This window comes from Pelophylax lessonae (genome assembly GCF_965119305.1).
Source record: "Pelophylax lessonae genome assembly, chromosome: 1".
NCBI classification, from domain to species: domain Eukaryota; kingdom Metazoa; phylum Chordata; class Amphibia; order Anura; family Ranidae; genus Pelophylax; species Pelophylax lessonae.
In genome coordinates, this window is record NC_138768.1 from 355,121,148 (window position 1) to 355,193,236 (window position 72,089).

Genomic DNA, 72,089 nt, shown 5'->3' on the forward strand with positions numbered 1-72,089 from the left:
GGCTGCATTTTCAGATAAGGGTCTGGTATCGATTTTGAATTTTGGGCGGGCCCCACGCCATTTTCTTTTTTTAAATGTTTGCATGGAGTTAAAATCAATACCAGACCTAAAGAGCCTGGTATGGATTGGGGCTGGACCCCCACACCGCTTTTTTACAAAATTTTCTATTGCTAGCAATGTTTTCTTTTTTCATTCAGCTGTCAGCAGGGAAACCCGCTGACAGTTGATGACTCAATCGTTGTTAAAGATGCAGCCGCAAGCTTCCTGGCCCGCTCCTTAACAACCAGCAGCTATGGGCTGAACATTTTTACCAATCTCTAGGGATTTGGGCATATATACTATATTGTCAAAAGTATTGTGACACCTGCCTTTACACGCACGTTCACTTTAATGGCATCCCAGTCTTAATTCATAATGTTCAGTATTGAGTTTTCCCACCCTTTCCAGCTATACCAGCTTTTTCATTTTTTTCATAATTTTAAGCCAATTTGTATTCTGGGAAGGCTGTCCACAAGGTTTAGGAGTGTGTCTAAAGAAAGGTTTGACCATTCTTCCAGAAGCACATTTGTGAGGTCTAGCACTAATGTGGACGAGAAAGGCCTGGCTCGCAATCTCTGCTCTATTTCATCCCAAATGTGTTCTGTTGGGTTGAGGTCAAGACCCTGTGCAGGCCAGTCAAGTTTCTCGATCCCAAACTCGCTCATTCATGTCTTTATGAACCTTGCTTTTTGCACTGGTCTAAATCATTTGGTGGAGGGGGGATTATGATGTGGGGTTGTTTTTTCAGGTGGTGTGCTTCACCCCTCAGTTCCAGTGAAGGGAACTGTTAAGGTGTCAGCATACCAAGATATTTTGGACAATTTCATGTTCCTAACTTTGTGGGAACAGTTTGGAGATGGCCCCTTTCTGTTCAACATGACTGCACACCAGTGCACAAAGCTAGGTCTATAAAGACATGAATGAGCAAGTTTGAGGTGGAAGAACGTGACTGGCCTGCTCAGAGTCCTGACCTCATCTCGACAGAACACCTTTAGGATGAATTAGAGTGGAGACTTCAAGCTGGGCCTTTTTGTCCAACATCAGTGCCAGACCTCACAAATGTGCTTCTTGAAGAATGGTCAAACATTCCCATAGACACACTCCTAAATCTTGTGGACAGCCTTTCCAAAAGAGTTGAAGCTGTTATAGCTGCAAAGGTGAACCAACTCACCATTGAACCCTACCGACTAAGACTGGGATACCATTAAAGTTCATGTGCGTGTAAAGGAAGGTGTCCCAATACTTTTAAAAATATAGTGTATTTATTTTTCAGGTGCTGTATAATTACTGCATACTTTTAATAACATGTTTCTCTTTTCATTCAAAGATTACTTGCCCTAATGCTTTCTTAATATTTCTCAATATGGGACTTCCCTTTGTAACAGAGTGTTCTCATAATTAATAATTAAGTCTATTTAACATGTAACTATTATTAGTTTCATGAATATGTAAATATGTCCTGTTCTCACTGTTCTGCAAATTTGCTTTTTATTGAATTTACATTACAGTTTATGGAAGCTAATACATCATAATGGCACATATGCTTTCCTAACGACAGACAGGACAATTCAGAACATTTTTTTTTACATGTTCAGGGACTTTTACTTTTCATAAGGTTGTCTCAAATACCTCAAAAGATTCTGATTGTATGCATCAATTTATCTTAGATAGTAGATGAGGTTCCAATCAATCTATTAAGTTGTCTCAACAACTTAGTGTGTGCGTGTGTGTGGTTCTGTGCGGTACAATTGTGGGTGTGCTGTAGTTATCATTTATGCACAAACTTGACACTCAAGCTTGATATCATGAGATAGAAAACACCAAGACTTTCAGATGCAGAAGGTTACAGTTGTTTTTTTGAAAAGTCAACAATTTTTTATATGTCAACTTTGCTAATAAATAGAATAAAATCCTGGATGGGTAAGTGGCAGTCAGTCTACTTTGTTGGCAATTTAGACACATAGGCTAACTTAGAGGGGCAGGAAAAAAAAGTCAAATGTGGTGTTTTTGATGCCCAGTGTGCATAAGGCTTAAAGGCATGCATGCAGTTGTGTTATGTAAACTGAATTAAAAAATATTATTATAAAAAAAAATATATATATATATATATATATATATATATATATATATATATATATATATATATATATATATATATATTTGTTTTGCATACCAAGTGGTGAAATTTTCCTCCAGTAATCAGACCTGGGGAACAGAAAGAAAACACGGGTAAAAAAAGGTTGAGAAACGCTGGTCTTAATGATCACCTCACTTTTAAGCAGCATAGAGAAGATCCTATCTTCTAAATAGGAATCACAACAATGGAAAGAAACACCTCCAGTCACCTAACAGGATGCATTGGTAATAAACCAATATTTTAGTTTGACTTGGGAGGGTAAGAGATGTACCTTCTGTACTAAACTCTTGTTACTGAAGTCACCAAGACACATGTAAGAGAATCCTATGAATGACTGAACCCACTAGTTCCCATCATGAACTGAATTAGCAGCTTATGGGTAGAGTTGTCTATTAAATGTTCATATTTTTCTCATGTGGTTACGGATGAATATATTTTGTCTCAACCAACACTTTCAATCTTACTGAAAGCATGCAATTTGAAATATGCAGTCACATATTTTCATATAAAGCATGGGTTACCAAGTGAAAGGGCAAATTAAGCAACTTATTGCTTAGAGAAACCATAGTCATGTGAAATAAATGATATCATTCCCCTGTTGCCAGCAAAGCAGATTGCTTCATGTTTATGTGTGGGAAAACATTAATTAAACATGTAATGCGATAATGGGTGTGTGCATTCAGCCCTAAAATTATTGGATAGGTTTATGTGTCTTTATTACTGTTCCCAGTACGACAAATTAACGTCAAAAATAATTATAGTGAAAACTGCACCTAGAGCCATTTCCTAATAAATGGCTGTTATAGATATTGCTTTAAGGATGTGTCAGAAGGTAATTATACTGGTAATACTTGTTAGAAAATAGGTCAAATGTCCAAACCTAAAAGGCTGAAATCTCTTTTGCCCTTCTAGTTTCCAGTATTTATTTGTTTATAATTATTTTCATGTTAAAAAATCTTTCTTAACAAATTCATAGGTAGGTTTCTTACAAACCCTTATCATTATGGGTTTTATTTTGTTTACAAACTGTTTATTGAAAAAATATTATATGTCAGATACTATTAAAAAATAAAAAACATACATTTTTTTACAAAAAAATTGTATAACTTTAGTAAGCATAAGAGCTGAAAAGTTTATAATATTATAATAAACATAGATTAAATGGAGACTTTTTTTTATAATATGGTCATCCTAAACAAACTCAAAAAAATGTCATTAAAAAAATCAATAAATAAAAAATGTGAAGAAAAACAACGTTATCATACCAAATCATGATCGTTTTTAATGAGTTTTTTTTTATTTTTTATTTAAAGGTATTTAATGAGATTTTCCCTGCGATTTAAAAAGATGTAATATATAGCATATATTAAAGTTATTAATGTTGTCCAATATATTGGTACATATATGGTACACCTACCATTTTGTTCAACTACTTGTGGTTGATTTACAAATTGGTACATTTAGGTAAAATGTATTTTCTTTATAAACAAACTGCGGATATGTGAAGGTCTCAGTGTAGTCTAATTTTCTGCTGACCTAAGTTTGCAAAGGTGAACTGTCATGGCCTAGATTCAGTATCTACAGAAGTAGGTTGGAATTGCTAAAATGGCTGCAAAACTGTGTTATGCAAGAGAAAGGGAGGTTTTTTTACGTTTTGAATATTATGATCAACAGAAAAGGCTCCAATTTGTTGTTCCATACAGTGGAGTTGTAGAACAAGAATTTCTTAATGTTACATAATGTTTAAACCTAAATAAGAAAAAAAAAAAAAAATAGACGTACCATTTAAAGAAACACTTGTACTTTAATTTATACTTTAACTTATACTATCAGATGATTTTTCATCATGCTTTAATATTTTGTCAGTTGCACAATGAAACAGGCACAGGCGTTGGACTTATGCATGAAGTCCTGATTTTACACCATAGCACTTAATGAATGGTTTACATAACAAAAGATTCATTCGCTGAAGGTACAATGGGGTTGATTTACAAAAAATAAAAAATAGACTGTTCACTTTTCAAGGGAAGTTGCGCTTCATATGGAAACTTTCCCCAGAGCTTAACGCTTAACCACTTGAACTCAGGAAGGTTTTACCTCCTTCATGACCACAGAATCTTTTGCAATTCAGCACTGCGCTACTTTACCTGCCAATTGCTCAGTTATGCAACACTGTATGCAAATTACATTTTTATATATTTTTTTTTCACACAAATAGCGCTTTCTTTTGGTGGTATCTGAACACCACAGGGTTTTTCTTTTTTGTGATATAAACAAAAAACTGAAAAGTTTGAAAAAAATTATATTTTCTATTTTCTGTTACAAAGCATATCCAATAAAATCATATTTTTTCATCAATTTAAGCCAAATGTATTTTGCTACATGTCTTTGCTTAACCACTTGCCGACCGCCGCAAGTACATATACTGCGGCGGTCAGCCCCTCCTGGGCAAAGCGACGTATCGGTACGTCGCTCGCCCACGAGCCTCTATGGGGCAAGCGTGTGCCGCTGGAGGCGCGCTCCTGCCCCCGCTCGTTCCCTGCCATCTCTGCGCGAGTGACCGGTGGCTCCAATGTCCGCCGGCCACTCGCGATCTCGCGCTGGAGAGGGAGAAAGGCAGACGGCTAATGTAAACAAAGCCGCCTGTCATTCTCCCCGGTGTAACTGCAGAGACTATACGATCCTGCTATGTAGGATCGTATGTCTCTGTGGTTACATCACAAGCCACACCCCTTGACAGTTAGAATCATGCCCCTAGGGACACACTTAACCCCTTGATCACTAATAAAGTTAACCCCTTCCCTGCCAGTGTAATTTTTACAGTAACAGTGCATATTTATAGCACTGATTACTGTAGTAATGTCACTGGTACCCCCAAAAGTGTAATGTCAGTCAGGGGTCCGATCTGTCCGCCGCAATGTCGCAGTCCCGCATAAAAATATGCAGATCGCCGCCATTACTAGTTAAAAAAAACAATAAAAATGACATAAATCTTTCCCTAAGTTAGTAAACGCAATAACTTTTGCGCAAACCAATCAAAATCCACTTATTGCTATTTTTTTTACCAAAAATATGTAGCAGATAACAAATTGGCCTAAAATGTTAAAAAAATTTGATTTTAAATTTTTTTTGAGAATTTCATATATAAAAATGTGAAAAATATTGTTATTTTTTCAAAATTGTCGCTCTTTTTTTGTTTATAGCGCAAAAATTAAAAATCGCACAGGTGATCAAATACCACCAAAAGAAAGCTCTGTTTGTGGGAAAAGAAGGACGTCAATTTCATTTGGGTACAGTGTTGCACAACCGAGCAATTGTCAGTTAAAGTCACGTAGTGCCGAATCGCAAAATAGGCCCTGGTCTTTGAGCAGCCAAATCCTCCGGGGCTTAAGTGGTTAAAAAAAATCCTAATAAGTGTTTAATAATTGTTTTGTGTTAAAGTTATAGCCTCTACAAACTATGATGTATATACTGGAATTTACGTTTCTGCCACACTCCTAATGTTGGGCATACATGCATAGTTTTTTTTATCAATTAGCCCTTGGGTTGAACAAAAAAAGGAACCTAATAGATTCCTCCATTCACATTAAATGATGTGGATGAAGAAATCTCTGCTAAAAAAAGTATATGTTGAAGCATAGGAGCTACCGTCCGCTAACCATCCCATGCCCCTAATGCTTGGGCATACACATTATTTTTTTAACTGCAGATGAGGAATCTCTCTCTGCAGCACCCTGCTGCTGTCAGAATACGCAGATCAAGCCTGCAGCTTATTGGCGTTCCTGTAAAGCAAACAGCAACAGTCATCAATAACACACAGTAATGATATAACTTCAACTAAATAAAACAACAACTTTTTTTGTGTGCCCTAGACTGTGCAGTGCTGTACCCTAGACTAAAGCCCCGTACACACGCACAGATCGTCGTCATACAAACGTCGGCGGACGAAAGATCTGCCGATTGTACGCGTGTTAGTATGGTGCCTCCGACAGCTGTCTGCACACAATCCGCGGACAAGAGTCTTTCTTGCAAACATGAAAATTTTTGTCTGCAGACACCAGAACGGACGATTGTTCGCCTGTCAGTACAGAAATCAGCCGACAGACCGCAGATTTGCAAGACTGGGCATGCTCAGAAAATAAAAAACACAGGGAAAGTTAACCATTACATGACATCACTTCTGCAGTCAGCTGAAGTCTGCGGACAAAATTCTTGTGCTGTCCTTGTGCTGTCTTTGCACTTTTCAACAGACACCGACATCCCGGGGAGAAAAGACGAACATTTGTATGACGACGATTTGTGTGTGTGTACGGGGCTTCAGACTCCACTAGTATGTGGTAGGAATGGAAGCAGTCCAGGCAGAGACCAGGTTGGCCAGGACAGGAGGGACAACATCTTTTTTCTACGATTGGATGTACATCATCTGCAACACACCACAGATCATTGAATAGCATCCATAATCTTTATTGAAGAGTGATCACATCACAACGGGAATAGTGCAAATGTTTCGGAGCCACGCAGGGCCCCACACAGGCAATAAAGATATTGGACGCTATTTGACGATCCGTGGTGTGCTGACGAATATGTGTATTTGATCTGTGATGTCTTCAGTTCCAGCTGGTTGTTGCTTTAGTTCCCACTACTCCTAAAGCCTCATTCAGGAAAGTGTGTGATTGGAATATTGACATTACTTTATGCCCCTGCAATTAGATTACACCGTGCCACAGCAGCCAATTTTTTTTAAGGAATACATGTCTAAAAGGTGGCACACTTACATAAAAGTTTTCTACGTACAAATGGTACCCCTTACAGAAGAAGGGTGACGCCAATTCACATACTATCTTGCCACTGCTCCCCATGTAGTTTAGACATCCGGGAGGCTCCAGCTGTCTGTCTTTTCCCTTCATTCTAAAACGATATGTGATCCGGTCCCAGCTGACGCCTGATAAGGAGAAACGCGTCGGAGGGAGCAGACACGCCATTACGCAACGGGGTCCACACTGCAGGCGGCCACGTTTTTGCATCTTGGAACCATTTTTTGTGCTTAGTTCCTCCTCTGCCATGTAAGTGTGTTTTTATTTTTTAATAAAGGGCTTATAGGAATATGGAAGTCTCCTTTAAGAAGGGGGCCTTCTGATCCCAGCCCCCCTATGTGAATGACTATGAGGTATCCTACTCACCACCACAACTTACTTCACCAAAAAAAAATGTCAAAAAGAAATAATAACACACACACACAGTGTTCGACAATTCCTTAAAAAAAAACAAAAACAATGTCCTTTGATGTAGATCCATTGTCAATCACGATGCTCACCACACCATCAGACCCAGGAAAAAAAGCTTCACCCGCGACAAAGGCTACCACCTTCTAGTCTTCATCGCAGCTTTTTTGGGTATAGCGATGCGACGGGCGTCATGATTGACGATGGATCTACATCAGGGGACATTGTTTTTTTTATTTTTAATAAAGGAATTGTCAAAAACAGTGTCTGTGTTTTTATTTATTTTTGACACTTTTTTTGGTGAATGAGTAGGGGTACAATGTACTCTGTACTCATCACATGGGGGGCCGGGATCTGGAGCCTGCAGACCCCCAAAACCACCACCCAGGGTTGTGGGAAAAACATGGGGATAAGGTGCTTTGGGGTGGGCAAGGTCCATAAAGACATGGATGAGCAAGTTTGGGGTGGGGGGACTTGAATTTTGAACACATTTGGGATGAATTATAGCCAGACCTACTTGTCCAACATCAGTGCCTGACCTCACAAGTGTGCTTCTGGAAGAATGGTCAAACATTCCCATAGACATTCTTCTAAACCTTGTGGACAGCCTTCCCAGAAGGGCTGAAGCAGTTATAGCTTTAAAGGGTGGGCCAACTCAATATTGAACCCTGGGGACTAAGACTTGGATGTTATTAAAGTTCATGTGCGTGTAAAGGCAGATGTACCAATACTTTTGACATTGTAGTGTATGTCAGTTTGGCTGCAGCAGGTTCAATACACAGGACATATGTGCCACTTTACAGGCAGACTATGGGACTCGCCCTGGCACTATATTTAAAAGGAGTTTTTCATTTTTATTGTTTCATTTTAAGCATCATTAAAATAACTGCTTCTTTAAAAACAATATTTTTTGCATTTATACATATCCCCAGGGTAGTAGCCAGGCCCACATATCCTATTTATGGCCAATAATTTGCATATAAGCCTTCAAAATGGGGAATTTTTCAAGTTTGGGTCCCATAGACTTTAATAGGGTTCATGGTTCGGAGTTCTATTGTGAACTGAACCAAGGGTTGTTTGACCTATCACTGGTGCTGTTTGTACTCCCACACTGATTTCTTCTCCCTCTGAACCGAAAAGAGAGAGAATATTTGTGCAAGTCCTGTGTCTGTGTTTACTAACATTGATCCAAGCTGTCCTGTGATAGACTACAGCCCTTCAGCAGGTTCATGGACAAAATCATTGGCTGGAATCTGATGACAAAATTGTGCTGTAGCGAAACACAAAAGAGATCCGGTGGGGCCGTGCATATCCCCAAACCGGGAACAGGCTGGATGACGTACATGTAAGTGATCCAGTCTGCCCATGCCACTCTGTCGCAATAAATGTATTGTGGCCAGGCAGCAACTGGTTAATGAATGAGGTGAATGAGGTGAAGTGCTTCTGACTTTCATCATTTAATCATGTGCAAGCAAAAATGTATTTTTTTTTAGTTTTTTTTTGTACATGACTGGATATTCTTTGCAAAGTCAAATTTTACCAGATGTGCTAAGCTCCGTGGAAAATTCCCATGCAAAGTGAACAGCTTATCTGCCTTTAGTAAATCAACTCTAATTATTTAATGGTAGTGATGGGGATCAAGAATGAATTGCCCACTGAACAATACTTTTTCAGCAAACAATGAGTGGTAGTGGTGGTGTGGAGGGGGGTTATTGGCTGTGTTTTTACGGCACACTGTTATGTTTTTAAGCAATGGAATTCATTTTTTTAATTGCTTGAAAATTGCTATTTTTTACTATGCAGTGGAAATTAAATTATAGGGGGATCTAAAAAAAAATAGTGAACTCAAAACTGGAAATTTTGCTTTAAAATTAAGTTCACTGAAATCTCAGATTCATCCCAAGTTATATAGTAAAACATTAGATAATTCATTGTGGTTATTCACCTACCCTAGGTGTATCACTGGAAGTGCTGGGACAAGGTCATCCAGTGCCCAGGGCACAGATGCCAAACTGTGCCCCCCCCCACCCCACATCCCAAGATGTGCAAGCTTGGGGAATCCTACACCCAGCAATCTCTTACTTGTCAAAACCACTGTCACTGTGACTACTTCTGTCACTTGATCTTAGCCAAAAGGCAGAGAAGCAATTCTATCAGCCTTCTAACAGAAGGAAGGCACTCCCATCTCCCAAGTAAACCACTGTGCCCAGGGCAAACATCCCTCCTGTCCAACCCTTGTCCAAGCCCTGATCACTGGTGAAAATTTACCAGTACTTTTTATAAGTGAAGGAAGTAAGTGAAGGTACTGTAATTGAAGGAGTTGTAACCTTCAAAGTTCAGTGATCACGTATATCAGAAAATGCATAACTTTAGTTATGTTGTGACGTTCACTGATCAACCTATAGAAGAAAATATTAATAAAGCCTCAGAAGCAATTTGGAAAATCCACAAAAGAAGATCCAACAATGTACTATAATTTAACAGAGTAAAATCACCTTGAAATATTAGTCAGATATCTATATCACTAGCTAAATCTTTGTTACTTTTGGGCTGAAACCCTATCTTATTTTCTTTCTGCATATTGCAAATAAACATACACATATTGGACTAAGAGTTTGTTTGCACATAAATATTAACTTCCTTACTGATATATTATTTACAATATTGTAACCTCCTACATATTAGTTTTAAACTTACATATTTATGAGATCGATTTAATTAAAAGTTTCAAGCATTAAAATTGTTTTGTATCAAAGAGCTTAACATTTGTATCAGTTTCCTGGTTTTAATCATGTAGTTTATGTCATAATGACCTAGATCCCTGCCTGGGACATATGAGATAGTGTGTTGTCTTTCCTAAGATGATCTAGTGGGACTTGATGGATGTATTCTCATTCCTAAACTCATTACAACCAGCTTCCCATCCATCTCGTAAAATGCTATGATACAGACTTAGAAGGTGCTATAAATCATATTATTCCAGCCACTTCAAGCAAATTCATTAGAAATGCTCACCGTATATATCACAAATAGAAAGTCAATATAGTATCACGTTTTCTAAGGGACTGAATTCTAAATATAGCACAAAAAAATATGAATTTGTTTATACTGAAAATATAGGTAGTTGAGGTAGCTTACTTTTGAGATGTCTGGATTTTTTAAAATAAATAATTTTGTTTTTCTTTGGATTTTTATTCAAATATTAGTATAGTTTAATGTGACCAGTGGATCTATAGGTAAATCCTGTGTGCCTAAATAGGTAAGGTTAAATATTGTATCAGGGTAGAATTTCAAACTTTTCAAACTCCTAATGCCATAAGCCATGCCCGTGGTTTACTGATGTAGAGTTTTATGTTCTGTTATGCCTTAAGTAAATATCCAGTCACTTTTCATTCTAATTTGGATACAGTCCATTTGGATAAGTCTTTTCAAAAATGTTGGTGCTTCATTGGAGAGATTTCTCCTCAGTTACTATCATAGTAACAACAGTCAGGAAATAAGGAAACATCTCTAACAGCAATACATATCATATTTTGAAATATTTTGTTGTAGCATGAGGGAAGGCTAGAACCACTGTAAGTTTATTACTTTTTTTAAAGGAAATAATGGCACCTTGTTCTTTCATTGTTAGTCAAAATATATTTATTCATTCAGGTTCTTGTTAACAAAGCACTGCCTGAACCCTTCTGCACTGATGTGTTTCACCTAACAGATGAGCTTAGTCAGAGGGAGCTTTTTATTACTCAACAACATTGGAATAAGCCTTATGACCACTAGACTTTAAGAGGTAGATAATGAATGAAAGAATGGGTGTATCTCCCACTAGACACAGGCTCTATCACTAATGCATTTTGCCCTGAATATGGCTTAGTCATAGAGCCTATCTGGAATTCAGATTTTTTTTTTTTCAAATTCTTTAATTTATAAAAGTGGAAAAGTCATACAATATTGTTAGGAACATTGATGCAACACCAAACTTCAAGATGCATAAAGATAATTAGAATGTACATGAGAAAGACAAGAGGTAGCCAGAAAGCCATATTGAAAATGATCACTTGAAATAACCACATCCTAGGACAATAGGATTCGTGGATATGGCGCAATTACGCTATGTTGTTGGGACCCATTGTGCCTAGTAGCGCAACAGAAGCCGGTAGAGTGCCATGCCCCGGGGCCGATCTCCATCCCTACCGGCATCTGTCACATGGCCAGTATGCGGAAACGGAGGGGAGCCACCCAAGCGGTCGGCGATGTACGAATGCCCAGGAGGAGAGGGGGCTAATTTTCTAGCCCAGGAGTCGGGCATAACTGAGGACAGAAAGTGAGAAGAAAGAGCACAGCTGAGAGAAAGGGAAGGGGGGGAGGGAGGAAAAAAAAAAAAAGGGGGGGAGGGGTAGAGAGGGCCAACCAGGCAGACCAAGTGACACTAGGTGACCAGATCTTTGTATTCCGTGGAAAAAGTGAACTCATGCCAATAGTGCCACTGTTTGAGGAACCAATCTCATTTGCCTCGTTCAGCAGCCACAAGGTCTTCCATCTCATTAATGTACGCCACTTTGCATAACCACATAGCTACCGTGGGAGGCTGCGACTGTTTCCAGAGAAGAGGAATACAGCTCTTGGCTGCTGTGAACAGGAGCGATAGGATCGACGAGCGGTAGGACGCCTCTCGGAAAGCTATTATGGTGGAGGAGAAAGAGGGCTGGGTTCAAAACGAGGGTGTGATCTGTGAATTTTTGAGCAATGCGAAGTACCGCCGACCAGAAAAGGTTCAGGCGGCTGCAGGATCAAAAGATGTGTAAGAGGGATCCCACCTCTTCCCCATAGCACCAACAGAGATCAGAGCAGGTGGGGAACATCCTATGGAGCTTGACCGGTGTATAGTACCATCTGGTCAGGAACTTATATCCGGCTTCTTGATACTTAGAGCATGTGGAGGTTTTATAAGCGAAGAAGAAGAGGCAATAAAAATGGCAATCAGCGCAAATCCTTACTGAACCCCTACTAGTATGAACGAAAAATATGTGTATAATATTAGATATGTCTCCCAAATATGTGACAATACTACAGTGTCTAAAGTGTTTGCAAATGAATTATACATAGAAAGTGCTAGGCGCCTTTAAATAAATACTGTAAATAGTTATATATACACAACCAAGTGTAAAAATCAGTGCAACATAAGTACAACGCATATAAAATCCTGAGGGCTTTGACCAGTTCCCTGGAAAAATGTATCTAAAGTGCCAAAAACTTTACTACTATATAAAAAAATATATATGAAACCAGCTTGCTGGAAAATATGTATAAAGTGCACCAGTGTATCAAAAAACGGAGAAAAGTGAGTAAAAATTGATATACAAAAAAATTCATTTCATGATTACATATCTCAAAAATCCATATACTTTGCAGATATAAATCCGTGAATAAATATACCATAATAAATATTTCAGAATAAGTCCATAATTCATCAAAGGAGATCTTGATAAGGAATAAGGTGCCCGTGAAGAATCATGCAAAAAAGTGTCAAAAATCCACATATACAGTAAGTCCCTTCAGTGCATATTTTTGTGAGCATCCCACCATCCACGTGTCAAAGGTCTCACTAAATAGACTCACCAGAGGATAAGCTGGTATTATCCAGCAATCACGCTTATAGGGTTAAATATCCAACATGAGCATGTTATCCCGGGGGTAAGCACCAATCGCCACAATTACCAGAAAGATAGAGTCCCAAAACATATATAGAGGGTGAAGAACAATATCCAAATAGTGTAATTCTATAAACAAATAGTTTATTTAAAACACAATGCAATTACACTCACATTCATAAGTGTCTGACCCGACACTAGGGGTGCTGAGCAGTATTACAGTCATACGGACATCGCTACGGCTGCTGCAGTGAAAGCCGTGAGCGTCTGTGTGTTCAGTACGGTGTAGCCTTCAGCATCCAGAAGCCCCGCCCTACTAGTTTCGTCTATTGACGTCTTCCCGGGGCGGCTGACGTCAATATACAGCGTGCTGAACACACACACGCTCACGGCTTTCACTGCAGCAGCCAGAGCAAATCGTTAATCTTAATATTAGCAGAGGGTCGAGAGTAAATCGCACAGATCCAGGACATCACACGTTGTCTCAGGCCAATGTGTTCCATGATCTCCAGGAGGAATTGCCAGTTCACTGGATCGAACGCCTTTTCAGTGTCCATCGAGAGAAGCATATGAGTCCTTCGGGCGCATGCAAGATGGAGCAGGTCTATTGCATTTGTGATGTTGTCACACGCCTCACGGGAAGCCATGAAACCCACTTGGTCGTACCAGTTGCGGGATCAGGGGGGCCAAACGCAACGCCAAAATTTTGGTGAAGAGCTTTAAATCAATATTAAGAAGAGAAATGGGCCAGTAGTTTTGGCACAGGAGGTGGTCTTTCCCTTCCTTCGCTATCACAGTGATGTGTGCTCGGAGCGAATCCACTGGGAACTCCGCTCCATCACCTGCTGCATTATAAGCAGCGAGGAAGTGCGGGGAGAGGACGTCTTCAAAGCATTTGTAATATAAGAGAGAATAGCCATTAGGGCCTGGGGCTGGAATTCAGATTTTCTCAAATTCATTGTTCATGTAAATTATTCCTTTTTTGTTGTGGATTTGGATGTGGGCAAAATCCTTACAAGTCAGTGCACTCATTGCCAGTTCCAGCACTGTTTATGAGCCTTGGAGCTGTACTTTCGGCAGTGCACCAACAGCTAGGACATGTAACTTTTTATTGATGTCTGATGATGCAGATTCTCCCTCACTATCTAGAGGGTAAATCATTAACATCATGACATCAAAGCTGGAAATAAACAGAGAGGGTTTTTTTTTCCCCAACTAAGCATTAAAGGATTCCTGCATCTACACAAGCAGAGTGGATGCAGGGATCTCCCCTGCTTCACTATTGTATTATACACTATTGTAAGCAGGAACTCTCACTGTTGGACTACATTGATTACTGCTGTAGCCATTGGCTGCAGTGGCTGATAGAAGGCTGGTTTTCTAGCAGAACCGTTCAACAGAAGTTGGTCTAACTATCGCCTTCTTTTGAAAAGACAGGGAAACATACTAATCAAAATTTGTCTGGTTCCGGCTGAACTGGCTGAATACATGTATACCCAGCCTAACCACTTCAGCCCCTGACGGTTTTACCCCCTAATGACCAGGCCATTTTTTGCGATACGGCATTGCGTTACTTTAACTGACAATTGCGTGGTCGTGCGACGCTGTACCTATATAAAATTGATTTCCTTTTTCCACAAATAGAGCTTTCTTTTGGTGATATTTGATCCCCTCTGCAGTTTTTATTTTTTTGCGCTATTATTAACAAAAAAAGACTGACAATTTTGAAAAAAAAAAAAATAACTCTTACTTTCTACTATAAAACACATCCAATAAAAAAAATTAAAAAAATGTTATTTCTTCATCAATTTAAGCCAATATGTATTCTATGCTACATGTTTTTGGTAAAAAAAAATCCCAATAAGTGTATATTGATTGGTTTGCACAAAAGTTATCTACAAACTATGGGATAGATTTATGGACTTTTTATTTATTTTTTTTACTATTAATAGTGGCGATCAGCGAATTTTAGCGGCACTGAGACTTTGTGGCGGAAAAATCTGACACACGTAAGTGACACTTTTTGGTGAACAGTGACACCAATACATTGATCAATGCTAAAAACATGCACTGTCACTGTATAAATGACACTGGCAGGAAAGGGGTTAACATCAGGGGCGATCAAAGGGTTAAGTGTGCTCCTAGGGAGTGCTTTCTAACTGTGGGGGGAATGGATGCACTAGAGGAAAACAGAGAACCATGTTTCTGCTTAGCAAAAACACAAGATCTCCATCTTCCTCTGTGACAGAACAGCGGTTTGCCTTGTTTACATAGGCAGACCACCGTTCTGCCTCTCCTTGGAATGATCGGTGGGTCCTGGATGACTATCGTGGGCACCAGACCCGCTGATTGGCTCCCGTTGTGTCCAATCACAGCGGGAGCAGGGCTCTAGCAGCACGCATCTGTGCCCCATATCTTGTATACAAAATCATGTATGTGTACCATTTGCAGGATTCTAGAAAAAAAATTCACATTTTTTTACCTGCAAAAAATGTGCATTTATTATTATTTTATTTTTTTTTAAAAAGGTTAACTTATCTTTTAGGTGAGGATACATAATTTTAATGGACCCCAAGGAAGCAGTGAATACATGATTGAGGTTGGATATACACTTTCTAATTATTTTATAATCTGTCAGGTTTTTTTTTTTATTATTTGAAAAAGAAAAAGCTATGTGTAGTAAAGATCATTGATGCAATTGTGTTGGTTTATAAGCCTAGTACAATTTACAATGTCAAGGCAGTGAGTTTATTAAATGGCAACTATTATCATGCAGTGTGCAAATCAGTCATAAAATTCAGGTAAGGATCTTTGTATTACAAAAGAGGTGCTTGATGACTAAGAGCCAAGATTTATGACAGGCAGTTCACATGAATATTGAAATTCTTTCACCTGATGTACTCTATCTTTAAAGCTAGTTACATAGCTTATGGGAATGTGTCTATAATATGCTGAGGAATTTGCATATTCCACAATTCATTTTATTCTGCTCCTAAATTTGTGACATTTCTTTTCATAAAGTTTCTTCTCAGAAAGGAATAAGAAAACGACAGATAATAAGTCAGCAAAAGCATTACAATACTTTATATAGCAGGTAGAATTCAAACTTAAATATGTAATTAAGTTTACATGTAACACATAATGTTTAGATTGTACTCACTCCTCCCTTTTGAGTAATGTCCTGTAATATTAAATTGTAAACCATTTCAAAGCCTATAATTAAATGTTGCAGCTAGGTGATGTTTCTCAGTTTCTCACAAACCTATATTGTGGACTAAATTGCAGTCTTTTAGGCATATTCACGGTAACAAAACAAGGCCAATGAAAAATTCACTAACTTCCATTACACTTAGCAGTAGCCCACGCACATGCCATGAGGCCACACAATATATAATTAAGGGAGTGCTGAGGCCTAGTGCTTTCGCTGGATTGCTATTGATTGTAGCAAAAATCTCCTGCTTAGTCTCAGGATTGATTTTAGGTGTATTTGATTGAGCTAAGTAATGCTTTAATTATCGAAATTTCTTGGTGCGATACTGAAGTTAGTATTGCTCAGCCATGCATTTGTGCATTTCTTGGCATATAGGGTATATGTTTAACATTAATAAAATATAATGGTTTTATTAGCATACAAAAGAACACACTAATCATTTCTGTATTTCCAATCAAAAGCTTAAAAAATTTATTTTTCTACTCCATAGTATTGGTAAATATTCATTGTAATGTATTTTTTTTATCACTGGGAGTATTTAAACACTTAAAAAGAATATTATCAGTGGAAATATAAAAGAAAAAATAACAAGCAAGCATCACTACTTTTTAAATTTGAATAGGCAGAGGTGGCAACTGGCAAAGTGGTGGATCAGTGTGAAGCAGAGTGGGTTACTCCTCGGAGCTGATGCCATAGGGGTTGATTTAGATGAGAAGGCTAGTTGCTTTGCATGGGAATTTTTTCTTAGGTTGGTGAATGTGGTGAAAATTCACTTTGAAAAGAATATCTGCAAGGATAACAAAAAACAGACTTTTGGCTTGCACATGATTGGATGATGGAAGTCTTCAGGAAGTCATCAGAACCTTCACTAAGCTAAGGAAAAACTCACTTGCAAAGCAAACAGATCAATCCTTTAAACCCAGTAAATGTTTCTACAATCTGGGTGCAGAGTCCACTATAATACTGTAGTTATGGAACTTTCCTTTTCCAAGCCTCCCTCTCCATTCTGCCTTAGTAGTGATTGCTGAAAATGATGGTTACCCAGTAGTCATCCATCTGTTTAATAATGATGATACACTTTACACTCTGTACAGAGGGTCTGGTTTAGGATCCCCTACCCCTACTGTAGGTCCTCCTCATGCCAATCCTCCTGGATACCCTAATGCTTACCCTAATACTTTAACAGTAACTCTAACACTGACACTGCTTTACATCAACCTAATCCTGAGGACTAACCCTTCCTTCTGCAAAAGTTACAAGTGCTGGGATCTCAGTGCTAGAATCCACGATTTCACATAAATCCTTTCTTCTCTGCCACTGGAGCACGGAGATCAAACTCACCATAGGATTAAATGAGGTGTATGCTACAAAAGTGAAAAAGGTTTGGTGGCTTCATGGGCAATATCTCTCTGGATTGGGGACAGATGAGTATAGGAGTTGCTTGGGAATCTGGGGGTGAAAATCATTACTGTATAAAATAATTGTGATAGCACCAAAGGTTCAATTACACTTTAAACTGTGCATGCATATGCAAAGAATAAACATACTGTATATTTGTTAAAAGGAATCCATCTTGACTGATTTTATGTGTGGAAGAGAAAGCTATAGCCCCCTTACTTCACTGGCACTTCATATTTACTCCTGGGGCCAGTGCTGCCAACCTACCAGGTTGAATTTATTGACACGACATTCACAATTTACTGGCACAGCCAAGTTTTTACTGGCATTTCCAAAAGTTACAATTTTAAGTGCAGATTTCAGTATTTAGGCTACAAACAAATTAGCAAAATGTTTCAGGGTAGATATTAAGGAAAAAAAAACATTTTTCTTATTTTATTTTCAATATAGTAAGTAGCTCAGGGACAGGGTTCAAGAGGGCAAGAAATTAGAATGGGCAGGAACACACACATGACATTGACCCTCACAGTGACACTGACAGCAGTATGCAGCACCATAGATGATGATGACAACTCGCCGACACAACGCGTTCTCTCCTGAGTCACAGTGACAGTCTCTCTCCACGTCAGGTGGTCCCTTCAGTCCACTCCAGTCCAAACAGCACTGACAATCCAGCTCCATGTTTGCCTTGCTCCCATCCCTCTGACCCGCAAACTTGTTCAAGCCGCTCCACTCAGCTCCCTTGTACCATGACATTACACTACATGCTCAGGCACCGCCAGACCCACCCCGGCTGGCACTGCCCAAACGCACTATAGCAGGCACTCGGATGGTCTCGGCCGGCTCCAGACCGGAACTGTGTATGGCCAGTTTTGAGCCAAGCGTCACAGCCATATTTTAAACTGGCAAACATTTTTATTGTCACTGGCATTTAATGGCCCATTTTTTACAGGCTGCTAGGAAAAATATTGTCAGTTTGCACCATTGCCTGGGGTGCCTACTTGTTCCTGATCACTCACTAAAGTTTCTGAATAGAAACATATTCTGCTTAGCCCTTACTATGGAAAACTCATTGTTCTTTTGGAATGTGGGTTTTAGATCTTAAAAGGCTACAAAGCAGACAAATGGGTTGCTTTTCTAAAACTAGAGAGTGCAAATCATGGTGGTCAATTAGCTTCCAATCTGGAAGGTGATTGGTTTCTATGCAGAACTGCACCAATTTTGCACTCTCTTGTTTTAGTAATTCAACCCCTAAGCCTTACTATAAAAGGCAATACAACTTATTGTTAGCTATCACTTATCAAAAGACATATTAGATTTAAAAAACACGTTTACAGTTAATAGAAATATCTAAAGATAAAAACTTCCACGTTTGTGTATGGATTATATTCATCATATTAATTAGAAAGGTTTTGTAACTCATACCAGTGAACATCAGAACTGTTAATTGATCATCCCTTTAAGACATGGGTGGATTGTTCTTTTGTGAAATTAATAACCAGGTGTTGCATTGAAATTATATGCTTCTAAAAGATGAGGGCTTGCTCCTCTGAGGCACTCTAGCAATTAACACAAGAAGGTTATTTGGCAAGTTTCTATTTTAATATTCAGGTTGTGTTTCATTTTCAGTAGATCTTAATTTAATATCTTGGCATATCTAAAAACAAATGTGTGCCAAAAAAATTTACATACATTAAAGCTAATTGGCATGTTATTAAAATAATAACTACATTTCATGGTATGTCATTCCATCATTGAAGCAATATTTGTAAAAGATAATAATTAAAAATGAGCACTTAGTACAACTTATGGTCTCTGCGGTGCATTGCACAATGAACGGTAAGTGGCATAGCCATATGAAAAACTGGAAAATGTGGATGTTAGGCAGGATGAAACAAAAAGAAGAAATCAGTCTCCAGCTCAGAGGAAGCAGTTTCATGTCCTGTGACCTAATGTCATTTATTTAGATATAAATTAAATTGCGTCACCTCAATTTGGGTGAACTTTGCTGTACTTTTTGGTGACATTTTTCAATAGAAAAGGTAGAATTATAGTGGTTTAAGTTGGTTTTATGTGATTTTAAGGCTTTTAATGGATTTAAATTACTCTTGTTTGTGTCCTGAGTGCTTCTTTGGTATAGTGTTTTTGAGGTTTTCTTTTTAAACAGTCTAAAATAGGAGTTTGAATAACAACTTGAAACATTTAGAGAGCCGGTGCCCAATGTTATTTGCTGTTTGAAAACACAATAAAAATAAAATGCGCCAAAAATTGTGAAAAACACAAGGAACATTTTTGTACATTTTTTACTAATTTTTAGATTTTGTTATTTTCTTTCAACACAGCATGATTTCACATAATGTGATAAAAACACAGTTTTCAAATTGCTTTTTTTAGACTCTTATCATATGTTTATTTTCTCTTTTTATTATTTTAAATAAAGCCTGTTTCCAGCTTATTTTTTTTAAATGCCCCTTCCCTTATTTTTTATAGTTTCTCAAGCAGTGCTCTTTCTCTCTCTCTCCAGTCTCCTGTATCCTGTACCAAAGGTGGTTGAATTAGGCTTTAAAGTGATTGAAAAGTCTCAAGGTTTTTTTCCTTAACCCTCCTAGCGGTAACCCCGAGCGGGGTGGATTTTCTGTGCTAGGATCGGTATCCCCGAGTAACGCTCGGGGTGGATGGGCAGAGCGCGCAGCGGTCTCTTACCTTCTTCTGGCGAACCAGCGATGATCTCCCATTGCTGAGATTGCCAGCCATCTGAGATCTCCGCCGCTCGTCCGTCCTCCGTCGGTGTGATGACTTCCTAGTTCCGTTCCCTGCAGCAGCAATGCTGCATGGGAGCGGAACTAGGGAGGGAAATTCAAACATTGAACGTAGCACAAAACACAAACACACACATAACATGTATATTATATATATATATATATATATATATATATATATATATATATATATATATATGTATATATATGTATGTATGTATGTATATATATATGTATGTATGTATATGTATGTATATATATATATATGTATATATACACACATATAACGCATGAATTATAATCTAATCAATAATATCATTTTATTATATAATATATATATATATATATATATATATATATATTATATTATATATTATATAATAAAATTATATTATTGATTAGATTATAATTCATGCGTTTGTGTTTCAAATTTATCACATCTGGGATGTCTACTAGAGTCTTGTTTTGGTCAGGTTTAAGTCAGTAATTACTAAGAATTGTAGGCCTATAATACATAACGCCAAATTTCCATGAAAAAAATTGTACCGCTTTTGGTACAGAATTCCTGACAGAATCATACCGCCAGGGAGGTTAATGTATTCTTTGTATTAGTGTGAAAAACCTGCTTTGCTGCAGCTGCCCCCAGGCCACCCCCCCCTTTTTCTTATCTGAGCCTGATCCAATCCAGTTATGAGCATGAGCACAGCAGCTCCAGCCTCTGTCTCTCTCACATTGGACAGATTGATAGCAGCAGTAGCCATTGGCTCCTGCTGCTGTCAATCAAATCCAGTGACATGGGAGCGGGGGATGGGGCCGAGTTCTGTTGCTTGTGTCAATACCATTGTTTTTACCCAAGCATACATTATTTTAATTTTTATTACATTTAACACATCTCTCATGTCCAGAAATTATGTACCAAGTTCTGCAACATGTTGATGTTTTTATGGAAAAAAATTATGATAATAATAGATTGCTTAACCTTGAAGTGGTATTAAAAAAAAAATATCTTACTAATGCATCTTACTAATCATTGGATGTTTGGGTTGCATCTGTTTTTTTTTTTTCTTTGGCCTTTTCCTTCTGTTTTCACCTAGGGACCTGGCCAGTAACACACCTCCTGTATTAGTGAGACACCATTCTGGATGAATGAGCACAGGAGGCGCAGCAGACAGCAGCATTACCAGTCTGCGAGAGAGTGTTACATTTATTAAAAGATTTAAATACACTAACTAATTGAAGCCAAAGTCAAGCTAACACTTTGTAATCAGTTACAGTATTTTTTCCTTTTGGGGTAAAGACTTTACATGAAAAAATAAAAGCTGATCATTTTAACCATCTCTGCCAGTGTTAAATGGTTGGTCTCACGCATGTAAACTAAAACATTCTGGAGAACTTGAATTGTTGAAAAACAACAGATCTGCTGCCTGGATCACGCAATGAAAATAGAAGAAAGAAATTTGTAAAAAGAAAATGCAGCCATTACAACTAAGAATTGGTAAGCTGCACTATATAAATGTTTGCTTTTGGGTTTAATACTGCTTTAATGATAAAGAAGCATGTTTGCAATAGTGACCAGAATACATGATAAACATGAGAACATGAATATAAGAATACATACACACCTGGGTGGAGCAGCCGTGTTGTCATTATTACGCATGGTCTGCATTGCAGGCGGCCGTGCAAATCTCTCTATGCCAGGTGTCGATGCCTTTTTTTTGTCCACATTCATGTAAGTGCTACTTATTTATGTAGTAAAGTCGTTTTAAAGGTAATGCACTATTAGCCTTTCCTTTATCTGTATGAGAGTCCTGGAAAGCCTTGAAAGCACACAAAGCTCTTTGATACATGGATGGCCGTCAGTGAAGGAGAATCCATTACCTGTTGGGGCCAGTTTCATCCTTAGTGTGGGATAACTACAGGCTTTCTGATAATTTCTTTCTGGTAAGCAGCCACCCATTTTTTGGTTTGGTCACGGTGGGGTTGCATGCAGCACTGGATATTGCAGATTATGTGAATTCACTTAATGTAAAGGAATTGCCTGCAGGACTTCATTTATTTCACACAGTTCACTAGTGACTTTTTTAACTTTATTTGCACATCACTGTTTTTATGGCACTATTTATTGTTTACCTTTTCACACGTTTGTGATATACAGATAACCATTTTTAGGAAAATAATTTTCCTAAATAGCACTGTTTGCACATGTTTTACGCTGGAAACAAGAATTAAAACTGTAAGTGCACTACTTTATTTTCAATAAAAAGAGTTTTTAATACTGCACCATGATGGCCTTATCTATTTAATGAGCCCTTGAGGTGGAGATACTAAGGAAGGAGCCCGCATTATAAGGAGTCCCATGTAAGGAGTCCCAGATACAAATTACAAACCAGGAATATACACAGGATCCCTTATGCCCAGTACACACGATCCGAAAATCGGGCGACGCTCCATCCGTTATTTTTCGTATTCTAGCAGCTCTCAATAATATTCGCTAACGGGAGAGGTTACTCACAATACGAATTTTCTCGGACGATAATTCTTAGCTTCCGGTATGCGTAACCACGCTGTAGCGTGTGAGGGGAAAATGATGTCTACTGCTCATGCGCTGTCTACTGCTCACCATTTTTTTCGGACGAACAACATACTGATAATACGATTATCGTACGATGTGTTATAATACGATCAAAATTTTTATGCTTGCACGACCGGATAATATCGGGTGAACTGTCGTGATTGCCTCTCGTAAGCTGTGTACTAACGATCCGATTATCGTCCCATCCTTTCACAAGCGTTAATTTTCGTCCGATTTTCGGATCGTGTGTACGGGCCATTAGGAAGGACCCGTGAGCCACAAGATACCACGCTGGAGAAAAGGCATATGTAACACAGGCGTTTTATCTTCTTGTTTGAGGTGAGAATTTAGCACACCTAGAAGTGGCACAAGGTGGAGGAAATAAGTCACATTGTTTATTTCACAATAATGCACCTTTGAATCGTCTTTTATTTTGATTGAAGATCATTTATTGAAACCTTTATGAAATTGGACATTCATTTATACGGATTTAATTAATCACATACCTTTTTGCATTTCACTGTAGTTTGTTTATTTTAAGGAGACACATCACCGTAAGAAATGAGCACTTTAAAGAGTATTTTTGTCACAAGTTTTTAATGTTATTTATGTATTTATGCACAACTGTATTTAAGATTATGAGATTCACCCAATCACTGTAATAGAGTTTTATCAAGCCCAAAACAATAATTGTGAAACAAACACATGTAAGCACTGTAATTTATGTTCATTTATTTCACCTTTGAGGCGCACCATCACCCCCATTTAACCATTATTTGTGCTGTTTTGTAGTATCAGTAATTGTGGTGCAGCATAAAGGAAAAAAATAGTATCCAGGATAGCGCAGGAACCATATTATATACATTGACCCCCATATCTGCCACGCTTGCTGGGGAGAAACTGTTTGAAAGCAAGGCGGCCACAAGTGACACTAATACAGTGATCAGTAAATTATCTGTATACTGTATATAGTGTACACTGTGACAGGGAGTGAAAGGGTTAACAGGGGGGGAGGGGTGATCAGGGGGTTAAGTGTGTGCCTATGTGTACTGGTGTTAGTGTGGTGCTTGTGTACTCACGGTAGATGTTTTCTCTTCTCACGCTGGAACCGAAAAGGGCTCCAGGAGAGCAAATTGCATTATTCACGTTCTGCAATTGGTCAGAACCGATCACCAGGTCCAGGCCAATGCTTTTATGGCCTGGACCTGTGATGACTGATCGGTTCTGAAACAAATCAAAACATCACCGGGACGGCAGGTGCGCGCCCTCTAGCCCCATGCGCGACCGACGTACAGTTACGTCGGTTCGCGCAGCCGAGCCACCTTGCCGCAGTAAATGTTACATTTTTTTTTTCTATGTGTGAAATAAAAGGATAGTTTATACATGGCATACAAATTATGTGTACATTTTATTGAAGTGGCACCTGAAAAATGCTCACATTGTCATAGTTTCATAAAATCCTTTATAAGGAGGTGGTGCAAGTATAAGATGATGATAAGTCCATTGTTAATATCTTTTTATCAGTTCTATATGTTCTAAATTTCCTCTTGAACTATTACCTTTGTAAACAACACTTTTTTTTATTAGGTGATAGGTGGAGAGAGCAATGAATGCAACTGTTAAGTCAATATACTTGCTGGATAAAATACTACATATTATTCACATAAAATACTTACTAGACTTGAAAAAATAAATATCTTTTTTTCTGATCATAATAAATAAAGAATATATGTAAAAATATACATTAACTTTGAATAAGCTTAAAAGATTTTTTTGCTGCTATCAAATATAGGAAACCGTAATCATAATAGAGATTATTTAATTTGTGCCCTCCTAGTAGCAATACAGCCACACTTATAAAAAGAACAATTTAGAAGCAAGGTGCAATATACATTTGTAAACTTTGCAAATATTAATAAGGCACAACGGGAAGCATATTACGGAGCGAGATATATGCAAGTGATCATGCCTTGAAGACTAAAGATAATGGAGCCATATGAAATATGAAGACAGTTTCTGGTAATATAAAAATAATTTCAGCAAATGGTGCATAGAACTCTGCAATATACAGTAAATGGCAATTTAAAAATGAACATGCTGAAGACACCCTTTGGGGTCAAATATACAAAAACACAGCATTATGCTGGATAAAGCCTATGACTTTGTAACAAGCAAGCAAATTGAGTCAACCAGAAAAAAACCAATGGCCCTTAGCTGACATCAAGTTATGTATTTTCATCACTTTCTGAGTTCTCATTACACACTCAGTCAGCACTGGTGGTGATAATGTATGTGGAATGTGTGTTTGTGTGTTACATTCATTTTAAAAACATGATACTTTAATTGAATAATCTAATGCCTGCTGTGTATGTTCACGTAAACAGGCACTTGGTATAAGTACAGAATATAAACACAAGTATGGATGACAATAAAACCTCCTCTACTTTTCTACATAGAATACAATTTTAAAAGAATCTACAGGATTCAGGATAACTGTCTCTTAAGTACAGCAACTTACATGAATAAACATAATAACTTAAGCATATCAAAATGTAATATATGAACATATATAAAATAAAAAAGTTTCTACTTGTTCAATGTATAAAATGTATAGAACGATTTATTTTCAATAAATTACATTGAAAATAAGGTTACCCAAACGAGATGCCGAACGTCTCCCATAGCTCATAGTCTTATCTCCCTATTATAATCTTCCATACTAAACAACTCCAACTCAGGAGCCCCGCTTTACTTCTCCAGTTTGGAACGGGACTTTGGGGCCACGCAAACCCCAGAGACATTGAAGAAAATCTTGGAGGCATTATTCTGCTCTTTCCGCATTGTTAAAACTTTAGAAAACTCTTTCAAAGTTCTGTCTCGGTGGTACTTTTTTTACATCAAAGAACTTTATTGAACATTGTGCACAAACAATACAGATCCCAGAGCAGATGTACAGTCAAATCACATACTCTACATAATTGTAACAAGCCTAATCATGAAAGAACATTAGTGAGTTTACCAGTGCAGGTATTAAAACATTCAGAAACCCAGGTAGGCGATGCATCCATTTATTGTATGTATCTCTTCATGGCTTTATCATAGTGGATCGGATTAAAAGTGCCTTACCCTTCCCAACCAATCAGATCTACTGGGGCTAATCCCAGTGTGGCCAGCCACAGGGCCCATAGTTTGTCAAATTTGCCCGAGCTACCCCTATGTTGAAAGATGTACCTCTCAAGTCTTAAGGTATCTCCTATTTGAGCCACCCATTCCCTAACTGTGAGAAGGTCGGTGGATATCCAGTGTTTCAGTATTCATTTCCGGGCCTGAAACAGTGCCCTGGCTATGGCTTGTTTAGTGATATCTGCCGAGATGCCCAATAGACATTGTTTTGAATCTTCAGACAACTGGACCCCATATGCCCTATTTAGGGTGTGGATGTCTCCCTTTCAATAGACATGTAGCTTTGGGCACCTCCACATTAGGTGCATTAGATCACCATGGTCTCTGTAACATCTTGTACAAGTAGGGCTGTCCCTTCTGCCCATGCAATGTAATCTAGCTGGGTGAGATGAATTCTATGTAATAGATAAAGTTGGAAGAGGCACTGAGCAACGTTCAGGGAGCACTGCTGGACCGCCTGAAGTGCCTCCTCCTATTGTTCTTCCACAAACACCCCTACATCTCTCTCTCAATTGGAAATCATATTCTGGGGATAATCTTTTTGGAAAGTGTTCAGCAGTAGAGAGTAACAGTGTGATATAAAACCCTTATATGTGTCCCCCTCTTTCATAAAGTCTTTGCCTATTGTTACCACAGGACATATCTACAGATACCTGTGCTCTTGTGTTTATTTCCAGTATCCCCCAAGGGCCCTAGGTCCCTAACTTTTGAGGATAATCTGATGGTTGGAAAGCACCCAATATGGTCCTTGTACAATATGAGGAGGACTGGTACATTCTGTCCAGGAGCTATCTGTGGGTTAATGCTGTGACTCAGTGATCTTTTTGATGTAAGTGTCTGTTAACATGAGTGTATAACATCATGCTATGCTTATATATTGGATAGTCTTAGACTCAATTATGGTCATTTATGATTACAGAGTGGTATATAATCCCTTGATGAAGGTAAAAGTCAAATGTTTGAAAGGCGTTTGAAGTTTCCAGCTCTGAATAGCATCCAATGTACCTGATGTGTAAGTATGATGCAAGTATGATGCAATGCCATCAATGAGTAGCTGGAATTTCCACTTTGGATCTACTACATATTGTATGTTACACAATGCCTACATTGTTCTAGTGTTTCTATGTGGATTTTGTTTGTACATGTCCTTATTACTTTGCTTTAATGGTACAATTGAATTGCTCTTCACAATTTGATAAAAATAGAGGAACCCAATTTGTACATGTGTGTGTTTCACAGATTTTTTGCAACCTGCCTTTAGGACATCTTCTGCAACCTCTTCTTCTTGTGTTTCAATGGATCTTCTGCAGCTTTATACAGCCAGTGATGTTTATCTGAGTCTATATACATACATATTTTGAGAATATGTCAGTATTGGTCTTCATGATATTCTAACATTTCTTTTAAAATCATTTAAAATCATTTGTTCTTGACATCAACTTGATTTTGTGTGTACATATATACACGTTTTTTTCTATTATTTTGTATATGTTGTTGCTATTATACAATGATTTTGAATGATGTGTCGAGTTTGCTCCAAGTTCAATTGGTGTATCAGATTCTTTCTGGCAGTGGATCTGACTCGAATCCTTCACATAGGATTTGAGTGTACTGTACAGTATTTACCATGTACTGCAGCTGGGTTTTCTTTGTGGTACCAGCTGAGTACCATTTTAATTGGTTAGTTCACCTGTAACCTGATGATGACACTATAGAGCTGTATATAGGTTATTATAGTGACTAGTTCCAATAGGTAATGACTAAGCGCTAACATTTGCATGAAACGCGTCTACCTCTTTGTCCCCTGCTCCATATGTCAACCACTTGTCTTATGAAGCTTCAATAAAAAATTTTTTGGAAGTGCAGCTGTCCAGAATTATTTCCTTATGATATACAACATGTGAGCTGTGCTAGCACCTGACTAGTGTGTGGAGATTAGCTAGAGACTCATTCACCTGGAGCAGATTTTTTTGTTTCAATGCCTCATGGGACTTGTAGTTTTGCAACAGCTGATGGGCCACCAGTTTGACACCTGTGACCTACACACACTTTCTAGAATTGTAATCCAACATTAGGGTGAACATACATAAAGTGGCGGAGCACTATTTGATATCTGAACGATGCCTGCAGCTGCAGGCATCATTCCGATATTTTTTTTATCCCCGGCAATTCCCTACACCGTGAGAACAATCATAGTGGCTGTTCAACTGATTGTTCTTACAGGTGGTGGGAGGGGACACCCCTTCCATCGCCCTCCGGTGCTTCTACTGACTCGGTCGTGTGATCGGCAAACTGGAAAAGGAATCGGCCGGCACCGGAAGTTCACCATAGAGAATACCAAGGACCAGATGGTCCCTGGCAGTCTCTATGACTATCGGAGGCCCGGGTGCGACGTTATGACGTCACGTCTGGCCTGGCAGTTGTAAATACTGCTGTGTTCTTGGCTAGAAAGCTGAGATAGTTTTTTTTTTATCTCGGGCTTTCCAGTCTGGAGGAGAGATGTGGAGTATTATTGACCCCATATCTCTCCATAAAAAGGACCTGTCATGCCCTATTCCTTTTACAAGGGGTGTTTACATTCCTTGTAATAGGAATAAAAGTGATAAAAAATATAAAAATTTAGATGGAAAGTGTAAAAATAAAAATAAAATAAAGAATGAAAAAAAAATATTTAAAGTGCCCCCATCCCTGCGTGTTTGCATGCAAAAGCGAATGCATACGTACGCTGAGCTCACATATGTAAAAGTATGTACGCATGTAATGTGAGGTATCACTGCAAACGTTAGAGAAAGCTAGAGAAACAATTCTAGCCCAAGACCTTATCTGTAAATTTAAAAAGGTAACCTGTAGAAATGTTTGAAGTGTCGCCCATGGAGATTTCTAAGTACCGAAGTTTGGCACCATTCCACAAATGTGTGCAATTTTAAAGTGTGACATGTTAGGTATCTATTTATTCTGGGTAACATCATCTTTCACATTTTCCAAAAAAATTGAGCTAACTTTAGTGTTTTGTTTTTTTCAATTTTTTTTTTTAAACGCGTTTGAAAAATTGTGTTTCTTATTTATTACTGAAGATACACAGTTGATTATAAGCTAATTAGGTAATCTGCAACTGACATTTTTTTTGTACTGTAAATGATACATTGCTAATTACTTTATAATTAATAAAATTAGTAAATACCGTGTGACAAAAAAAAGTTGAAATGACCACCATTTTATGTCCTAGGGTCTCTACTAAAAAAACATATATGATGTTTGGGGTTCTGAGAAATTTTCTAGCAAAAAAAATTATGATTTTTACATTTGGGAGCGGAGTGCCAGAACTGGCCCGGTATGGAAGTGGTTAAAATAAACATCAAAAAGTTACATCACAAAGGATTCCCAGAGCACCATAAATAATATCAAGAGAAAGCACAGCAGAAGTTAACACCTTTCAGTCCATGTATTGGTAAATACTCATCCAGTAAGGCACAAGTCATCAGTCTAACTCGTGTACTCATGTTTGCAATGAAGAGTCTTTTACCATTCTTTTTTGTAAGCCACCCTTTCTCTATTTCCATGTTTGCACTGTGTCAGAAAGTTTAAACCAAGTTTTTTTTGTATTAATGTATTATTACCAATGTAGGAACACCAACATTTGTAGGCTAGGTTAAGTTAGTCCCTGGAGATTTTGTCATGGCTATAGCCATTAGGAATATCAAACTTTGTACCAGGGTGTCAAGGACAAAATCTTTGCGAATATTTATTTTTGCAAATATTAGAAGATATATAGTTTTCATTAGCTAAGATGGAATGTTTGAATGAGAATGTTAGTGGCTAATTATCATGTAATTTAGCACACTGAAATGTGTACTGAAGATACACAGTTGATTATAAGCTAATTAGGTAATCTGCAATTGACATTTTTTTACTGTAGATGATACATTGCTAATTACTTTATAATTAATACAAGTGGATATCCTGCTATGTTCAGATCAGCAACCTAATCCTGGTTTCATAAATTAAATAACTAATTACATTCTGTTGTTCTAATTGATAATGAAAGGGTCATGTGTAAGACTTTTTACACTTGAAAGCATAGTTTAACACATAAATAGTAATAATGAATAAATAATTTGACAGCGTACCTAAAAATGTATGCATTTGTATATTTTTTTTTTTAATAAATAGTGAATATTTATAGTACAATTGTGGACTTTTATAATTTTATGTTGTTAATTTACATAGTCCTACATGCTATTGAAGAGAAAGATCAGTTATTATAACGTCATCCATGTCTACTAACACTGAGGTATATGCTGGTAGTGGGGTTTTGGTGGAGGATAAGAGGCTTTGTGCTGGAGGGGGTATTTAAAGGAAGAAGGAAGATATCTAATAGAGGTGGGGGAAGATTTGTACTTGGGGAAGAGGGAATAATAGGAATTGTGGGAGGAGTTGGGTAATTCAAGCTGGGATGGATTAACAGGATTTGTAGAGGTGGGGGGGGGGGTCTGGAGGTAAAAATATTTGTATTTGGGGGACTGTGTTGGTAGGAGAGATTTGGGAAGCAAAATATGAGGATTTATGCTATAAGGAGGGTTTGAGGGGAGGATTTTTTATTGGGAGGATTTTTTTTTTTGGCAGGGGGGGGGGGTAAGAGGAATTTTGCTAGAAGAAGGGATTTGGGAGGAGGATGATTTATGCTGGGAGGGAGGAAGGCTTTTGGTTGGGAGGGGGTATTTGTGCCAGGTGTTGGAAATTAGGTGAGAGGGCAGATAGGAGGATTTGTGTTAGAAGAAGAGATTGAGGGGGAGTGGTTGTACTGTTGGGATGATTTGGGGGAGAAGAGGATCTTTACTGAAAGGGGGGAATGGGGCAGGGGTATTTGTACTAGAAGGTTGGAGGGGGGACTTATAGAAGAAAGGGATTTGTACTAGAAGGAGGTATTTATGCTGGGGCGGGAGATTTTTTTTGGGGGGGGGAGGTTGTGCTAGGGGATTTAGAGAGGGAACTGATTTGGACTAGAAGGGGGATTTGGAGGGGTGGAAGAGGATGTGGGTGGGGAAATTTTCCTGGGAGAAGATTTATGCTGGGAGGGGTGAATATGCAGATTAGTGCTATTTTTGTTGGAAGTCTATGGGTGATGTCACTGCTCAGGCTTTACTAACTATTGTTGAGCACTCTCTCCTCTCCTCTGTAGCCACTGCTAGCTGATACAGGGAGGATCATGTGATTGGACCAGAGCGGCCTGAAAATAGGTAAGTAAATATATAGATATATTTTGTTTTACACAGATTAGTCAGCATCAGTGTTAGGAGAGAGAGGGGGCATTTTAAGGCTAGTAGGGTTTAGGCTGGGATCCACTTCAAGAGGCTACACATAAAGGGGGGTTTAAATAGCACAACACCACTGAACAGCTATTCTTAAGGAGTTATTATTGCTGCTATTGACACCAATGCTGGGGGTTACAATTGTTGAAACTGGTACCAATGCTGGGGATTATTGTTGCAGTGTCAGCCTCCAACCTGTCATGCATAAATTGACACCAATGCTGAAGGGTTATTATTACTGAAACTGAATCCAATGCTGGAGGTTATTACTGCTGCTACTGACACCAATTCTGAGTGTTAATGCTAGGGATTGTTATTGTAGAAATTGGTACCAATGTTGGGGGTTAGTATTGCTGCTATTGACACCAATGCTGGGGTTGATTATTGCAGAAACTGCTACCAATGCTGGAGATTATTATGGTGGAAATTGTCACCAATTCTGGGGGTTATTATTGTGAAATTGGCACCAAATCAGGGTTTTTGTTTTTTTTTTGCTGCTATTAACACCAATGCTAGAGGTAGTATAACAGAAGGTGCCATCCATGCTGGGGGTTTTTATTTCAGAAACTGGCAACGATGCTGGGGGTTATTATTGCTGCTACTGATACCAATTTTGTTCAATTAATTTTTATTAGAAAGAACCAACAAAGATATAATACATACAGTGCTCAAATAAAAGTGGTATGTAAAAAAGACAACAAGCATGGGGTTCAATTAGACAAGGAAAAAACAAACAAGCATGGAGAAGAAAGTGGTTCCAGTAAGTCAACTTTGTAGGTACTAGGTAAACAAATGCAATGGACACATAGCGAGAGAGTGAAGTATTTTGAATCAAAAGCAGAGGAAGGAAGGAAAGGAAAAGAAAGAATGAAGTACGAAGAGGGAGATACACAAGAGAAAGGAGGGGTAGAGGGGGTAGTAATGGCAAGTGGGAAAGAGAGAAGAGGGGAAAAGGACCGAGTAAAGAGGGGGTGAAAGGAGGAAAGGGTAGGGGGTAAAGGGAGGGACCTTGAAACTTCACAAAGCCAAGCATAAAGATTTAAGAAGACCCGTGCTGTAAAGGATGAAAAATGCACCACTTCATTCGTGACTCCATCACTAGAGTAAGTGCTAGCCTCTCACCTCCATTACTTGACCTAAAAGGTCATTGCGCTTTGTGTCAAATTATCGGATGGACTCCTGTTAATCCGATCTCCCAAGCTATGCCTCCAGTTCAAGATAGCTCAACAGTTGTGCATTCCACCAAAAAAGAGAATAGGGACATCTAGTGCTCTCCGTTTAAACAACATTTATTGCAGGATAAAATCAGTTTACTTACAAATAAGGCACTTTCCAAGGGCATAGAGATCAGCAGATAAACATGAACAGTACACGCAGTGTACTCGATGTCCGATCCCTTCGGAGCGTCGCGGGTGACGTCACAGCTCCTCCCCGTACGCGTTGCGTCAATGGGTGTGACTTCTTCAGCGGGGTACGGAGAGGGCGGCACCCGCACGCTATTTATCAGTACTGCTTAGCAACCGGACGCTGCTCCCGGGGCGGAAGTGGCAACAGTCAAGTCTCCATTTTAAAGTTGGGAAACCGCCCTACTTCCGGGAGGCACCGGAACTAACCAAGACAATGTATTGTAAACGGGACACTGGGGATTATAGACACGGATCAGAATACCCCAGACCCGACCAATATAATATTGGGCATACATAAAGAATACTGCACTTATTCCATAATGGATGCATAAAACCTACATTAGCAGGGAAAAAACAAGCAGCCATATAAAGTGCATATAATATGTCTATTTTAAAACCAAAAGCTTTTAAAAGGTAATGATTTATCACATAAAAGGAGATAATGAATAAAATTCTAAAATCACCTCCTATCAATATAAAAGCAATATAAAGACGTATATCCATGAGGCTCCGTAAGGATCTTCAACACTAAAATAGCACCAATGTTTAAATAAATATACAATACAGAATAATAAAAAACACATAAAAACATAAAATCAGCATGTCCTATCTATTAGAAATAAAACAATTTAAATCAAATTCCACGTTTAAACCCCCTGGAACTAAAACTTTGGTCTGGTATATCCAGAAAGATTCTCTCCGGCTTAATTGCCTCACAAAGTTTCCTCCCCTCCAATGACGAATTGTTTTCTCAATACCCCAAAATTTTAATCCGGTGGGGTCACAATGGTGATACCTTTTAAAGTGTTTGGGGACATTATGCTTATCCTTCCTCTGTCTAATTTTGTTCATGTGCTCCCCAGTCCGCACATGCAGTGCCCTCCTGGTCCTGCCCACATATTGGTATCCGCATTTGCATTCGAGCATATACACTACACCCTTTGTTTCACATGTAATAAAGTCTTTAAGAACATGTACTTCTTGTGTAGCTGTGGCCAAGAACTCCTTTCTTCTTTTAATATTGCCTTTGGAGGTTTTGCAAGCAGCACACCTTCCGCAGGCATAAAATCCTTTCAGGGACGGGAAGAGCCTATTATCAGATTTGTTAGGAGGATCAATAACCCCTGGGGCTAACTGATCTCTAAGAGTTGGTGCTCTACGATAAACGAACTTCGGTTTTGCTGGGAGAGCTGGGCCTAGTATCCTATCATGTTGCAGAATGGGCCAATATTTGGCTACAATATTTTCATTATAGTCCAGCACAAAACAAAATTCATTGCTGGGGGCTACCTTTGTGGATGGCATGAGAGTAGTTTCTCGTTTGATGGTACTGACTTTAGATAGTTCCTTATCTATGTACCCAGGATCGTAACCTTTTTCTAGGAATCTGGAGACCAATACTTTAGACTGGGACTGAAAGTCCTCTTCCAAGGAGCAGTTTCGTTTCATCCTCAGAAACTGTCCCCTTGGAATGTTACAAAGCCACAGGCTATGATGGCAACTTCCAGTAGGTATATATGAGTTTCGATCCGTGGGTTTGAAATAAGTTCGGGTTTTCAAACACCCTTCATTGAGCTCTTCTGATAAATTTAAAGCCAGAGTTTATAAAATTATCAGAAGAGCTCAAAAATAAACTTATCAAATGGGATAAGGAAGCTCAGGAAAAGAAGAAGAAAAAAAAATTCTTAAGAGATATAGGAGATTTTGGCAGCAAGACGGTGTATAGGTGGCAAGTCTCCCTTTTACCCTCAGCCATCCCTGAAGTAATCCCTAGTTCCTCAGTAAGTGAGGAAGAACCCCCACTGAACTATGGAACACCACAACCAAGGCTCCCCTCTTTAGGTGGCCCTCCACCAAGGGGAAGAGGCCGTGGAAATAAAAGAGGGAGAGGCAGAGGAAGAGGGAGAGGCCAGAGGTTTAATCACCAATCCTTATCCAGAGATAATTGGAATGGTAATGATTATTACCAGCCTAATTATCAGTGGCAAACTGTACCCTATCAAAATAGGGGTTATCAAACAGGTCCTAGAGGACATAGAGGACAGAGAGGCAGTTTTCCATCAGGAAACCGTCCTATCCCGACAGAAAATAGGTTTCAACCACTACAAAATCAGGGTGAGGATCCCCATTTTTTAGGGGCCCGGAGGACCCCCTGGAGGGACCCTCAACCGGGCCCATCAACCCCAACCCTAATGGGAACCAGACCCTACTATCCTCCTCAGCACCCCCTGTATCCGGCCAGAAACGGGAAGGGAAAATCAAAAGAAAAGAAAAAAAGAGGATGCAGAGGAGGTAAAAGGGTACAAAAAGCCAAAATCCCGATAGGAACTGGAATATTCAATCTCAGCGGCGTCTCTCTCACAGATGACGAGATTAGAGTTTTAGACAAAGGACTAAAATTTGCGCCGACGAAAAATATGAATAAGTTCGACACATATATCAATCTCCAAAAATTCACTAGGACTTTAAGTGTTAAAAAACATTTTTTATCGAATCCGCAACAGGGAAAAGGAGAGGTAAATGTCTCACACCACTCTAAGTTACGAAACAAGTCGGTGTTTAATCCCCCTAATGTGGATACGAAAAATATTGAAGTGTTCAAAAATATGGTAAGCAGGGATCTTGATTCACTCAGGATTAGGAAAGTGAGTGATCCACAGCAAATTAGAAAGGGTATCAGATCACTTGAGGGCAGGAAAGACCTCGTATTCCGTCCTGCGGATAAGGGAGGGGGCTTGGTGGTAATGAGTGGGACTTATTACCGCCAAGAGATGCAAAGGCTATTAAGCGACAGGGACACCTATTCCCCTCTCTCAGGTAATCCTATGATAAGGTTCAAAAAAGAACTGGGAGTTCTGATAAGCAAGGGAGAGAAACTAGGGATTTTGAGCTCTAAGGAAGCCCAGTACCTTAACCCTTTATTTTGCAGGACCCCTATTATTTATTTTCTCCCAAAAGTTCACAAGCATCAGACATGTCCACCAGGCCGTCCGATTGTAAATGGTATAGACTCCGTAACGGCTAGGCTAGGTCAATATATTGACCATTATCTACAGCCCCTGGTGTGTGGCACCTCTGCATATCTCAAGGATACGAAACATGTCATACAACTACTTGGCGACTTAACAGAGATTTCAGATAGCATACTGGTGACCGCTGACGTAGGGTCGCTTTACACCATCATAAACCATGAAGATGCTCTGAACTCTGTTAAGTGGGCTTTGAGCAAATCAGACTTACCATCTAAACACCGGAAATTCCTCGTGGAATGTCTTGATTTTTGTTTGCTGAAAAACTATTTTTGGTATAACCGAGAATATTTTTTACAAGTGAAGGGAGTTGCGATGGGAGGACGGTTTGCCCCCAGTGTGGCAAATTTGTTTATGTCACACTGGGAGGAAGAGGTGATCTTCTTAAACCTTCCTCCCCAATTGAGCTGCTATCGTCGGTTCATCGACGACCTCCTCCTCGTCTAGAGAGGGGATATGGCTAGCTTGCAGCATTTTATGAACCATCTTAATTCTAACAATAGGAATATTGAACTGACATGGAATGTGAACACGGAGAGTATTGTATTTTTAGATTTGGAGATTTTTAAGAATGAAGGGTGTTTGAAAACCCGAACTTATTTCAAACCCACGGATCGAAACTCATATATACCTACTGGAAGTCGCCATCATAGCCTGTGGCTTTGTAACATTCCAAGGGGACAGTTTCTGAGGATGAAACGAAACTGCTCCTTGGAAGAGGACTTTCAGTCCCAGTCTAAAGTATTGGCCTCCAGATTCCTAGAAAAAGGTTAAAATCCTGGGTACATAGATAAGGAACTATCTAAAGTCAGTACCATCAAACGAGAAACTACTCTCATGCCATCCACAAAGGTAGCCCCCAGCAATGAATTTTGTTTTGTGCTGGACTATAATGTCCAGTACAGGAAATTTGAAAATATTGTAGCCAAATATTGGCCCATTCTGCAACACGATAGGATATTAGGCCCAGCTCTCCCAGCAAAACCGAAAGTTTGTTTATCGTAGAGCACCAACTCTTAGAGATCAGTTAGCCCCAGGGGTTATTGATCCTCCTAACAAATCTGATAATAGGCTCTTCCCGTTCCTGAAAGGATTTTATGCCTGCGGAAGGTGTGCTGCTTGCAAGACCTCCAAAGGCAATATTAAAAGAAGAAAAGAGTTCTTAGCCACAGCTACACAAGAAGTACATGTTCTTAAAGACTTTATTACATGTGAAACAAAGGGTGTAGTGTATATGCTCGAATGCAAATGCGGATACCAATATGTGGGCAGGACCAGGAGGGCACTGCATGTCTGCGTGACTGGGGAGCACATGAACAAAATTAGACAGGGGAAGGATAAGCATAATGTCCCCAAACACTTTAAAAGGTATCACCATTGTGACCCCACCGGATTAAAATTTTGGGGTATTGAGAAAACAATTCGTCATTGGAGGGGAGGAAACTTTGTGAGGCAATTAAGCCGGAGAGAATCTTTCTGGATATACCAGACCAAAGTTTTAGTTCCAGGGGGTTTAAACGTGGAATTTGATTTAAATTGTTTTATTTCTAATAGATAGGATATGCTGATTTTATGTTTTTATGTGTTTTTTATTATTCTGTATTGTATATTTATTTAAACATTGGTGCTATTTTAGTATTGAAGATCCTTACAGAGCCTCACGGATATACATCTTTATATTGCTTTTATATTGATAGGAGGTGATTTTAGAATTTTATTCATTATCTCCTTTTATGTGATAAATCATTACCTTTTAAAAGGTTTTGGTTTTAAAATAGACATATTATATGCACTTTATATGGCTGCTTGTATTTTCCCTGCTAATGTAGGTTTTATGCATCCATTATGGAATAAGTGCAGTATTCTTTATGTATGCCCAATATTATATTGGTCGGGTCTGGGGTGTTCTGATCCGTGTCTATAATCCCCAGTGTCCCGTTTACAATACATTGTCTTGGTTAGTTCCGGTGCCTCCCGGAAGTAGGGCGGTTTCCCAACTTTAAAATGGAGACTTGACTGTTGCCACTTCCGCCACGGGAGCAGCGTCCGGTTGCTAAGCAGTACTGATAAATAGCGTGCGGGTGCCGCCCTCTCTGTACCCCGCTGAAGAAGTCACACCCATTGACGCAACACGTATGGGGGAGGAGCTGGGACGTCACCCGCGACGCTCCGAAGGGATCAGACATCGAGCACACTGCGTGTACTGTTCATGTTTATCTGCTGATCTCTATGCACTTGGAAAGTGCCTTATTTGTAAGTAAACTGATTTTATCCTGCAATAAATGTTGTTTAAACGGAGAGCACTAGATGTCCCTATTCTCTTTTTTGGTGGAATGCACAACTGTTGAGCTATCTTGAACTGGAGGCATAGCTTGGGAGATCGGATTAACGGAGTCCATCCGATAATTTGACACAAAGCGCAATGACCTTTTAGGTCAAGTAATGGAGGTGAGAGGCTAGCACTTACTCTGGTGATGGAGTCACGAATGAAGTGGTGCATTTTTCATCTTTTACAGCACGGGTCTTCTTAAATCTTTATGCTTGGCTTTGTGAAGTTTCAAGGACTCTCTTTTTTGCATCCATGTTTATATATTTATTGCCTTGGATTACTTTTAGTATATATTACTTTTAGGAATTTTATGTGAATCTTATATCTTTTTAGCGCTGCACCCTCTTTGTATTATATGCTTATTGGGATTTGATAGATTTGACCTTTACCGGTGTTCAGCTGCTTTTATACCAATTGTCATTGATTGTAGCGCTGAATGAGCTTTTTCTTTACTAGGTAAAGGGAGGGAAACTGGAGTCGGGGTTCGGCTAATACCTGTTAGGACTTAAGACATGTTACATAATACAATGTGTACAAGGACTCATTAGGAGGTCAATGACGTTGAATAGCTGGCATTGGGGGAGGGCTCTAGGAGTTTGGCGTAGAGGGGTGAGTCTTTAAACTGAATCCAGGTGGCCCAGATCTTGTAGCCCTGATCAATCTTCCCTTTGGAAATATAGGTCAGATCCTCCTACTGAAACCAATACTGGGGATTATTGGTGTGCAAACTGGCACTGATGCTGGGGGTTATTGTTTCGAAAACTGGTACAAATGGTGGGGGTAATATTGCAGAAACTGGCACCGATGCTGGGGTTTTTTATTGTTGCTACTGACACCAGTGCTAGGGGTTACTGTTGCAAAAACTGGCACCAATGTTGGGGGTTATTGTTGCAAAAATTGGCACTAATGCTGGGGGTTATCTCTTACAGGAACTGACATTAATGCTGGTGGTTATTATTGCATAGAGTGGCAACAATACTGAGTTTTTAATTGCAGAGACTAGCACCGGTAATGCTGGGGGGTTTTAGTGAAGAAATTGGTTTTGAAAAGACACTGATCCTTTCTAAAAGGGGTGGTGGGGGTTCACAGTTTATCATTTTTGCCCTGGGCACAAGATGACCTTGTCTGTGTTAAATTTGTTGGGTTGGCAACCTGCTGAATCTGTACTTAGTTTAAAAAGCTTTTCTAAAGCATGATACATATTCAATTGTTTCTTGTGGAATGTTTGGGAATAAAGGTTTCTGGTCTCCTTTGATCATGTTTAAAACTCTTGACAGAAAAGATTGCCTCTTTACTGTTGTCTGCCATAAAAATTAACAGTAGCAAGGGCTCAGTAAGCTCCTATTGGCCACACTCAGTATGGGGGGGACCCAGTACAGTGTACTAATACCTTTGGCCATCTCCATGGGGAAAATCAGCAAGCAGAAACCTCCTACCTCAATTTCCTGGGATCAGAGGCCTTCCCAGGACCCTATGATGGAGTGCTTCCTCCACTGCCATTTACTCCATCCATGGCCTCAGAACGCTACTCACCAGCTTGCACATAAACCTGGGGGAAAACACCACTATTTCTGCTCCTATTCCAATGCAATCCTCAGAGCCCTATCTCCCAACCTTCATACTAAATTACTACTTACAGGCCCTGCTGCAGAACATCGCTCACAGTATATCAACAGAGGTGGGGAGGATTGCACAATATCTAAGGGGTGAGATAGCCATATTGGAGAAACAAACTTTAATCCAATATGTCCATCTCATCCCATGCAGTTAAATTAATTCTCTACTCTCTGATGTGCCCCTCATGGTTTTTACCCCTCTTTTATAATTTTTTGACAGGTTCTATTATGTCTTTTCCTCTGTGTGATGTGCCTTCAACTCAGTACTGTGATTTCTAAAATGTTGTTAATTTAGCAATGTCTACAAGTTATCTTTTATTACGCTTTTTGAACATTCCCACTACGTGACAATCAATATGTTCACTTGTTATATTTCTTTCTTTTAAAACTGAAAAATTATAAAAACAAATTACATTAATAAAAAAAACATAAAATAAGCAGCAGCAGCCACAAAGCTAATAATTATAGGGGCAAATTTTGCACCTTACAAAAAGAATTGACTAAATGACTTAAAGTGGTATTAAACCCAAAAGCAAATATTTATAATATTTTCCTTTTTCTGGAGGCAAAGACAGAGCCCAGGAAACAAGCCAAGGTTAGTAACAGCTGGGTAAATAGAATGCCAGGCAGAAGGCACTAGCAGAGTCCAGAAGGCAAGCCAGGTCATACACAATGAGACAGAATTAGTTACTCAGGTCTCAGGTAAACAAGGTCAAGCTAAAGATCATTCAGCAACTTCCTGCTGCAGGGCTTCTGTTTATATAGGCCACTGGGTGCCAATACCAGTGGCAAGTGTGAATGCTAATTTTTGCGCATGTGCCTCTTCACTAATGCATGTCCGACATACCTTATGCACAAAGGTATGGGCATCAGAATGCACATATGCATATACCTCCATTTGTTTCATTCTTCTGATGATAATTTGACCTTCCTTACAGTGCTTCCACTGTGAACCTAAAGAGGATTTTTTCTACAATGCCTATAGCTACAGGGATAAGGACTTGTTGATACTTAAGTGTGCATAATTTATGCACTGGGTCACTTTAAATATGGCCTTATGAATCCACTGGAGGACAGACACACTAGCGAAAAAATGAAATGGCTTTGCATGGCTTCTTATCTACACAGGTAAAGAAACTCACGTTAGAAAAATGGAGGATAAGGGGTGGGCTGAACACCCCCTGTTTGGTTGGCAATAGAACTCCCGAATAGCGGAAATGTTCTAACCCGAACAGCGAACCCCATTGAAGTTTATGGGAGCCAAATAGGAAAAAAGTGCCCATTTTGAAGACTTATATGCAAGTAATTGGTCATAAAAGGGGTAGGGGGTTCTGGGTACTGGGTGGCCCCGCCCCTTGCCTATGTAAGAGCTGTCAAAGCAAAGAGAGCTCAGGAGCCAGAAGCGTTTTCTTTTCTTTCTATTTTTTGGGTGTGGCGGGCGTTGTGATTGACTATGGATTTTCATTGAGGGACACTTTGTTTTTCTATTTAATAAAGGATTTGTCAAAAACTGTTTCCTGTGTTTCTTTTTTTTTTACACTTTTTTTTGGTGAACAAGTATGGGTATGATACGTTTCACAGATCCTGAAAAGCCCCCCACCCGCAGACCCCGACAACCCCAGCCCAGGGTTGTCAGGAAGAGGCCCTTGTCCCCATCAACATGCTTTGAGGTGGGGGGGACGCAGAGCCCCCCCTGCCCCAATTCACCTACATCCCCATTTTGAGGGCATGTGGCCTTGTATGGTTCAGGAGGGGGGTGCTTACTCGCCCCCCTCTTTCCTGACCTGCCAGGCTGCATGCTCGGATAAGGGACTCATATAGATTTTGGGGTGACCCCACGCCATTTTTTTAAAAAATGTTGGCGTGCGGTTCCCCTCAAAATCTATACCAGACCCGAAGGGCCTGTTATGGCCTGGGGGGGGGGGGGTGTCTTTAATTTTTTACCTGAACTTTTTTTTATTCAGCTGTTAGCGGGAAACCCATTGACAGCTGATGACTCACATTGCACAGTGTTTGTGGGGGATGAACACCCTGCAAATGCGGTTGTCTGGTGCACGGCCAAACAGGCAAATGTTTGGGCCGAACTAATGCTCGGGCCAAACTGTTCACCCATTCCTAGACAGGACAAGACATAGAGTAAAATTCCCTTACACTAGGGATCAAACTGTTCTGTGCTGAGACAGGCTGACAGCCCCATTTTAGAGAGGACACAAACACCAGGTTTTGCATACCATGGAATAAAAAAGACACAGAAAAAGCTGTATAGTGGAAACATTTTCAGTCCCAAGAGGTCAAATTGTTACATCTGTAAGACTTTGGGAATGACACAGATCTTAAACACTTCACTTGCAAGGAACAGATATACAGAAAGAAATGTATTCTAGAAATAACTGGGCAGAGAAATCCGAAGAAGAGACATTTTAGTTCTGTTAGGGCTATTTTGTTTTTTCTCTTTTAATTTTTGAGTTGTCTTTATTGTTCCCTTTATTGTTCTTTTTCTTGATGTCTGTGTGACTTGAGTGGGAATTCAACTGACAGGAGATCAGAGTAAAGGTACCCATAGATATGACCTGACTATAAATTTATTTTGATGTCTGCTGACTGACTGCTCTTTGGGAAATTTTTTATATAATAACCTATACTGTCCATGATATATTTTGTTTCCCTCTCAAAAGCCAGCATTTGCATGTTCTTCTCTATTTCTTCCTTGTCCTCTATGTATACTAGGGATCGACCGATTATCGGCAATGCCGATATATCGGGGGCCGATATGCACTTACCCCGATATATCAGAATTGGCCACCAAGGTGACCGATATTGCCAATATTTCGGGAAAGTGCTTGTACTGGAGTGATGCCTGCAGCTAGAGGCATCACCCCGGTACCGGCGTCCATAACCAACGGTCAGCTGTCTTGTAATGACAACCGATGCAGCTGAGAAGCCGCTCGGCTGTCATTACAAGGAGCGGAAGGGGGCGTCCCCCCCTCCTGCCGCCTTCCACAGCTTGCCCGGGTCTCTCGTCCCACCGGGAGACCCGGGCATCCTACCTGCATGGCCCCCGAAGAGAGACGCCGAAGTGGGTCTCCATGTAAATAACCCAAAATGACATCACTTCCGGGTATTCGAGGCAAATTCAAAAAAATTAGACCCCCAATTTTTTAAATGTCTGAAAATATCGGCCAATATCGGCCAATACCGATATCCGATGACCAAAATATCGATATCGGTATTGGCACTAAAAAAACGATATTGGTTGATCACTAATGTATATATATAATAAATATGAAATCTTTGTTGAGCACTGTTGTCTATTGAAAGACCAGTTGAAATATAAGGTGGGCATGGTCTTTGGCCAGCCTGATATTGAACAAGGGTTTGTGGAGATAGGTGAGACAGGGGAGCCTATCCTGAGGATATTTAGTACAGATTGAAAGACATGCATCTTAATGCTCTTTGTCTGTATGACTGGACCATAATGATATGTAGTACAGATAAAGTTCATAATATATTCACATAATGCACCTTCATGTAAAAGATTTGGTTAAAGTGGAGTTCCACCCTATTTTAATACTTACCTCCATCTTCTCGCTCCGGGTCACCTGAAAAAGAAATGGATAATCACATATTTTTTTTTTTTTTTACTTACCTCGTAGCGAAGAAAATATACTTACCTTACTTCCTTCTTCCTCCTTCCTCGGCCGCGGCCCGTCGTCACTTCCTGGCTCTGCAATGATTCCTGGGAGCTGAACGTCATCGCTCCCAGGAATCATTGCGCCTGCACCGGCCCCGACGTCAGTTCCGGGGCGCGCGCGTCATCCCCTTCTAAACAGCTTCTGGGCATGCCCAGAAGCTGTAGAGGGATGACGCGCGCGCGCCGGAAGTGACGTCGGGGCCGGCGCAGGGCATCGAGGGACCGAAGAAGGCGGAAGAGGACGCAGAAGAGGATCTCGCTGGCTTCAAGCTGCCCACATCTGAGATGGCAGCGCTGGACAAGAAGGTTTCAAGGTAAGTATTTGTCCTAACAGGTAAGTGCAACCCGGGACAGATCAGAGGCTAGCCATTGTGGAATGCACTAGCCCTGACTGTCCCGTGGGTATTTAAAAAAAAAAAAAAAATTAGAGGGTGGAACTCCGCTTTAATGGTTTTAACAGTTCTAGATCATTTAGGTACTAACTGAACATGCAGATATTAATTTTCCAATGTAGATATAGGCTTGTGTTTAGACATCAATGAATTTGGATTTGATACAAAGTGATCAACCATAGATAATCTATGATTTTGGGTGATCTGTTTGGATTATATTCAGGTTTCTATATGTTTAATAAGGTCATCTTGGGTTTAATCCTTTTTATTTAGCTAAGAAGGACTAAACAATGGATCAGCCTAACAGTCGGTAGTGTATCATACATGCTATAGTCATCATATAAACAGCTGCTATAGTCATCATGTAAGCTACTATAAAGCGAGGGCAAATATATACAATAATGGACTGTATGTAGTCTGTGCGGTGAATTATGATATTTATTTATTTTTTTATTACAGGTACATATATAGCGCTGTCAATTTATACAGTGCTTTACATATACAGTCACATCAATCTCTACCCTCAAGGAGCATACAATTTTGGTTCCCTAACTCACATTTGTACATACACATACTAGGGCCAATTTAAACAGTAAACAATTAACCTACCAGCATGTCTTTGAAGTGTGGGAGGAAACAGTAGCACCTGGAGGAAACCCACACAGGCACAGGGAGAACAGGCAGGTGATGTCATGGTTGGGATTCAAACCGATGACCCTAGTGATATGTTAGATAGATGTATAAAGGTGTGCAGGCAGTCACAAAGCAGACATAAGAGCACAGTTCTGCACAAACACAGTATGGTAGGTATATTTCTGTATTGCACATTGCGTTTATATTTACAATATACAAAAATGTGACTAGTTTGAAAAGATTTATCATATTTTATCAAGCAATAAAAGAGTTTTAATACAAGCAATATGTTGCTGAAGGCACAATGAAGCAATTCATCCTTGGCTGAAGGTGCTCTCCCAGAGCACCTGCCCTGTATTTACACATTAAATTAGAAGTTTGAAAGGATGAATTGCTCCACAGTGCATAGCTCTTTAACTGCTTGTTAAGAATTTGCAAATACTTGAATGCCCATAATCAGGCCACAGGCTCACTTTATATTGTAAACCTCTTTACATGAACAACATTTACCTTGTAAAACTGCACTGTGGTTTACTGAGACAGTATATTAGTAGATAACTTCTACTCTTAAATTAAATTATTTCTAAAGTTAATTATAGTCATACAGCTGTAAAATGCAATAGTTGTGTTTCCTTAAGCTGGTGTTGTCTTTTTAGAGAATAGATTAAATATTGGAGGTATTCAGGCAGACTGTAAGTGATACTTTAATTAGGATTTAATTATTTCGGCATAAGGGTAGGTAAGCTAAATAAAAACAATTTATACAAGCAGGATCTCCGCACCTGTAATTGCAAGAGGGCTACACAAGCTTTAAATAATAGGTCCTTAAAACACAAATTGAAATGGGAGTGAATAATGACACCCAGGTGTAAATCTTTTAGTTGAGCACAACACAGAATATCTAATGACTTAATTACCTCAAAAGCAAAATTTTAATTCAGACTAAGTGTCATCAGTAAGACTACATTAAAATGCAAAGCTATCCTTCTAAAAGTAAAGGACTAACTATTTACAGCAAAATAGCATACAATTTGTTGTATTTGTAGCACTGTCCCTGTAGGGCTTGCTGTGTGATGACTTGTTTGGCATCCTCTAAATACCTGTAGACAGTCACTTAGAGACAGTTCACACATTAATCCTTACTCCCAGTGGCTCGTTACTCAATAAACAGTCCAGGGTTTTCGGTTTTTGGTATTTATTGTGGAACTTAGATGGGAGAAGAGAATAGTGGGATACTCCAACTTGAACTATTTTATAGTTAAGGACAGCTCTCACTTGGCCTCACCAGGTTACTTGTGAAAGCAGTCACACTGTTTTACCCATACTGCCATGTGTATGGAAAGGGTTAAGCCTTCTTGCTCTCTCCAGCAACAAGCTTGGTGAACTACATTATTTTCAGGACACTCTCTAGCATCCCCTTTACTGACAACCGTCAGATGACTCTTCTACCTGAAGGGATGGCCCCCCTCAGGACAGGCCCCATTGACACAGATCTGTACTCACTGTATGCAGAATCAGATCCTTCCAGTGTCTCCCTTCAAGTCAGCTCTGCAGGACCACCGGGTTCAGTTCCTCTCTACTCTTTAGACCGTCAGGTCGGCCACCAGAGGCTGTATGGCAACCTCTACAGAGGAGGTGGCAGCCGCTGCCCCCTCCCTCCGGGACTCCGTTTTCCAGCTGAAAGACCCTGAGCACAAGTGCCCTTACCTTTTGGTAAGCAGAAAAGATCCAAAACTATACTCTCTCTCTAGCACCTACCTAGGAGAGTGCTACATACAGTGGGTACGGAAAGTATTCAGACCCCCTTAAATTTTTCACTCTTTGTTATATTGCAGCCATTTGCTAAAATCATTTAAGTTCATTCTTCTTCCTCATGAATGTACACATAGCACCCCATACTGACAGAAAAACACAGAATTGTTGACATTGTGGCAGATTTATTAAAAAAGAAAAACTGAAATATCACATGGTGCTAAGTATTCAGACCCTTTGCTGTGACACTCATATATTTAACTCAGGTGCTTTCCATTTCTTCTGATCATCCTTGAGATGGTTCTACACCTTCATTTGAGTCCAGCTGTGTTTGATTATACTGATTGGACTTGATTAGGAAAGCCACACACCTGTCTATATAAGACCTTCCAGGTCACAATGCATGTCAGAGCAAATGAGAGTCATGAGGTCAAAGGAACTGCCTGAAGAGCTCAGAGACAGAATTGTGGCAAGGCACAGATCTGGCCAAGGTTACAAAAATATTTCTGCTGCACTTAAGGTTCCTAAGAGCACAGTGGCCTCCATAATCCTCAAATGGAAGACGTTTGGGACGACCAGAACCCTTCCTAGAGCTGGCTGTCCGGCCAAACTGAGCTATCGGGGGAGAAGAGCCTTGGTGAGAGAGGTAAAGAAGAACCCAAAGATCACTGTGGCTGAGCTCCAGAGATGCAGTCAGGAGATGGGAGAAAGTTGTAGAAAGTCAACCATCACTGCAGCCCTCCACCAGTCGGGGCTTTATGGCAGAGTGGCCCGACGGAAGCCTCTCCTCAATGTAAGACACAGGAAAGCCCGCATGGAGTTTGCTAAAAAACACCTGAAGGACTCCAAGATGGTGAGAAATAAGATTCTCTGGTCTGATATAAAAAAATATAACTTTTTTGCCTTAATTCTAAGCGGTATGTGTGGAGAAAACCAGGCACTGCTCATCACCTGTCCAATACAGTCCCAACAGTGAAGCATGGTGGTGGCAGCATCATGCTGTGGGGGTGTTTTTCAGCTGCAGGGACAGGACGACTGGTTGCAATCGAGGGAAAGATGAATGAGGCCAAGTACAGGGATATCCTGGACAAAAACCTTCTCCAGAGTGCTCTGGACCTCAGACTGGGCCGAAGGTTTACCTTCCAACAAGACAATGACCTAAGCACACAGCTAAAATAACGAAGGAGTGGCTTCACAACAACTCCGTGACTGTTCTTGAATGGCCCAGCCAGAGCCCTGACTTAAACCCAATTGAGCATCTCTGGAGAGACCTAAAAATGGCTGTCCACCAACGTTTACCATCCAACCTGACAGAACTGGAGAGGATCTGCAAGGAGGAATGGCAGAGGATCCCCAAATCCAGGTGTGAAAGACTTGTTGCATCTTTCCCAAAAAGACTCCTGGTTGTATTAGATCAAAAGGGGGCTTCTACTAAATACTGAGCAAAGGGTCTGAATACTTAGGACCATGTGATATTTCAGTTTTTCTTTTTTAATAAATCTGCAACAATGTCAACAATTCTGTGTTTTTCTGTCAGTATGGGGTGCTATGTTTACATTCATGAGGAAGAAGAATGAACTTAAATGATTTTAGCAAATGGCTGCAATATAACAAAGAGTGAAAAATTTAAGGGGGTCTGAATACTTTCCGTACCCACTGTATTTAAAACTAGCAATATATTTTGCAGTGTTTTTCAACAGAACCAGGGATGATCTCCTAGATTTGAGATCATGATTAACAGACAGTAAATGTCCACTGTGGATTTCAGCCCAATCTGCACATGATCTTTTATCTTTTTATCTTTTTTGCCATTTATGCAGTACATTCTTTAAACTGTGCAGCTGTGCATTGCCACACCCCACATGGACAGAGGGGTTGCTCTTATGTCCAATATACACTTTCCATCTTCCAAAAACCTTGGCTCCTTTATCGTCATGTGACCACGTGCAATTAGCACACATAAGTCTCACTTGTGTGCATGGACACTGTACAAATCACTCTCTTTCTTTCCCCTCTACTCTATAGCAGCCCCCTAATCCCCACGAGGGAACTTCCATCAGAACACCTCACCTAAGACGGCAGACCAATATTCAAGTATAGTATATTCTTAGATCTTAAATAGCATCTTGCATAACTGCCCATAATACTCCAAACAAGTGCACATAGAGTTAATCAGCCTCGGATGTTCAGCCCTTATCTCTCACAGCTGTACACTAGCTCCTCTCGGTTCCAAGCCACTCCCCCATCTTCCTGACAACTGATGACACTGGCTCCAGCTCTAGCCATATAAGAGGGAGCTTCCTTTGGTCTCTAGGCAATGCCTGATGAAGGATCACACATGCCCCGAACGCTAGCACCGCCCTGCTTCCACCGAAAGTGATGATGGGGAAGCTGTGACCCCGACAGGACACCAGAAAGTGCCAGAAGCCACTGACACAACCAGGACCCAGGGCTGTCTACATCTCTCCTGCCTTCCCTGTAGCGGATCGAATGACTTGCTGTAAAGCCTGCTTTCCTATCACTATGTGAGTGCATTACCTTTTATGCCAATAAAGGATTGTTTTAATACTACACTCAGGTGGCGCTGCTCTGTTCTCTCTTCTTTATTTGTCTACCATGCACAGTCCCCTCCTTACTCTGATAGAGCTGGCGGCCACCCAGCCATCCATCTCTGCATAGACTCTACTCCATGGACTTTGTATCTATATACACCTGAAACATTTATCATTATTGTGTTTTTTAATATTTTTTGATTCTCTATATCTGTTTTTATATCTATTGTTTACATTCGTTTTTATAATTCTCCCCTCACACTGTGGGTTTAATAGTGCTGGTCCAGCATCTGTTATATATTTCCACTTTCCATCTTCCACCTCTGCAGATGGGTCTACAGAGCAAGTGCATGTTCCCTTTCCATTTTCCTGTGCTGCTTTCTTTGGTATGCTGGGTGCAGCCTGGATAAGAAACAGAATGTCTGTATTCTTGTGAAAGATCTCAAGGAACACTATAGGCCATGAGTGTTAGGTTTCGGGAGGATGGCTGGCCATAATAGCGCAGTGAGGTCTCATCAATTTGTATTCCAGCCATCCTTCCTGCACTTTCATAACTAAAGGTCCATACAGAGGTAATAACCTCAGCTTAGGAATAGAGTTTTCAGAAGCCTAAGCATTGCATCCACAGTTCACTAACCCAGATTGCAATGCTTGCAAATAAATGAACTGGCTTTCAAGACATGGAAGAAAAGCTGCATGACATAGGTTGGCTGCTAAGGGAAAAAAATTTTTACAGCTATAAATCTGGTAACGCTATCGTGCTGGAGCTGACCAGTGAAAGCATGGCAAAATCCCCAAATATAAGGCATTTTTTGCTAGGATTAATCGTTGGGGAGTCTTTTCTTATGGGATTGAAAGAGATAATGTAGGGGAGCTTTCCTCTCATAAATTTAAAGTAAAATTTTCTACAAAACCTTTTTAAACTTTGAATTGAAAAATGAAGGGTTAAAGCTTTTAATTGCTGTATGTATGATCTGGTGACAAGGTAGAAAGTGAGGAGACAGTTTTATTAATTTTTATTTACAGTCTGCAGGGTTAGTAACATAGATACATATTTATATTAAAAAAGAATAGCGCAACCATGCAAAAGAAATGACTATTAAATATGGAGACAATCCATAAATAAAAATGGGGATTTAGTCCCCCCATATGGCCATATCGTGCTCAAGCCCACCACTGCGTCAAAGTACCCCATTATCAGTGGGTCCTACACTATCCATAAAAAAGGGGTGAATCCAGCCTCTCCAACCCTTGGAGACAACACTCCTTGCTGGGATGGATGTGCTAATGCACTACAAAGGACTCCTCCTATATCTACTTGATGGTGGACTCTGATAGAGTACAGGTGTGTGTGGGGGGATGCTCAACCTCAGAAGTCTGGTCAGACCGAATACATAATAAACAAGCAAAAAATTGGGGGAGCAAACCCTGAACATGTATATCTAAAGCCGGTGCAGCTATGGACTAAGCAACATGTATATTAAAAAAGAATAGCGCAACCATGCAAAAGAAATGACTATTAAATATGGAGACAATCCATAAATAAAAATGGGGATTTAGTCCCACCATATGGCCATATCGTGCTCAAGCCCACCACTGCGTCAAAGTACCCCATTATCAGTGGGTCCTACACTATCCATAAAAAAGGGGTGAATCCAGCCTCTCCAACCCTTGGAGACAACACTCCTTGCTGGGATGGATGTGCTAATGCACTACAAAGGACTCCTCCTATATCTACTTGATGGTGGACTCTGATAGAGTACAGGTGTGTGTGGAGGGATGCTCAACCTCAGAAGTCTGGTCAGACCGAATACATAATAAACAAGCAAAAAATTGGGGGAGCAAACCCTGAACATGTATATCTAAAGCCGGTGCAGCTATGGACCAATGGATATGGATAGTGTAGGACCCACTGATAATGGGGTACTTTGACGCAGTGGTGGGCTTGAGCACGATATGGCCATATGGTGGGACTAAATCCCCATTTTTATTTATGGATTGTCTCCATATTTAATAGTCATTTCTTTTGCATGGTTGCGCTATTCTTTTTTAATATACATGTTGCTTGGTCCATAGCTGCACCGGCTTTAGATATACATGTTCAGGGTTTGCTCCCCCAATTTTTTGCTTGTTTATTATGTATTCGGTCTGACCAGACTTCTGAGGTTGAGCACCCCCCCCACACACACCTGTACTCTATCAGAGTCCACCATCAAGTAGATATAGGAGGAGTCCTTTGTAGTGCATTAGCACATCCATCCCAGCAAGGAGTGTTGTCTCCAAGGGTTGGAGAGGCTGGATTCACCCCTTTTTTATGGATAGTGTAGGACCCACTGATAATGGGGTACTTTGACGCAGTGGTGGGCTTGAGCATGATATAGCCATATGGTGGGACTAAATCCCCATTTTTATTTATGGATTGTCTCCATATTTAATAGTCATTTCTTTTGCATGGTTGCGCTATTCTTTTTTAATATACATGTTGCTTGGTCCATAGCTGCACCGGCTTTAGATATACATGTTCAGGGTTTGCTCCCCCAATTTCTTGCTTGTTTATTATGTATTCGGTCTGACCAGACTTCTGAGGTTGAGCATCCCCCCACACACACCTGTACTCTATCAGAGTCCACCATCAAGTAGATATAGGAGGAGTCCTTTGTAGTGCATTAGCACATCCATCCCAGCAAGGAGTGTTGTTTCCAAGGGTTGGAGAGGCTGGATTCACCCCTTTTTTATGGATAGTGTAGGACCCACTGATAATGGGGTACTTTGACGCAGTGGTGGGCTTGAGCACGATATGGCCATATGGTGGGACTAAATCCCCATTTTTATTTATGGATTGTCTCCATATTTAATAGTCATTTCTTTTGCATGGTTGCGCTATTCTTTTTTAATATACATGTTGCTTGGTCCATAGCTGCACCGGCTTTAGATATACATGTTCAGGGTTTGCTCCCCCAATTTTTTGCTTGTTTATTATGTATTCGGTCTGACCAGACTTCTGAGGTTGAGCATCCCCCCACACACACCTGTACTCTATCAGAGTCCACCATCAAGTAGATATAGGAGGAGTCCTTTGTAGTGCATTAGCACATCCATCCCAGCAAGGAGTGTTGTCTCCAAGGGTTGGAGAGGCTGGATTCACCCCTTTTTTATGGATAGTGTAGGACCCACTGATAATGGGGTACTTTGACGCAGTGGTGGGCTTGAGCACGATATGGCCATATGGTGGGACTAAATCCCCATTTTTATTTATGGATTGTCTCCATATTTAATAGTCATTTCTTTTGCATGGTTGCGCTATTCTTTTTTAATATACATGTTGCTTGGTCCATAGCTGCACCGGCTTTAGATATACATGTTCAGGGTTTGCTCCCCCAATTTTTTGCTTGTTTATTATGTATTCGGTCTGACCAGACTTCTGGGGTTGAGCATCCCCCCACACACACCTGTACTCTTTTAGAGTCCACCATCAAGTAGATATAGGAGGAGTCCTTTGTAGTGCATTAGCACATCCATCCCAGCAAGGAGTGTTGTCTTGAAGGGTTGGAGAGGCTGGATTCACCCCTTTTTTATGGATAGTGTAGGACCCACTGATAATGGGGTACTTTGACGCAGTGGTGGGCTTGAGCACGATATGGCCATATGGTGGGACTAAATCCCCATTTTTATTTATGGATTGTCTCCATATTTAATAGTCATTTCTTTTGCATGGTTGCGCTATTCTTTTTTAATATACATGTTGCTTGGTCCATAGCTGCACCGGCTTTAGATATACATGTTCAGGGTTTGCTCCCCCAATTTTTTGCTTGTTTATTATGTATTCGGTCTGACCAGACTTCTGGGGTTGAGCATCCCCCCACACACACCTGTACTCTATCAGAGTCCACCATCAAGTAGATATAGGAGGAGTCCTTTGTAGTGCATTAGCACATCCATCCCAGCAAGGAGTGTTGTCTCCAAGGGTTGGAGAGGCTGGATTCACCCCTTTTTTTATGGATAGTGTAGGACCCACTGATAATGGGGCACATATTTATATTAAATAACTTTATTCATAATTTATTTACACAGTGTACTGTTCCCACTGGATTAATCAAATATATAACATGATGCATGTACAATAAAGTTCATAAAGTAATGGGATAAAATATTGTAAATTACAAAGCAACGAGGATTGAAAATGGCATCAGGGGTCGAGTCCTCCGGGAACGCAGGGGAACGACGTTCCCACACTATTTCCACAGCAGGAACGCCGTTCCCATTGCTCCAGTCCTCCTGCAGGACCAGGGCAACCAGAAGAGATAACAGTGCAGGCAGCCGCAGCGTCTCGCCGCAAGTGGCGCCTCTACAAACAGGCCGGTGTTGAAACTTTCGGCAGGACATCGGCGGAGGGGGACATGCACAGCGGCATGACGTCACGCCAGCAGAGAGAGAGAGTGCGCAGCAAGCACCACCAGCCTGTCACAGGTCCAGCCCAGCTGCCCAGGCCTAGAGTGACCGTGGAATGGACAGGCGTGGGTGTGGCCTGACTGTAGTGGAGTGAGTCGATCGGTGAGGAGGCGAGGCAAGGTGCTGGCAGCATATCCAGAAGAAAACTGCAGCCGTCATAGGAGCAGGCCGGTTTTAGAAGTGGCACTGTGGCAGCCTGCCTGGGAGGTGAGTCACTGGACCAGTGAGTCCACAGTCCACTCACTGCACATTTGCCTCTCATACTGTCCCTCACACTGTAAAATTCTGTCAGCATGTCAGCCACGTGGCCATGTGGCTGACATGCTGACAGAATTTTACAGCTGAACTGCTCCACTTACCTTACCTGCCACTTCTAAAATCGAGGCCCCAGGGCCTGCTCCTTGTGTGCTGGCTGTATCTGGCTCCTCTGCTGCGTGCTGCTGCCTCGCCTTACCGGTGACTCCACTGATGCTGTCTGCACACACTCTGGGCCTTCAAATGCATAAACATGAAATATTCGTGAATCGTGACTGATGCCCTTTGTCATAATATTTCATGGTTATGTGTTTATTTGGCCAATTTGTCACGAATGTTTCATGTTTATGCATTTGAAGGCCCAGAGTGTGTGGACAGCATCAGTGGAGTCACTGGTAAGGCGAGGCAGCAGCACGCAGCAGAGGAGCCAGACACAGCCAGCACACAAGGAGCAGGCCCGGGGACATCCGTTTTAGAGGTGCCAGGAAAGTCCACTGCACATTTGCATTCTCGTGCCACCCTCACACCCCTGGAAATGACAATGTGGACTGACACTCTGACAGAATGTTACAGTTGAACATGGCAAACATGTATAATACATGTCAGTAAGTTTGCTATGTCCAGCTGTAACATTCTGTCAGCGTGTCAGTCCACATTGTCATGTAACGTTTATTCTTTTAATATCCATTGTTTCTTGACAATGGGAATCAAATGCATAAACATGAAATATTCCAGACAATTGTCATCAGTCATGAATATTTTCATGAATATATCATAATAAATGTTGCATTGTATTTTCTGTGAAATATAGGAGCGTAATTTTTTTTTTTTTTGGGGGGGGGGGGTGGCGGGTGGATCTTGGGTGAGTTCCCACACTTTTTTCCCCAGGACTTGACCCCTGAATGGCATATGTCTAAAATGGAAACTGTATACCAGAGTTTAAATGAGTAAGCAAAATGGTGATTGTGAACATTTATTTTTAACAATAAATCATAATAATAGCCTTAATTCCTAGGCCCTGTTGTCACCTGAGAGTTTTTCAGCTTGTAAAACGCTCATCTCTGAAGTCTGAAAATGCCCAAGCAAAATCCTATTTATTTCTAGATTGTAAGCTCTAACGAGCAGGGCCCTCTAGTTCCTCCTGTTTTGAATTGTATTGTAACTGTATTGTCTTCCCTCACATTGTAAAGCGCTGGGCAAGCTGTTGGCGCTATATAAATCCTGTATAATAATAATAATAATTTCAATGGCCCCTATTCACATATGAGTGTTTTGTCGCCTGAAGCAAAATGCCTGAAGCTCAAAAAAGTATATGAGCTTCTTTTTTTGGCAGATTACAACCGTTTTTAGTCAAATGTCAATGACTGCCTCCATAGGCCTGCAAAAAACACCTGAAAAAAATGCCTGAAAACGATAAGCTCAGGTGTGAATGGAGCCTTAGAGAAAAAAAATAGATAGCGATTCTGGAACACCATATATTTAATAATCTCTGGTAATATTAAAAATCAACCTTTTTTTTTCATTGAGCAGTTTCTTGACCAAAGGCATTGTACTTAGTGCCTCTCATCCTTTTTATTTTGAGATTGCTCCCTCTGGAAATCTTAATATAATAGCCTATGATTCATCATTTTTCAAAGCTGTTTCTAGTAAACACAATTTAATATCTTTTTCGTTCTGAAAAATAGAGGTATTGGAAATGTAAAGCCATCATGCATTATAGGTTATGATCCAAAGAGAAGGTTATATATATAAAGTATAACCTCGACCAAAATAAACAAAAAAAGTTCTAAAAAATGATGATTTGGCTTACCATAAAAAAAAACATTTAATCATTACTATGCATTAAAGCTAAACTAAACCCATCAATTTAGGAGTTCTCAAAAACAGTTACATTCAAGTCATGCCGTGACTGATAGCTGTCACAGATGCTTGTGCTCTCAACAGAATTGTCAATCTATCAAACAGTTGGTGTCATAACTGATCATATGTGCAGCACCATGGCAACTGCAGATCAAACAGAGGCTAAGATTACAGCTTCCTTGGCTGTAAAGGATAGGAAGGTTCAGTTCTGCTTTAAACAGCTCTAGAAATCAGAAACTGTCTACTGTAAGCTGGATCCATGGTGGTTTCAACTGATTTTTGTTTTTTTTAATAATGTTCTCAACTGCAGTTCTCTAGGACTATGAACAAGTATATATACTGAACAAAAGTCTTAGGCATTTGTGCAAATATTGCAGTGTGGATGTTTTTAAAAAACAAAGTTTTTTTTATCAATTGATGAGCTACAGAGTAGATAAACTGAAAAAAACCCTGTGAGTTTGGGGGTCTTTTCTTGCTAAATAATGGAAGGTCCATTACATTTTCAGACCCGCCCATATACACCTCCAAGGCATGTGATTTTATGATGCCTAAAGATCGCCCATCAGGTCTTTGAAAATGAAATGATGAGGAATCTGGAACCTTTTGTCTCTGTTTCCCTTTAATATATTTCATTAAAGTGTCAGTAATGTGCATATGCTTTAAATTTAAGTTTAGTGTATGGTGTCATTAAAATCCAGGTTCACATAACCCTCAATTAGAATGCTTTTAATGTAATTTCTAGGTTGTCATGTCATGGTGCTCATGTCATTTATTGAATAAAGAGATCTAAATATAAACATATGAAAGCATTGCTTCCATGTGGTTTGTTTTGTTTTACTTATTTTTTTACATTAAGATTTCTTTTTCAATTAATGACATGATCACCTGAGCTCTGTCCACATATTTTACACAGACAGCAGCAATAAACTGTGAGACAGTCATGTGGGGTGACTTGCCGTGGAGGAAAATAGAGGTTCACGAAAAACCTCACAAAGAATTTGAAGCATGCAGAAATCAAGTGTCAAAGCAAAAGGCTGTAGAGACTCAATAGTGTTCCATCTCTCAATATAGAATTGGTGCGATCACTACATAATTACAACCAAAACATGGACTTTCAACAGAAAACAACAGTGCATGCAATACTCTACAGCTTAAGGTAAAATTTTAAGTTTTGGGTTTACTGACAATTGAAGACTAAGCTTTCAGGCCAACAGAGCTGGCAAATGCATCAAACTCTATATCCAAGACCATATCACTTCAGTGTATCCACAGAAAAAAAATGTAAGTAATGTATGTAATGTAAATGTTATATACATTAACGAAAGCAACATATTCACCAAAGACACATTGCAAGCAAATCAACTGGGAGACTAATAAGGAATAAGTATACTTTTAGGTTTTTGAGATCATGAGCTTTTTGGGTTCATGTTCATGTTTCTCAGTGGCTGTTAGTCTGTAGGATTACCCTCTTTGCAAAAATTCTAGAAACTAAGCTTTTAAGTTAACTTTTAACTTCATGGAAGCTCTCCGGAAATAGAGTGTCAGCCTTAAAGGTTCAGTCCCCACGATTACATTTTGGATATAGGTGGAGGTTGGTAGGTTAACCTCAGAGATTTTATATAGCCTTTGGTACCCATACAGCAAGTTCTCTCTAAGATCATTCCAGACTTTTTTTTTGTCCAACACAGAGTTTGAGTCTTGCTACCTACATCTGTGTGCTCCAGCACATGTTGTTGCATTTTCAAAACATAAAATGAAGTTAAAAGGCAGAGTAGGAATTCCTTCACAATGGCCACAGCAGATGTGCGGATTTACCTTTATAGTCCTCAAGAAATATAAAAAGCTGTCAGGTGATTCATATCTCTAGCATGTTTTAAAAACGAATATATATATATATATATATATACTGTATATATATATGTATATATATGCACACTATATTACCAAAAGTTTTGGGTCACCTGCCTTTACACTCACGTGAACTTTAATGTCATCCCAGTTTATGGCCCTTGCTTTGTGCACTGGTATGCAGTTATGTTGGAACAGGAAGGGGCCATTCCCAAACTGTTCCCTTAAAGTTGGGAGCATGAAATTGTCTAAAATGTCTTGGTATGCTGACACCTTAAGATTTCCTTCCACTGGAACAAAGGGGCCAAGCCCAACCCCTGAAACACAACTCCATGCCATAACCCCCCCTCCACCAAATGATTTGGACTAGTACACAAAGCAAGGTTCATAAAGACATGGATGAGCGAGTTTGGGGTGGAGAAAATTGACTGGCCTGCACAGATTCTGGACCTCAACCCGATAGAACACCTTTTGTGCCTGACCTCACAAATGCGATCCCGGAAGAATGGTTAAACATTCCCATAGACACACTCCTAAATCTTGTGGACAGCCTTCCCAGAAGTGATTTCCCACTGATGCAAGTACAGCATGTCCATGGTCATGTTTCAGTCCATGGGATGTTGCATATCAGATAGTTGGCAGGTTGCTTGTGTTGTCGCTGAATCTCAGCCAGGTGAGTATTGGTAGGGAAGGTGACCTGAATTGGCCACGCACTCTTTTTGTACTGCACAACCAGGTTGAGCATAGGTGTCAGTCAAAATACATGTGTGAAATGTCCCTGTTGAAGAGAAGACAGCAGGTTGGCCTGCCCCTGAAGAGTTGAGAGAATCTTTGCCCCATTGTAGATCATGACCCACAGGCATACTAGCTGCAAAACAGCATGGCATCCCCTTTTTTGTCTGGTGTGTAGGCTCTGGGGCATTTTGGGGAGGACTTTGACAATTCCCCTGATGAGGCCAATGAAGAGAAAGTCATCATCACCAAGTTGCAGGTCATGGGATGTCATCACCAGCTCTACCAGTATGCCCTGTCCTGCATTCTTGCTGGCTCTCAGCACCCAGTGGGCCATGAAGGAGATGTACTATCCCTGCCCATGCTAACACAGGCAAAAAGTGCCTAGTCAGCATAGAGACATCACTTTCCCCATGCTAGTTAATTGCAGGGATGGTCTTCTAAGTGAAGAAATGCAACCAGGTGCCTGCCACTGTGGTATAGGCTGAAAGGGGCAGACTCCAGCCTAACTGGAATTGGAACAGCTGTACAGCTAGAATTTTTTGCCAAGCTAGCTTTGAGATGTTAGCAATGTGGGTGGCTGTCTCAATAGTTTTTACTTATGCTCCATCAGCTAGGAAAGAGCTACTGCCTGGCCAAGGATGTAGCTGGAGATAGCAGGTTGGGGTTAGAAGATAAAAGAGTAACTCCCATTTTATTGAGAAAAAAAAAAAAAAAAAACAATCTCCTTTGCGTGGTCTATGTACATTGCAAGATTTTAACAAACTTTGTTGCACTGTTCTACCTGTTTCTGTTCATTTAGAAAAAATCTGTGTGTTCAACTATGTGCTGAATGGGTGTGCCTGTGTTCATGCTAAACAGCTGATGCAGTTGCAGTGTTCTAATGAGATTTAGAAGTAATTACGTCTTAGAGTGATTCACCATAAAGATAGTTCCTATTGCAGAGGATACCTAAAATTGTACTTGTATCTTAGTGCAGACCTCTGGGAAAACTAAGCCAATCACACTTGCAGGGAATCCCATTTCTGGGGAAGTACTGTATACCAACTATCTTCAGAATACCTCCAGGTTGCCATAGTGCATTTAATTTGACAGAAAATTACAGCAGCTGCAGATTGAATTGGAAATGAAAGGTACAGGCCAATTGCATTGAAGAGAGGTTGCTAACCCCACACCAACTTGTGCCAGGCCATGTTGTGTGTGACAATACACCAACCTGCTGGCTGCCCTTTGGCAGGGAAAGTTCACACCTTACCATGCCTTGTCTATGTTCCCAATCTGGTGGTACAACAATTCCTGATCTAATACCCTGGCTTACAATATGTCTTCCAGGAGGCCTGAAGAGTGTGTGGGGTCAAAGGCAGTCTTTTACATGATGTGCTTCATCCCATTCACATAATGTGTGATATACCCATGCACCAGAACTTCACCTTGGCAATGCTGCAGTAACTGCACCAGCAGTACTGGACTATCAACATGTCAGTGGCTCCTAATTCATGACTCAAGCAAAATCTTGTCATGAATTGTGAGTTGCGATGATGCAGGGATTAGCAACACAATCCCTCTGGTGTTCCTGCTGAAGCACAACCAGCATGATGGCACCACAGGCACATCAGGAGCAGGAAAAGGAGGATTTCTCTGGGCCAGGGCACCTTTGCCTACTACTGTACCTCCATCCCTGTGAGGTAGAAATAGCAGGAGGCAGAAGAGAAGTACAACAAGGAAGAAAATAGTTGGGGTGATAGTGGTGAGGAGAAGAACTGTGGTGCTCCCAGTGAGGGAATTTAGGGAAGCTTTAAGGGGGATGCTTCACTACTACAGGGAAATCTACTCCATCAATCCATGTGGGAGACAGGGCAGGACCTGACCAGACATCCTGGGGTAGGGAGTTCCAGAAGATGGGAGATGCTCTGGAGAATTCCTGGAGGCAAACATGGGAGGAGGTAACAAGGAGCTAGAGAGCAGGAGGTCTTGGGAGGAGCGGAGAGGATAACTTGGGCAATATCTGCAGATGAGGTTGGGGATGTAGCTAGGGCCGAGGTTGTGGTTAGTATTTTGAATTTTATACGATGGGGTAGGGGAAACCAGTGAAGAGATTGACAGAGAGGAGCAGCAGTCATGGATCAGTTAGTAAGGTGTATTAGTCTAGCAGCAGTATTCATAATAAACTGAAGAGGGGATAGCCTGTGCAAAGTGAGGAGGGGGTTGCAGTAAACAAGGCAAGAAAAAAAGTTATTTTGTGGTGTCATTAGTCAGGAAGAGGCAAATTCTGGAAATGTTGTGAAGGTTAAGGCAGCAAGATTTAGCCAGTGATTAGATATTGGGGCTGAAGGAAAAGTCAGAGTTTAGAATTACACCCAGCACCCTGGTGTGTGTGGAAGGACCAATGGTTGTGCCATTGATCTCAATAGAAATGTCATGGGGAGGGGATCAGGGAGGAATCGAGAGATAGATCTAGGTGCTGTCAGCAAAGAGGTGGTAATGGAAGCCATGGGAGGTTATCAAATGGCCCAGGGAAATGGTATAGAGCGAGAATAGGAGGGGCCCAATGACATAGCCTTGGCATACTCCAACAGAAAGAGTAAGAGGAGCAGAGGAGATGGTGTTGTATGTGACGCTGAAATTGAGCTGATATAAGGAGGAGAACCAGGAAAGAGCAGAGCATTGAAGACCAAGGGAGTGGAGTTTGTTGAGGAAGAGTGAGTGGTCAACAGTGTCAAAGGCAGCAGAAAGGTCCAAGAGTATGAGTATGGAGTACTGGTCATTGGTTTTAGCAGTTAGTAGGTGATTAGTGAGGATTAGTGAGTTTTAGTATGGCAATTTCTGTGGAATGTTGTGGGTGGAGACTGAACTGTAGGGGATCGAGAAGGTTGTGTCAGTGAGGTAGCAGCTCATATGGTTTTGGATAAGACGCTTGGAGGCAAACGGGAGCAGGGAGATGGGTCTTAAGTTATTCAAACAGGTGGGTTCCAGTGAGGGTTTTTTAAGCATGGGGGTAACAAAGGAGAGAGAGAGGTTGAAGATGTGGGTTAGAGTGTTTAGGATAGAGTAGGAAGGTGGTCGCAGTAAATGTGTGAGGACAGGGTCCAGGGGACAGGTGGTGAGGTGGGACATGGAGAGGAGTTTGGCAACTTCCTCATTGGTAACAGGGCTAAAGGAGGAAAGCATTGAGTGTGGTGTTAGACCTGATGTATTGTTTGGGGGAAGAATAAAACCAAAGAATTTCCAAGCTCAACTTATCTAATCAACCTGTCTAACAGTATGCATTAAAAACAGAGGTTTAGTTGCACACATTTGCAAATACATGTTCTCCCACTGTGGAGACTCTTAAAAGTTAGAGGTAGGGACTGCAAGTAACAGGGTGCCTTGCTGGGGCCTGCAGCTTATGCTTGTATTTGCAAATGTGGGCAACTAAACCCCTGTTTTTAACACATACTGTTAGGCAGGTCAATTTGGTTGGCCACTGGCTGGTCGGTAAGCTGAGCTTGGAAACTCTTTGGTTTTATTTGACATGCGTTTGCCCTTCCAGTGCTCCTTGCTGTTAAGACCAATTATAGTGGGGCAGTGACCATTTTTTGTACTGTTGATATATTGCTCAGGCAACACACTGACACCTTTGCTGCCATAGTGCAATGTGCTGGGTGTTCAGTGTGTTCCTGCGCCTTTATGGAGGGGTGGGCTCCCTCCAGTCACCTGCTCTTCATCTATCCATCAGAATGCATGTGCTCCGACTGAGGAGACTCTTAAAAGTTAGAGGTAGGGACTGCAGGTAACAGGGTGCCTTGCTGGGGCCTGCAGCTTACGTATGTATTTGCAAATGTGTGCAAATAAACCCCTGTTTTTATCACATACTGTTGGACAGGTCAATTCAGTTGGTCGCCGGCTGGTCGTTAAGGGAAGAAGCTGGATGCTGGATATCTCGTCACAAATTGTGTCGATTTTGTTTTCGAGATCATTGGCAATCTCCTGGGCAGTAAGGAAGGTGGTGGGTGGAGGCAGTGGGGAGTGAAGTAAGGAATTAGGGTAGAAAAGAGTTGACAAGGTTTGAATGAGAGGGTTTTTATGAAAGTGGTGTAGTAGGTTTGTTTAGCAGTGTGGAGGCAGGACTTTAAAAAGGGCAGATTTGTGCAGCGTGAAGTCTTGCAGGGGTTGAGTTTTACACCATGCTTGCTCAAGAGCGTCTCTTGAGACTTCTGGAGTCTGTTTGCCAGGGCTGTAGTAGGTGAGGCCTGGTTCTTCATGTATATAGAAGAGCGAGTGTGTACAGGGAGGATGACAGCATGTTGTTGTAGACGGAAGTTGCCAAGTCTGGGCAGGACATAAAGGCAGTCAGTAGCAGAATGAAGAAGTGAAGGGGTAATGTGGCGAAGGTTCCTGCGGGGAATTGTTTGCAGGTTGGGGGCATAGGGGGTAGGAGACAGGGAGGTTGTGATCAGAGAGAGGAAAAATGGTGTTAGAGACACTTGCAGAACATCACTGTATACTTGTGCTGTACAGATGGGTGCCCCCAAAACACCACATTTGTATACCCCTGTTTGCCATGACTTCCATTAAATGTAGAAAATCCCCTTAAAAACAAGGATGGGCAGGCTCAGAGTGGAAGGCAGAGGTGCTGCACACGGACAGAGTACTTTTTATGTATTTTTTAGGAGCATTTCATATTTCTACAGTATTTTTTTTTTTTTCAAATTTATACATATTTTTTTTTCTTTATGTTTTAGACCTAATTGGTTCTCTGATGTAAAACTGTTTTTTTCTATTTGGCTCCAACTACATTCCTAGGCTCTTCTGACAATGTGTAGGGTATTGATAGCATGACTGAAAAGGTGGACACTGGTGTTTTAAAGGAGCTGGTTGTCTCATTCAAGGAATTCAACAAAAGAGAACAGGAAATAATCACTAATACAATACTTACCATAGAGTTTTTAGGCAGACCCACAAACAGTGTAGACTATAATAGGTGTCATCACACAGGATGACACCATAGTAAGGGGGGATTGATTATTTTATTATTTACACAGTATTGGTGCGGGTTAGCGTGTCCAATACTTACATTAAGTACAAAATAGGGGAAATAACCCCAAAAAAGTAGATACTTAATGCGATGCACATGGTAATGCTGTAAAAATACACTTTATTATGGACTTCAAAATTTGAAAAAAACAACAAAAAGGCAAATAACACCTCCACCCAACACTAAAAATGATAAAATTATCAAAATCAGTACTAGAGTCTGGGCTCAGCAAAATATAGGGTTGCTTTATGTCAGCAACCACCATCAGTGTTTCCAAGCTCACAACAGAACATATATATGTGTAATGATGATGACATGCAATATAAAATGGGACCACATGAGGTGGTGGAGTGATAGTGGCTGCAACCATGCGCTCATCAAATAATGAACAAATAGATATTGGTAGAGCAACTTGTATGGTTGATCACTAATGAGCAAAGGGCGCTTAAACTGTAAGAACTGGAGCTATTAATTGTAACTAATAACAATTAGTGTTGAGCGAACACGGACTGTATTATTCGGGAAAACTTTACTGTATGTTTGGTTTAAAATCCGTGTTCGGTAATTTTATTTCCTGCTTTGTATGTAATGGCGCACTTTTAATGGTGGGCTTTCAACAGCCAATCAACAAGCGTTTAACTGGTGTGCGCCATCACAGCCATGCCTACTAATGTATTAGTAGCTGTGATTGGCCAGCTGAAGCATGTGACCCAGGTCTTTATAAGCTCGAGAGACACAGTGCGGTGCGTCAGTCTGCTGTAGTGTAGGGAGAGAGCACACAGAACGGTGCTGGCTGCTGCTGATTAGGGACAGACAGAGTAAAACAACATTGTGCAGAAAAGAATGCAGGGACAGGTCAGAGTATAGGCAGGGAAAGATATTTGAGCATTTTAGGGACAGGCTGGAGAGATTAGGCAGGGAGAGATGAGGAGGCACAGGACAGAACAATCGTCCGTTAGCGATCTACATCGATTTTGCTGTGTGGGGGGTGGTGCAGTGAACAATCTTTTTGCCCTCACTTGAGCCCACTGAGGAGGAGGAGGGAGAAAAAAATATATTTTATCAATCTGTTGTGTGCAGCGTTCTGTGCTGTTCTAATCTGCTATTTAAAAATTACAAATTTAAAGGGGAATTTTTTTTAAGAGCACTTGCCATGCTCTTAACTACATTTTGCTGCCATTTGCAGCACTCTAGCCTTTTCCATTTGTTTTTTAGAGCCATTTTAGTGCCTGAAAGTTCGGGTCCCCATTGACTTCAATGGGGTTCGATGTCCGGGTAAAGTTCGAAAAAAGTCCAGTACACGGACCCGGACTTTTTTTTTCAAGTTCGGCCGAACCCGCCGAACACGGACATCCAGGTGTCCGCTCAACTCTAATTACAATTAGTAATTGTACTGTTTCCCTTTATATTCCCTTTATATTGTAAAGCGCTATGCAAACTGTTGGAGCTATATAAATGCAATATAATACTAATAATGGCAAGAAGAATTAACTCAAGTGGGGCCAATCTCTATTGGTCAGCAGTTGCAGCAGCAAGAAGGGTACAACATAGGATGATTAGTCTGTCTCAGCCATTGGGAAAGTTCCCAGAGTGTAAAGCATGAGAGGTTTAAGTCTTTTGAAGAATAAGATCCATGACAGGCAAAAAAAAAATGTAATGACAGAATTCTGCCTGAGATAAGCCAAGCAAACAAATAACCAAGCATAAATTCAACACCGGACACAGCAGTTAGGGAAAAGCTTAGTGGGAAAAAAACCCCCAGAGAAAGTATGTAAAGTCTTGTTTCCAGTAGGTGTAATTTTACTCACTGCTTTTGTAGGACATGAGGGATAAAATAAATATCCATAATCTAAGAATCACAGAACAGATTACTTAGCTAGTCAAACTATGAAGTGTTGTTCTTTTCTTTCCATCCCTGTAACCACTGTCTTGGGGGCCTTAGTCATGGCCTTTGTCTACCATGACTGGTAATTTAGCAGGATACATCATGGCGTAGGAGAGCTGAAGAGAGCATAAACACTTCTTAATATCATGCTATTTTGCCTATTGCTTTGATGCTAGCTTCATTGTTGATAATGGGGTTGACTGTGTACTTTGCAAAGTGAAGTTTCCTCTGCAAGTGTAATTGATCTAGAGCTTAGAACATTAGGTAAAGCTTCACTTTGCAATAACCCAATCAAGTGCAAGGGAAATGAAAAAAAACAGCATTTTTGCTTGTACATGATTGGGTGATGGAAGTCAGCAGACTTTCTGGTCATTTACTAAGCTGTGGAGCAAATGCACTTGCAGAGATCAACTGCACTTTACAAAGTGCACATCATTTTTCCCTTTAGTAAATCAACCGCAATGTTTCTCTCTTTATAAGTTAGCAGCCTTGGTAAATTTCCAAGAGGAAAAGGATGTTTGGGTTTGGAATTCTGCTGGCTCATTCTATTGTGAATAGAGATGTAAAGCTGTACTTACCAAAGATTTCCAGAAGTCATTTCTCAAAATTTGCAATAGGTTTTTTCCCTGCACGCGTTATGGCAACCCCAAGGTACAGACCTTGTGTCTTTGTAATCTGTTCTCCAGATCTTCCAAATTTTGGTCATGGATTACAACTTTGGTAAAGGTTGCTTGTATGTCACCTTTTAAAGGGGCACTGTCATCCTTCAAAGTGCTCAGACATCGTCTAAAGCTGCCATCCATTCTCATATTTTCCGTAGGTCCTGTTGTAGAAGTATCACCTCTCCTTTTATGCCAGGATCTGTCCTGTAATGTATTTCAAAGAGATGTTGCAAGTAAAAACATCACTCATTGTGGCTTAGGATATCTCAGAGGTGGTGCTGAGGCATCTGTCATTAAGCTCATGGCTGAAGAGGTGCCACATGTATCCCCTGCTAAGTGTAGCTAGCACTTCCTGTCCTATGTGCCAGGTTAGATAGGGGTTCTGGGCCCCCAGTCTCTTCCAACCACCCCGCTGATTTGTAGCTTAGGGGTCTCTAGTCAGAAAGAGTGCATATTTCTTGAACATACTTGTTATGCCTATGTTTCTCCCTCTTTTTGTTTCCAATGGCAGCAGATCAGTGTTATCTTAGATGGAATGGTCTGGTGTGACTTATTCATCTTTATTGCACCTTGTCATCTTCGAGTAATGCAAGGGAAAACATTTACTGTCTCTGTTCTGTCTCCTGACTCCAGAGCTCAGGAGAGTCAGTAGTTTAATGATATTAGAAATCCTATTGTCATAGTTTACATGGAAATGCAGTCTGCTTCCTTCCACATTGGCACCCATGCCAAGCCCTATAGACTAGCATTTTTATATATTTTTTAATTATTATAATTTATGCTTTTCTTTTCCTTGTAAATGTGTCCCTGCCCTGTTTAAGCAAAGGGGAAGGAAATCATAGGGAAGGGATGGCAAGGCTTTAAGTAAAACACTTTCAAGCAATAATATCTCCTGAATTAAGGACAGCCTTTTTATGTTGCCGCAGACATGTAGATCGATGGAATGCAGCTCATTGTGTTACAAAAAAGTGTTTAGGCAGCTAAATAATTGACTATTTTGTGAACACTTTATAAATAGTCATATAGAAAAAATTTGCATTTTGTTCTGTTAAAGACTTACACCCATATTTTAGGTTTTTCCCCCCACACAGCTACGTATATCATCCATTAACAGATCCATTACCACACTTTTAGTTCATTGTTTACTTCCTCCAGACCCATAACAAAAGGTCCATTACTCTGTACAGGCTTGGAGTTTGTGCATTGTACTCATCATGTGCTGATTACTGTTGCAATGCTCTGCATGTTTCAATGAAAAAGTTTAATAAATGCACATTTTTTATTTTATAAATGTGGGTGCATTTATCACGTTTTTGAAATAGGTGTACTGTGCCTTGTAAGCCATACTGACTGGTTTCATTAACCTATTAGAAATGGCATAAAGGGGTTTTAAATTTAAAAAAAAATGAAGACACCACAAAGGATTCAGCAATGTGAAATTGGCCAACTGCAGTACAGTTTTAATCAGGGATAATAGGCCTAACTGATGTATGCCTAACTTTATTTTATTTAGATTATTTTATCTATGGGCTTGTGAATGTGAGTGATGTCATCTGAATTGGTTAAAGTGCATACTTCTTGAACATCATTTTTTTTTCTTTCAAACAATGCAAAAAAATAAAAAATTCAATAAATATAAAACATAGACGGATAAAAAGGATTTTTGGGTGTGTAGATCTCTGAATACAGGCAGGACAATAAGAAAATGTACTCCAGCATTGCAATCCGAAGAACACGAGCATTGTTTTTAAAGTAAATGTAAACCCAACCACTTAAATGTCATATAAGCTTTAACGACGCATGATACTAATATAAAGGTTCTTGTTTGGGCACTTTGTGCTACAGGATTACAACACTCAACCCCTGTCTCCAATATTTTCCTACCTGCAAATCACCTTGTCACATCTCCTCCCAAAGGAAAAAAAATTGCTTCAGTGCTATGACACATTTCCGAGGACTACAACACTTTTTTTTAAAGGCTTTAAAAAATATTGCAGCCAGAAATAGTTTGGAATTATGCCTTTTTAAAATACACATGCAGTCACTTATCAATGAAATTAATGTGAACTCAGGGACAAGCTGTAAAAAAATGTAGCCAGCAGAAAATATGCCCTTTTAAAAACACTCATGCAGCCTGGTACTACTTTAGCATCTCCACATGTAGTGCATGTGGAGAGGCTGTAAAGAAGCCGCAGAACACACACATGCACTCAGCAGCAAACATAATTTCCTCTCTCCACCTCCAAATAAAGCAAGATACACAGCATTTTTCTCTCTAAAGGACAGTCAGTGAAGGGTTTAAATCTATTTTCCAATGTCAAATTGGCATTATCTTGCCTGAATGTGTTCAAGCCAGTGATAGTATGGCTATATACACTGAACAAAATTATAAATGCAACACTTTTGTTTTTGCCCATTTTTCATGAGCTTAACTCAAAGATCTAAGACTTTTTCTATGTACACAAAAGGTCTATTTCTCTCAAATATTTCTTCACAAATCTGTGTCTAAATCTGTGTTAGTGAGCACTTCTCCTTTGCCGAGATAATCCATCGACCTCACTGGTGTGGCATATCAAGATGCTGATTAGACAGCATGATTATTGCACAGGTATGCCTTAGGCTGGCCACAATAAAGGCCACTCTAAAATGTGCAATTTTGTCACACAGCACAATGCCACAGATGTTGCAAGTTTTGAGGGAGCATGCAATTGGCATGCTGACTGCAGGAATGTCCACCAAAGCTGTTGCCTGTGAATTAAATGTTAATTTCTCTACCATAAGCCATCTCCAAAGGCTTTTCAGAGAATTTAGCAGTACACCCAACTGGCCTCACAACTGCAGACCATGTGTAACCACACCAGCCCAGGACCTCCACATCCAGCATCTTCACCTCCAAAATCATCTGAGACCAGCCACCCGGACAGCTGCTGCAACAATCGGTTTGCATAACCAAAGAATTTCTGCACAAACTGTCAGAAATTGTCTCAGGGAAGCTCATCTGCATGCTCGTCGTCCTCATCAGGCTCTTGACCTGACTGCAGTTTGTCGTATCCGACTTGAGTAGGCAAATGTTCACATTCTATGGCGTCCGGCACTTTGGAGAGGTGTTCTCTTCACAAACGAATCACACTTTTCTCAGCTCATGAAAAATGGGGGCAAAACCAAGTGTTGCGTTTATAATATTGTGCAGTATATATGTATTGTGATTTACTTTTTATGTTAAATATACAGTAGATGTATGTAAGGTATATACAATGAAGCAATCACAATAGTATATACTTGTTTAAATAAAAGTATACGGTCTTATGATTTCAAACCTTTCATAAATAAGCAGATGCTTTGGTTAAAATATAATTATCTATTTTAACTTCTCCTAACTCTCACTATTGTGTGGTGATGTGTGGTGATGTCATGAGAATTGTGAACTTGCCTCATTACCAGATGTATTCACCACTGAGCCCTTCAATAGTCGATGGACTTGGCTGCTTGTCGAGAGCCAAAATCTAAGTCAAGCAAGAGATCAAGGCACAAATCAAACAAGAATAGTAAAAAAATCAAGTAATTTAAGTTAGGGGGAGGCTTGCTGCGGGCTAGCTTGTTTCTGATGCAGGCCAATAAGCCTTGCCAGAACACTGTCACCATGGCCTAATTGTTGCAGCCCTACTCTGAGGCCAGAGTACAGAAGCAAACAGAGTGAAGAAGTATGGGAGTGTCTGCTTGGGTCTAGATATATCCTGCATTGGCCCTGTCACAGTCATAGTAATAGCATATGCAGTGCACAGAATCAGTCAATGCTAAAGTATTAAATGATTTAAATGGCAGAAATACCCAAATGTCCACCAAAGATTCTTTGTGTAGTTCTTATCTACAAGTAGAGAAATTCTGAAAGAAGAGGAATGATTTCTGTAATTAGGTTCAAAAAGAGAGGTATTTTAAAACTTGTAAGCAGGACAATGTGGATACATATGGCTATTGTCATTTCAAATTTTAAAATATCTGTGGTTTTTCAAAGGCTGTAACAGATAGAAACACGCAAACTGGGCACTATACCAAATCCTTCCAGTTTCCTCTAAAAGCTTTAGTCATCCCAACACTGCACATCCTTCTTTATTGTGTGCACTATTGGATGTAACACTGATTGCCTGCTTCCACCACTGCACTCTGTATTTCTCACCATTTTCCCATTACTGGATACTGAATTTCCTTTTTTGCCCATCTCCAGTGTTTCTACATTCACTATCTCTCCACAGTTACATCCCTGCCTGAAACTAACTTTGCATCTCTCCCTGCTGCTTAGCAAACCAACCAAAACGTCAAACCCTCTAGGTGAAATTAGGGATAGGGTTAATGTTCAGGTGATACAGAGTTCAATCAAAACGTTGCCTATCCAACATTTGCCAAACACTGAAAATCACTCAAAATGCTTTACAATATACTGGGTACGGTTAGATCGAGTAGTCTGGTCAATATTATGGTTCTAATGTGCCAGCCCCTCACTATAAATGTCAGCTCTCCAATCAGTTTTTTGTCAGGATGTGTTGGATTTAGAGAGGGACTGCTGTTAGTGATCGGAGAGAGGGACCATGAGTCAACAGCAGTATAAACGTGTGGGTGCATACCATTGTGGTCCAATTAACTGCAGAAAATCCACCCATTACTATAGATGGTAAAACAAAAAAAAATAGCCAATCCCCCATTACCATCATATCTGGGAGGTCTCAAGGGAAAGGCAGAGGAAGTTTACAAGGAGCCATTAGAGGGCAAATAGGTTATGCATCCTCAGGCAATGGTTAGAGATAGGGCTTCCTTTATTTTCTATACTGTATATGCACTTGTGCTGGAACTCTAGCTTGGGCATGCACTGTTAGTCTGCCATCAATGAATGTTAGTGTAAGGCAGTTCGCCAGGCTAGGGGAATCAGTTTTTTTTCTTACCACATTAGGGGCCTTATTCGGGATGCATGCACTGTATCACCATTTGAGAAATCAGAATGGTGAGTCATGATGAGGCAGGGATCAGTGATGCATTCAATTCTGTGTTCCTGCTGGAGCAAACACTGTATAGTGGCTTGAATCTGGCCCCAACATACACTATAAGCATCTCCTTCCTCTGCTGTTGGGCCTGTCACAAATTCCACTTCCTGTTATCATTACTATATCCTGCTATCATTTCTAAATCCTTCCACTATTAACAGCTTCTTGTACTGCTGATGGCTGAAGCCTTAACATTTTTCTGCCACCACTGTAAGCCTGTGATCATTATCATCATGTACTACCTTTACAGCCATAGTTACTGTATATAAAGTTGCAGCTGTTTCTCAGTTTAAAAATATGTACTGTTGTTTTTAAATTACATTATGTGGCCTCAGCAATAGTAAAACACCTAATGTTTCCACGTGTTGCTCCTCAGTGGGAGTTTTTTTTATGTTTGCTGCAGGCTACATTTCTTAAGTTTCATTTTTATGAGCCTTTTTTAGTGTACAGCCTCAATCAAGAAGATTCCTTTATTATAAACTACCTGGTCTCTCTCTCTGAAATTACAGCTTAGCAAAAAGGCCTAAATACTGTCAACTGAATCTGCAAATTACATTCTTTCTCAGAAAAAATGCACTGTACATTTTAATTTTCAGTTAAAATCTACCTGCTCTCTTTCTCTAAATTTACATCCTATTAAAAACAATAATAAACTACATATCAAATCTTTCATCTTTGCTTGCTTTTGCTTCTTACAGAGAAAAGACACTGTCTTTTTTATATATTTCTGTTTTCTCCTTCAGATTTTGCAGCATTGCACAATTACATATATACTGCACATCTAGTCTTTAGGATAATTTAATCTGGCATAATACACTCTAATGTTTATGCTAATTCTGGCTTATCAAAGCCTACTAATCCTGCCTACATAGTTTGCATCGAGTATGAACAGTATTACTTATGCCCCAGGGGGCCAGGACAGCAAGAAGAATCATCAGCTGTATTTTCCTGAAGCAGCTCAAAGGCACAAATCAAACATGAATAGTACTCTTCCCCACTTGCACTCAATTTTTGCAGGAAAATACCTTCGATAAGATTTAGTAATGCTGTCCCCACTGTTCTGTTCCTTTTTCTGCCTAGGCCCCCTGTGTGCCCTCCTGGTCCCCCCTCGCAGCACTACTGGCCGGCTCCATATCAGAAAGTAAAGCAATCAGGGAAGTTCTGTGGTGAGCTCTAGACAAAGAGTCCCCTGAAAGCATTTAACTCCATACACGCCGGGCAACAATAGAGGCAGGGAGTACAGGAATTAATGGGAGGGATTCAGAAGCACCGCATTGTGACAGCTGCTCGTGAGCAGGGATATAGACATTGTTCATCATTATTAACAGTGCAGATTCCCGGGGACACATGAGAGACACAGGATTTTACGGCCCTTCTGTATGAGCAGAGACCAGGAGTTAAGAAGCTGCACAGACATAATGTCAGGGAAGAAGAAGTAAGCCCAGGCACATAGTTATGTGCAGACGGAGAGTG